Genomic DNA, 71,295 nt, shown 5'->3' with positions numbered 1-71,295 from the left:
GTCATTCTGTGTGATTCTGTGTGTGATTCTCTGTAAGCAGAGCACATTGTAAAGATGCGGTTGCGCTTGACTGGTGGAGATGACCCACCTCATGCCCTGCATAGAAGTAAAGCTGTGCCTCCCGTCTCCACATTTCCCTTTGCAGTGTGCTGTGGGAGGTCCCAAGGGAGAGGTAGCAGCAGCATGGGAGGCCTCCAGGCCCAGCAGAGGTCAGACCTGCCCTGTGCACGGCGCAGACGGATGCACTGGTGGCAACATGAATAATTTTTATGGAATTTTATTGGGGAATCAATTCTTAGGAAGGGTGGATAAGGGTAGGACAAGGGGAAATGGTTTCAGGTTAAGGGAGGGAAGATTTAGGATGGATGTCAGGGGGAAGTTCTATACTATGAGAGTGGTGAGGTGGGGGAACAGGCTGCCCAGTGAGGCTGTGGATGCCTCACCCTGTAGGTGTTCAAGGCCAGGTGGATGGGGCACTGGGCAGCCTGGTGTAAGAAATACGGAGGTTGGTGGCCCTGCCTGTGGCAGGAAGGGTTGAAAATTGTTGATGTTTGAGGCCCCTTCCAACATGGGCCATTCAGCGTCTCTGTGGTCCGATTCGGTCCGAGCCCCTGAGGGCTGCTTGTGGCCTAGTTGTAGGCCCGGCCGTGTTCTGGCCAGCTGCTGGGGTGGTGTCCTAGCACTGCCTGCGGGGTGGCCTCTTGGCAGGAGGTGCAGAGTCCTCCGAGGTGTGAGTCCTCCTCCTCTTTGGGGCTCGCCGAGGCGCCCTGCGTGAGCGCTCCCTGCCCGTGCTGGCACTGGAGGGACCTGGCACTGCCTCCCCCAGCTCCTCTTGGGCGGCTTCTTGGGCCACATCCACCGGAGCCGGGTTGGATGGAGGCTGGCTGGGTCCCTCACAGATGGCACTGGTTGAAGGGCCAGGAAGCTCCTCCTCCACATTGCCTTCCCAGGTGCTGCTGGAGGGCTGTGGCTCAGGAAGGTGTGCTGGGGAGGCTTCTGCTCCATGGGCTGCGTTAGGGCTGCTCTCCTGCCCTGTGGATGCATGGGAGGCATCCTGGGCAGGCTGATGTTGCTGCTCCCTGCCGCACAGCTGCGCAGCTCGGACAGCGAGCCATCGTGCAAAGCGGGCAGCCTGGCTTTGCAGGGAGGTGAGCAGCCGCGCAGTCAGCGCTGCCTCGTCCAGGCCAAAGAAGGACCGGCCTGAGCTGACAAGGCGCTGTACTGCAGAGCGTGCCCCGTGGTCAGCCCCAGAGAGCTGCCTCAGCTCCTGCCGCAGCATGGGCACCAGGGGCTGGGACACAGATCGGAGCTGGAGGAGTGGGGCTGCCCTGTGTGCCCTAGTGCGCATTTGGCGTCGTCTGCGTCCTCTTCTGGCCCTTGGCTCATACTGTCGGAGGACAAACTCTTCATAAGTGTTGTCAGCACGCACCAAGTGCCGGATGGACATCACCCTGCCTCTGCACAGGGGGCACTTGCGCCTCCTCTGGAACCAGCGCCGGATGCAGCCAAAGCAAAACCGGTGCATGCACGGCATTACATGGCTGGCATCAGTCACGCTGTCCAGGCAGATAATGCAGCGATAGTCCATCGCAGTGGCCATGCTGTTCAGCTGTGATGGAGGACAGGAGAGCTCAGGCGATGATGGGCTGCTCCTCACGCCGCTGCTGCAGCAGCAGGGGTCACGCTAGGAAAGGAAGAGAGGCCACAGTCACTCGCTGAGCCCGGCAGGGAAGGAACAAGTGCCCACGTCCCTTGCCAAGTGCCCAATTCCCTCCCTCCCAGCTGCCCAGGGTGAGGTGTCCCCTTACCGGCTCCCTTTGCTGCTGGGGTCTTCTGAGTGCCCCGGCTGCCTGAGCCAGGCAGGTCGGGGAAGAAGCTCCGGTGGCTCTGGGGACGAGCACTGAGAGCGGCTGTCAGCAGCTCCCAGAACACGAGACCAGCACCAAGGCAAGACTTGCCGCTCGCTCCAAACCTCACAGACACGCTCGGCTGGAGTTCAGGCACAAGCCAGACTGAGAGAGAGACTCTGTGGCCCGGCTACAAGCAGTGAGGGCCAGGACGTCACAATCCACCTTAGTGACGTGCTGCGTGTGTCACTGCCAGTGACATCACAATGGGCCATCATCATCTGCTGCACTCCAACCACAGCAATGGCGCTCATCTTTTCCACAGTGTCTCTTTCCACTTTATTATCCAACATCCATATTGAAACTTGCCTGCTTTCTGGCCAGTGGATTGTTACTGGAAATGTACTGAATGCGCATCTTAGAATATAAAAAGGCTTGCTTAGAAGAATGAGAGTGAGAGATACATTATGAGAGAGATACATTATGATCATGTTCATCACAGAAGTAAATAAATCCAGAAACTGGAGCATAGGAAGATCCACACAAATATGCACAGGAACTTGTTTATGGTGAGGGTGACAGAGCACTGGAACAGGCTGCCCGGGGGGTTGTGGAGTCTCCTTCTCAGGAGATAATCAAGGACCGTCTGGACACTTAGCTGTGCAAGGAAGAGGGCAAAATAAGGGCCACTGGGGTTGAACGGGTCATTCAAGGGATTGTACCAGACTCCGTGGGCAATGATGGCAGACTGCAAAGGGAGGGAGTAGGGCAGGGGGATGCTGGGGATGCTGCTGTTCTAGCGGATCCTGGATCCCTTACAAAGGTGTCAGGATGGACAGCCCGGCTGAAGAGCCTTTCTACTAATGCACTCAGCCTGAGTGACAAGCAGGAGGAACTGGAAACTGTGATGCACTCGGAAAGTTATGACATTGTTGCTATCACAGAAACGTGGTGGGATGACTCCCACAATTTGGATACTGCCATCGACAGCTATAGACTCTTTAGGAGAGATAGGCAAGGTAGGAAGGGGGGGGGGAGTTGTTCTCTATGTCAGAGATTGGATAAACTGTGAGGAGCTCCCTATGAGAAACAGGAACAGGTTGAGAGCTTGTGGGTTAGGATTAGAGATGGGACTAATAAAGGCCAGCTGGTACTAGGTGTATACTACAGGCTACCTGATCAAGGGGAGGCTGTTGACGAGGCTTCCTTGCTCCAGATGTGTGAGGCGTCTGGCTCACAGGCTCCTGTCCTGGTGGGGGACTTCAACCATCTGGGCATCTGTTGGAAAAACCACACGGTGAGCTGCAAGAGCTCCAGAAGGCTCTTGGAATCCATTGATGATAGCTTTCTGGTTCAGGTATTGGACAGACCGACCAGAGGTGAAGTGTTGCTGGACCTGCTGCTCACCAGCGCTGAGGAGATCATCAAAGGCATCAAGGTTGGAGGCTGCCTGGGCTCCAGCGACCATGCCCTGGTTGAGTTTGTGATCTCAAGCGATGTGGGCCTGGCAAAGAGCAGGACCAGGACGCTGAACTTTAGAAGAGCAGACTTCAAGCTACTCAATGGATTGCTGGCCAAGATCCCCTGGCTCCCTGCCCTCAAAGACAAGGACGTTGAGGAGAGCTGGCTGCTCTTCAAGGATGCCCTCCTGGAAGCACAAGAGGTGTCCATTCCCCTGAATAAGAAAGTGGGCAGGCAAGGTAGGAAACCGGCATGGCTCAGCGAGGACCTGCTGAGAGAACTGAGGGCGAAGAAAGGGGTGTACAAGCTCTGGAAACAAGGCTGTGTCACCTGGGAAGAATACAGGGGTGCCATCCAGACTTGCAGACAAGGGATCAGGGAAGCCAAGGCGCAGGCAGAACTGAACATGGCGAGGGACATGAAAAACAATAAGAAAACCTTCTACAGGTACATTGGCCAGAAGAGACAGGCCAAAACGGGCGTACCTGCTTTGGTAAATTTAAAAGGAGAACTGGCTTCAACAGATGAAGAGAAAGCTGAGGTGCTGAATGAGTTCTTCACCTCAGTCTTCACTGGTGGCCAGGATTCTAGTCTTTTTCACGACCCTAAGCCCTGCATCCCCAAACCTCTATGTGGGGACCAAGGAGGTAAATCCCTCCCCACTGTAAGGGTAGAGCAAGTCTGAGAGTGCCTCCTTAGAATGAATGAGTACAAGTCTATGGGGCCAGATGGCGTGCATCCCAGGGTCCTGAAGGAGCTGGCTGAGGTGGTTGCCGAGCCGCTCTCCACCATATTTGAGAAGTCGTGGCTGTCAGGTGAGGTCCCGGATGATTGGTGGAAGGGTCACGTCACTCCCATATACAAGAAGGGGAGCAGGGAGGACCCGGGGAAATACAGGCTGGTGAATCTCACCTCCGTGCCTGGGAAGATTATGGAACAGATCCTCCTGGACGACATGCTCGATCACATAAAGAATGAGCATGTGATCCGAGACAGCCAGCACAGCTTCACCAGGGGAAGGTCATGCTTAACTAATCTTGTGGCCTTCTATGATGGAGTGACGGCATTAGTGGACGAAGGGAAGGCGACCGATGTCATTTACCTGGACCTGAGCAAGGCCTTTGACATGGTCCCCCACCACATCTTCATCTCCAAATTGGAGGGAAGTGGGTTTGATGGGTGGACAACTAGATGGATAAGCAATTGGTTGAATGGCCGCAGACAGAGGGTGGTGGTCAATGGCTCTATGTCCAAGTGGAGGCCGGTAACGAGCGGTCTCCCTCAAGGGTCTGTTTTGGGACCGGTGCTCTTTTACATCTTTATTAATGACATTGATGAGGGAATGGAGTGCACCCTCAGCAAGTTTGCTGACCGCAGCAAGCTGAGTGGTGCGGTAATACAGTGGAAGGAAGGGATGCCATTCAGAGGAACCTCAACAGTCTGGAAAGCTGGGCTCGGGTGAACCTAATGAGGTTCAACACAGCAAAGTGCAAGGTTTTGCACTTGGGCCGGAAGAACCCTAGTCACCTGTACAGGCTGAGAGGAGTGGTCCTTGAGTGCAGCTCGGCAGAGAAGGAGCAGGGGGTCCTGATGGACGAAAGACTCAACATGAGCCAGCAGTGCGCTCTAGCAGCTCGGATAGCAAATGGGATCCTGGACTCCATCAGGAGAGGGGTTGTCGGCAGGGATAGGGAGGTGATTGTCCCTCTCTACTCTGCTCCTGTGAGGCCCCATCTGGAGTACTGTGTCCAGGTGTGGAGCCCTGAGTACAAGAAAGACATAGAGATTTTGGAAAGGGTCCAGAGGAGGGCCACGAAGATGATCAGGGAGCTGGAGCATCTCCCCTATGAGGACAGGCTGAGGGAGTTGGGCTTGTTCAGCCTAGAGAAGAGAAGGTTGCGGGGTGACCTCATTGCAGCCTTTCAATACCTGAAGGGCTGACAATAGCAGGACTAGGGGAATTGGTTTTAAGTTAAAAGAGGGAAGATTTAGGTTGGATGTTAGGGGGAAATTCTTCACTGGGAGAGTGGTTAGGCCCTGGAAAAGGCTACCCAGGGAGCTTGTGGATGCCCTGTCCTTGGAGGTGTTCAAGACCAGGTTGGACGGGGCCCTGGGCAACCTGATCTAGTAAATGTGTTTTTGGTGGCCCTGCCAGGCAGAGTGTTGGAACTACATGATCCGTGATGTCCCTTCTAACCAGGGTCATTCTGTGTGATTCTGTGTGTGATTCTCTGTAAGCAGAGCACATTGTAAAGATGCGGTTGCGCTTGACTGGTGGAGATGACCCACCTCATGCCCTGCATAGAAGTAAAGCTGTGCCTCCCGTCTCCACATTTCCCTTTGCAGTGTGCTGTGGGAGGTCCCAAGGGAGAGGTAGCAGCAGCATGGGAGGCCTCCAGGCCCAGCAGAGGTCAGACCTGCCCTGTGCACGGCGCAGACGGATGCACTGGTGGCAACATGAATAATTTTTATGGAATTTTATTGGGGAATCAATTCTTAGGAAGGGTGGATAAGGGTAGGACAAGGGGAAATGGTTTCAGGTTAAGGGAGGGAAGATTTAGGATGGATGTCAGGGGGAAGTTCTATACTATGAGAGTGGTGAGGTGGGGGAACAGGCTGCCCAGTGAGGCTGTGGATGCCTCACCCTGTAGGTGTTCAAGGCCAGGTGGATGGGGCACTGGGCAGCCTGGTGTAAGAAATACGGAGGTTGGTGGCCCTGCCTGTGGCAGGAAGGGTTGAAAATTGTTGATGTTTGAGGCCCCTTCCAACATGGGCCATTCAGCGTCTCTGTGGTCCGATTCGGTCCGAGCCCCTGAGGGCTGCTTGTGGCCTAGTTGTAGGCCCGGCCGTGTTCTGGCCAGCTGCTGGGGTGGTGTCCTAGCACTGCCTGCGGGGTGGCCTCTTGGCAGGAGGTGCAGAGTCCTCCGAGGTGTGAGTCCTCCTCCTCTTTGGGGCTCGCCGAGGCGCCCTGCGTGAGCGCTCCCTGCCCGTGCTGGCACTGGAGGGACCTGGCACTGCCTCCCCCAGCTCCTCTTGGGCGGCTTCTTGGGCCACATCCACCGGAGCCGGGTTGGATGGAGGCTGGCTGGGTCCCTCACAGATGGCACTGGTTGAAGGGCCAGGAAGCTCCTCCTCCACATTGCCTTCCCAGGTGCTGCTGGAGGGCTGTGGCTCAGGAAGGTGTGCTGGGGAGGCTTCTGCTCCATGGGCTGCGTTAGGGCTGCTCTCCTGCCCTGTGGATGCATGGGAGGCATCCTGGGCAGGCTGATGTTGCTGCTCCCTGCCGCACAGCTGCGCAGCTCGGACAGCGAGCCATCGTGCAAAGCGGGCAGCCTGGCTTTGCAGGGAGGTGAGCAGCCGCGCAGTCAGCGCTGCCTCGTCCAGGCCAAAGAAGGACCGGCCTGAGCTGACAAGGCGCTGTACTGCAGAGCGTGCCCCGTGGTCAGCCCCAGAGAGCTGCCTCAGCTCCTGCCGCAGCATGGGCACCAGGGGCTGGGACACAGATCGGAGCTGGAGGAGTGGGGCTGCCCTGTGTGCCCTAGTGCGCATTTGGCGTCGTCTGCGTCCTCTTCTGGCCCTTGGCTCATACTGTCGGAGGACAAACTCTTCATAAGTGTTGTCAGCACGCACCAAGTGCCGGATGGACATCACCCTGCCTCTGCACAGGGGGCACTTGCGCCTCCTCTGGAACCAGCGCCGGATGCAGCCAAAGCAAAACCGGTGCATGCACGGCATTACATGGCTGGCATCAGTCACGCTGTCCAGGCAGATAATGCAGCGATAGTCCATCGCAGTGGCCATGCTGTTCAGCTGTGATGGAGGACAGGAGAGCTCAGGCGATGATGGGCTGCTCCTCACGCCGCTGCTGCAGCAGCAGGGGTCACGCTAGGAAAGGAAGAGAGGCCACAGTCACTCGCTGAGCCCGGCAGGGAAGGAACAAGTGCCCACGTCCCTTGCCAAGTGCCCAATTCCCTCCCTCCCAGCTGCCCAGGGTGAGGTGTCCCCTTACCGGCTCCCTTTGCTGCTGGGGTCTTCTGAGTGCCCCGGCTGCCTGAGCCAGGCAGGTCGGGGAAGAAGCTCCGGTGGCTCTGGGGACGAGCACTGAGAGCGGCTGTCAGCAGCTCCCAGAACACGAGACCAGCACCAAGGCAAGACTTGCCGCTCGCTCCAAACCTCACAGACACGCTCGGCTGGAGTTCAGGCACAAGCCAGACTGAGAGAGAGACTCTGTGGCCCGGCTACAAGCAGTGAGGGCCAGGACGTCACAATCCACCTTAGTGACGTGCTGCGTGTGTCACTGCCAGTGACATCACAATGGGCCATCATCATCTGCTGCACTCCAACCACAGCAATGGCGCTCATCTTTTCCACAGTGTCTCTTTCCACTTTATTATCCAACATCCATATTGAAACTTGCCTGCTTTCTGGCCAGTGGATTGTTACTGGAAATGTACTGAATGCGCATCTTAGAATATAAAAAGGCTTGCTTAGAAGAATGAGAGTGAGAGATACATTATGAGAGAGATACATTATGATCATGTTCATCACAGAAGTAAATAAATCCAGAAACTGGAGCATAGGAAGATCCACACAAATATGCACAGGAACTTGTTTATGGTGAGGGTGACAGAGCACTGGAACAGGCTGCCCGGGGGGTTGTGGAGTCTCCTTCTCAGGAGATAATCAAGGACCGTCTGGACACTTAGCTGTGCAAGGAAGAGGGCAAAATAAGGGCCACTGGGGTTGAACGGGTCATTCAAGGGATTGTACCAGACTCCGTGGGCAATGATGGCAGACTGCAAAGGGAGGGAGTAGGGCAGGGGGATGCTGGGGATGCTGCTGTTCTAGCGGATCCTGGATCCCTTACAAAGGTGTCAGGATGGACAGCCCGGCTGAAGAGCCTTTCTACTAATGCACTCAGCCTGAGTGACAAGCAGGAGGAACTGGAAACTGTGATGCACTCGGAAAGTTATGACATTGTTGCTATCACAGAAACGTGGTGGGATGACTCCCACAATTTGGATACTGCCATCGACAGCTATAGACTCTTTAGGAGAGATAGGCAAGGTAGGAAGGGGGGGGGGAGTTGTTCTCTATGTCAGAGATTGGATAAACTGTGAGGAGCTCCCTATGAGAAACAGGAACAGGTTGAGAGCTTGTGGGTTAGGATTAGAGATGGGACTAATAAAGGCCAGCTGGTACTAGGTGTATACTACAGGCTACCTGATCAAGGGGAGGCTGTTGACGAGGCTTCCTTGCTCCAGATGTGTGAGGCGTCTGGCTCACAGGCTCCTGTCCTGGTGGGGGACTTCAACCATCTGGGCATCTGTTGGAAAAACCACACGGTGAGCTGCAAGAGCTCCAGAAGGCTCTTGGAATCCATTGATGATAGCTTTCTGGTTCAGGTATTGGACAGACCGACCAGAGGTGAAGTGTTGCTGGACCTGCTGCTCACCAGCGCTGAGGAGATCATCAAAGGCATCAAGGTTGGAGGCTGCCTGGGCTCCAGCGACCATGCCCTGGTTGAGTTTGTGATCTCAAGCGATGTGGGCCTGGCAAAGAGCAGGACCAGGACGCTGAACTTTAGAAGAGCAGACTTCAAGCTACTCAATGGATTGCTGGCCAAGATCCCCTGGCTCCCTGCCCTCAAAGACAAGGACGTTGAGGAGAGCTGGCTGCTCTTCAAGGATGCCCTCCTGGAAGCACAAGAGGTGTCCATTCCCCTGAATAAGAAAGTGGGCAGGCAAGGTAGGAAACCGGCATGGCTCAGCGAGGACCTGCTGAGAGAACTGAGGGCGAAGAAAGGGGTGTACAAGCTCTGGAAACAAGGCTGTGTCACCTGGGAAGAATACAGGGGTGCCATCCAGACTTGCAGACAAGGGATCAGGGAAGCCAAGGCGCAGGCAGAACTGAACATGGCGAGGGACATGAAAAACAATAAGAAAACCTTCTACAGGTACATTGGCCAGAAGAGACAGGCCAAAACGGGCGTACCTGCTTTGGTAAATTTAAAAGGAGAACTGGCTTCAACAGATGAAGAGAAAGCTGAGGTGCTGAATGAGTTCTTCACCTCAGTCTTCACTGGTGGCCAGGATTCTAGTCTTTTTCACGACCCTAAGCCCTGCATCCCCAAACCTCTATGTGGGGACCAAGGAGGTAAATCCCTCCCCACTGTAAGGGTAGAGCAAGTCTGAGAGTGCCTCCTTAGAATGAATGAGTACAAGTCTATGGGGCCAGATGGCGTGCATCCCAGGGTCCTGAAGGAGCTGGCTGAGGTGGTTGCCGAGCCGCTCTCCACCATATTTGAGAAGTCGTGGCTGTCAGGTGAGGTCCCGGATGATTGGTGGAAGGGTCACGTCACTCCCATATACAAGAAGGGGAGCAGGGAGGACCCGGGGAAATACAGGCTGGTGAATCTCACCTCCGTGCCTGGGAAGATTATGGAACAGATCCTCCTGGACGACATGCTCGATCACATAAAGAATGAGCATGTGATCCGAGACAGCCAGCACAGCTTCACCAGGGGAAGGTCATGCTTAACTAATCTTGTGGCCTTCTATGATGGAGTGACGGCATTAGTGGACGAAGGGAAGGCGACCGATGTCATTTACCTGGACCTGAGCAAGGCCTTTGACATGGTCCCCCACCACATCTTCATCTCCAAATTGGAGGGAAGTGGGTTTGATGGGTGGACAACTAGATGGATAAGCAATTGGTTGAATGGCCGCAGACAGAGGGTGGTGGTCAATGGCTCTATGTCCAAGTGGAGGCCGGTAACAAGCGGTCTCCCTCAAGGGTCTGTTTTGGGACCGGTGCTCTTTTACATCTTTATTAATGACATTGATGAGGGAATGGAGTGCACCCTCAGCAAGTTTGCTGACCGCAGCAAGCTGAGTGGTGCGGTAATACGGTGGAAGGAAGGGATGCCATTCAGAGGAACCTCAACAGTCTGGAAAGCTGGGCTCGGGTGAACCTAATGAGGTTCAACACAGCAAAGTGCAAGGTTTTGCACTTGGGCCGGAAGAACCCTAGTCACCTGTACAGGCTGAGAGGAGTGGTCCTTGAGTGCAGCTCGGCAGAGAAGGAGCAGGGGGTCCTGATGGACGAAAGACTCAACATGAGCCAGCAGTGCGCTCTAGCAGCTCGGATAGCAAATGGGATCCTGGACTCCATCAGGAGAGGGGTGGTCAGCAGGGATAGGAAGGTGATTGTCCCTCTCTACTCGGCTCTTGTGAGGCCCCATCTGGAGTACTGTGTCCAGGTGTGGAGCCCTCAGTACAAAAAAGATATGGAGATTTTGGAAAGGGTCCAGAAAAGGCCACAAAGATGATCAGGGGGCTGGAGCACCTCCCCTATGAGGACAGGCTGAGGGAGTTGGGTTTGTTCAGCCTGGAGAAGAGAAGGTTGCGAGGTGACCTCATTGCAGCCTTTCAATACCTGAAGGGAACTTACTCCCAGGAGGGGAGTAAACTCTTCGAAAGGGCTGATAATAGCAGGACTAGGGGAAATGGTTTTAAGTTGAAGGAGGGAAGATTTAGGTTGGATGTTAGGGGAAAGTTCTTTACTAGAAGGGTGGTTAGGTCCTGGAACAGGCTGCCCAGTGAGGTTGTGGATGCCCCGTCCTTGGAGGTGTTCAAGACCAGGTTGGACAGGGCCCTGGGCAACCTGATCTAGTAAATGTGTATGTTTGGTGGCCCTGCTAGGCAGGGGGGTTGGAACTACATGATCCTTGAGGTCCCTTCCAACCCGGGTAATTCTGTGATTCTGTGATTCTGTAATTGAAGAAATGTTAAAGAAAGAGAATAATTTAAGAAGTCTTGGGAAAAAGTCTATCATCTGCACTATCTATTGTGATCAGATTAAAACATAGAAATACACAGCAAAATGCTAAGACCCCATTTGCTCCCCATATAGTGTCTCCAGAGATGCTTGCTGTCTTCTGGGGGCATGTGTCAGAGATGTTGAGAAGACTCTACCATGTCGGATAAAACAAGAAAACTACCACCTGCTTGCTGTCATTCGAGTAGGGTCAAAAGAGGCTGTAATGAGGAAAATTACAGAACATTTAAAGGGACTTTTCATCCCTTGGAAAGATGCTGAAGGGATCAGAAGCACAAGCAGTGCTTCTCCTTTGTCCTCCCAGCTGGCAGTTGGGACTCAGAAAGAAGGAGAACAGGTCAGGTAAATTACTGGCTGAGGAGTTGGTGACAGGATCAAGGCTTTAGGAATTATGATTTTGGGCAGGCCTTTGAGACACCAAGAATGTGAACATCATGTAGAACATCCCTGAGCAGATGGGGCAGAAGTGTTCTGGGGAGCAATTTGTCTGAATTGATTACCAGAGCTTTAAACTAGATTCAATAGGGGAAGGAAATGCTGTTCCTTTTGACAACAAAGGGCTTGAGAATGCTGTGTTTTTAGGAAACTCTGGGGAAAAAACTCTTCAGTGGAACCTTGTGAGGACTTCTCAGAAAAAATAACATCTTCAGTGGTCCAGCTGAAATCTTGCTGTGTCTTGTTAGAGGTACACACATCCTCTGCTTCCCTAAAGTACCTGTATACCAATGCATGCAGCATGGAAATTAAACAGGGAGAGCTAGAGATCTGTGTGCAGTCACGGGGCCATGATCTTATTGCGATCATGGAGATATGGTGGGACATCTCGTACGGCTGGAATACTGTCATGATGGCTATGTTCTCTTCAGAGAATTGAGGCTGGACAGGCAAGCTGGTGGAGCTGCTCTTCATGTGAGTGAGCAGCTAGAATGTATTGAGCTCCACCTGGGGGTGAATGCTGAACAAGTGGAAAGCTGGTTGGAAAGAATTAAGGACTGGGCTAGCATAGGTGACACTGTTGTGGGGGTGTACTACAGGCCACCTAATCAGGAGGAATAAACTGAGACTTTCTACAAACAGTTGGAAGTAGCCTTGCAATCTCCAGTGCTAGTTCTTACAGGGGACTTTTAATCATTCTGATATTTGTTGGGTAAGCAACACAGCCAGGGACACACGATCAAGGCAGTTCCTGCAGTGCATTGAAGAGAAGATAACTTTCTGAAGCAAATGGTATTGGAGCCAACAAATACGGGTGTGCTGCTTGACTTTGTTCCTTGTAACAAGGAAAGGCTTGTCAGGGATGCAGTAATCATGAGATGGTGTTCAAGATTTTTGCGGAAAAAGCAAGGCAGTAAGTAGGATTTCTATTCTAGACTTCAGGAGGGCCATCCTTGACCTCTTCAAAGACTTACTTGGAGGTATCTCGTGGTGTAGAGCATTAGATGGTAAGTGGGCCCATAAGAGCTGGTTAGCACTCAAATTCCACTTCTTCTGAGCTCAAGATCAGGATTTTAGATCTTAGGTGTATCCCTAAGAGTAAGAAACTGGAGAAGGGTGGCAGGGAGCCTGCATGGACAAGCAAGAAACTCGTGGATAATCTAAAATGAAAGAATAAGGTCTGTGAAATGTGGAAAGCAGGCCTGTCCACTTTGAAAGAATATTCAAATGTTGTCAGAGCTTGTAGGGAAATAGTGGGGAAAGCAAGGCCCTCTTGGAATTAAACCTTGCAAAGGAGGAAAAGGATAACAAGAAAAAAAGTGTTGACACTAAAAGGAAGACAAAGGAAAATGTGAGTCCCCTATCAAATGAGGTGGGTACTCTGGTACAGGGATGCTGAGAAGGTGGAGATTCTGAATGCCTTCTTTGCTTGAGTCTTTAATGCTAAGGCTAGCTCTCAGGAATCCCAGACTCTGGAGGTAAGAAAGAGTCTGGGGAAGGAAGTCTTCCTTCTCGTTGGTTGAGGAGGATCTGGCCAGAGTGCTTCTAGCCAAAATCAGTGCACACAAATTCATGGGCCCTGATGGGATGTACCCACACACACTGAGGGAGGTGGAAGAAGTGGTTGCTGAATCACTACCATCTGTGAAAGATCTTGGTAAATGGGAGAGTTGCCTGAAGATTGGAGGATAGCCAATATCACTCCAGTTTTCAAGAAGGGCAAGAATGAGGATACAGGAAACGATAGGCCAGTCAGCCTCCTCTCTGTCCCTGGAAATGTGGTGGAACAACTTGTTCTGGGTGACTGGTCCAAGCAATTGGAAGAGAAGGTTATCAGGAGTAGTCAACATGAATTCACCAAGGGGAAACCATGCTTGATCAGTCTGGTAGCCTTCTATGATGCCATCGCTGGCTGGGTAGATGTGGGCTGTGATGAGCAGCAGAGAGTATGTTTGGAGGCCTGTAACTAGCAGTGTTCCCTAGGGGCTGTTACAGAGTCCAGTCTTGTCCAGCATCTTCATCAGCAACCTGGATACAGTGCACCTTCAATGAGTTTGCTGATGATACAAAGCTGGGAGGAGTGGCTGGCACACTGGAAGTCTGTGCTACCATTCAACAAGTCCTGGACAGACTGAAGAGTTGGGCAGGGAGGAACCTGCTGAGGTTTAAGAAGAGCAAGTGTAGATTCATGCACCTGGGGAGGAATAACAACATGCGTCAGTACAGCTTAGGGGCTGAAGGGGCTGCAGAGGAGCTCTTCAGAGAAGGCCCTGGGTGTTCTTGTGGACAACAGGTTGGCCATGATCTAGCAGTGTGCCCTTGTGGCCAAGAAGGCCAATGGAGTGCATTAAAAAGAGTGTGGTCAGCAGGTCAAGGGAGGTGACCTCTGCCTCTGCTCTGCCCTGGTGAGGCGACTATGGTGTCCAGTTCTGAGCTCCGCAGTTCAGAAGAGACAAGGATCTCCTAGAGGGAGTCCAACAGAGGGCTGCACAGATGAGAAAGGGCCTGGAGCATCCCCTGTGTGCAGAAAAGCTGGGTAACCTGGGTCTTATAAATACCTAAAGGGAAGTGGGATACAAATTGATGAAGCCAGGTTCTCAGTGGTGTGTCAAGGAGTACTGGCCTAAAACTTGAACATAGGAAGTTCCATACAAATATATGGAATCAGTTCTTTGCAGTAAGGGTGACAGAGCACTGGAACAGGCTGCCCAGAGAGGTTGTGGAGTCTCCTCCTATGGAGATATTCAAGACCTGTCTGGATGCCTACCTGTGTGACCTATTGTAGGGAACCTGCTTTAACAGGGAGGTTGGACTTGATGATCTCTTGAGGTTACTTCCAACCCCTGCAATTCTGTGATTCTGTGAAAATTTCAGACCTTCCTGTGTGCTGAACTAAATATTGTAAACGCCTCTGTCACGGGTTAACCAAAAATCTACCTGCGTCCGTGATGGGGGGGGATGGCGAATCCAGCCCCAAAGTGGGGGCCCTAGGCCAAAGGAAAAAAAAGGAAAAGTTAATTAGGAAAAAGATAACAGTGGCAGCGATCTAAGGAGGCACACTTATTTACTAAATACTATATCAAAATACAGGATAACACAATATAACACAATACAATTGAAATTAGGCTAACAAATCAAGCAAAATAGGAGAGAGAATGAGTCCTGAAACTGAGAGGCCTACTGTGACACTAGGCAAAATGGCTGAAGGCTCCCACAAGCTCTCCTGAACACCAGAACTCGAAAGAACGTCAGTCCAGCCTGGGAGTGAGATGATATAGTGTCCAGGTCCCATGACTTATCTCTGACCATGATGTTCTCTGGGATATGTAGTCTTCTTCTGTAAGTTGCACATAAATTACTCATGCTTTATATGATGTTATGATGTGGAATACTGATAGCAAAATTACAAAATTATTAAACCATGACAGGCTCCTAAAGAACTGATTACATGTCTGGGAACATCTATTAGCAATATTCTGATCAGGTTTCTACACTTGAAAATATACTATGTTATTCCACTTGCATTCAAGAATTGTAAAACAGATTCTGACAAAACCTTGCTCCTGAAATGTGTCTGAATACAATCCATTGTTCTGGCTTTTTTTTCCCCCTAGAATAAGAAATTTCTCACTCAGTTTTTTTATCTCTTACTTTCAATACCTTAATTGTGCAGGTAGAAACTGAATAAAGAGAACTTGGTGTGGGTGCATTATTTGCTTAACATTCTACTGTATCATCACAGAGAATGAAAAAAAAAACAAAACAAAAAAAACCCAGTATATTTGTGTGAGGTGATTTTTCAAAATCAAAATCAAAATAAAAATTGAGTCATGTTAAATATGGTACTACCTATGCTGAACAGAATAATCCCATATTTGAAATGGCTGAAAGTAATCATGAAATGAGATTGTGTAGCAAGTAGATGGATGTAAATATATGAATGACTATGAAAATGTAAAGATTACTAGTTCTGAAAGCTCCTCAGTAAAACACTTGGATTTTTTCATCTCAAATAACATTTCTAGTTTAAAATTAATCATTCCATGCAACTATATAAAATCTTGGACTCACAGTAACTTATTTTAACCCTTCAAATCACGCCTTTCAGCTTTTCTCACTAATCTTTGTTTAACCTGCTCCTAAGAACCTCCTGAAACAGCAACTGAAACAGTACGGCAACACCAGGAAATCTGATCTGATCCCATTATTTAACCCAAATATTCCCTGCAGCAAATGTGCTATTCAGCCTAACACATAGAACAGGTTTTCCTTTTTTAACAAATCATTTACGAAGTTGGGGATTTATAGTCTTCTTTATTTTTCTTTTCCTGAAGCTGTTCAACCTTCCTCCTAGAACATGCTGTCTAGACTTTTGAACATCTTTGTAGCTCTCATCATTATTGATCTACATGTCCCCTGAAGCATGGTGCCAAAACACTCTGTCAATGCCCAAATACTTACTGCACTACAGAAGCAAAAAATCTCATGTTCTCAGCGTCTGCTCCTTTCTATTGAATCTGTATTTTTTCTTTTTCTTCAGATACACGCCACCACTCATACAGACTGCACTGCCAATGACTATGAACTCAGATCCTGTTTGAAGAATCTCTTGCCCAAGCATTTGTCTTACATTCTGTATTTATGAAGCTGTCAATTTCAGCCTACAAATACGCCTGTTAACTTGAAGCTACAAGTGTTGTAGCTGGCTTTGGAATTTCAATTTATTATTATTTTTTAAATTTATTTATCTTTAGATAATTCCCCAGTTTATCCAGATTCTTTTGCATTCCAGTTTTCCTAGATATTCTAGTTTAGAGTTCTGTGGCACGTATAATTACAATAATCATAATCTTTCCTTAACCAGAAAAAAAGGACAGTATTTTCAGAGTTTAAAAATCTGAATCCACTACATTTTTTTTAATTTCATTTTTATTTTTTACAGCTTGTCATGTGCTGAAAAAAGGAACCCTGAATTTAGAGCATTTTTCATTTACAACATTTAAAAAACTTCCTGGCATCTAGTCATAACTAACCTTTCTTGTTAGCAAGAGAAAGTTGGGACTCTGTAAGATGTCCACAGCCTCTCAAAATTAATTCTTTGCACAGGAAGGTTGCATTCTACTGTTTCTCATAACCCCTGAACTTTTGCCCCAGGAACTGAAGAAAGGCCACTGAAGGAAAAAAAGGAAAGGAAATTTCATGTGTACTACAAGAAGACCTATTTCATTGATTCCTCATTTTAGCTCTGACAAGGTTCGCAGTTAGAAAATTCAGCACCTGTCTCACGCATTGTTATTCAGTAGTCTGTAACCACTTACAGCTGTGAATTATAGGGCTGGTGTTATTATTATTATTATTGTTGTTATTTTCAATAAAACAATGTAACATATCCAGCTTTAGCTTCAGAGACACTTCCTGAATTTGAATTGGCTTTTCATTGGAAAGCATGGAATAAGTTAAACTCTCTTGTTTGTTTGTTTGTTTAGTCTAACATTGATTCCTTTAGCAGGGTAGATTGCATTTGTACTTCTAGTTTTTTAGGATCACTGTTATCTATCATAGTTATAGTCATAGCATTGTGGGTGGATCGAATCTAGGGTTCAGTGGTTGTGGAATGTTCTTTGTGCAGTCAGCCTTCTCAGTGATTGCTTTGTCACTATGTCATGAACTACAAAGACTGTTTGATGAGTTTAAATATTTATAAGGAGAAAATACCTTGAAGCAGCGTGTAAGCAAGCACTTATTTCATATTACACACAATTTCTAGTGAAGACAGATTGAATTCACTCACTATCCATTAGCCTAATAAAAGATTCTATCCTTCTATTGGAGGTATGTACATTAAGCAATACAATACATAGACAAATTTAGTCTAAAAACTGATGGAAACTAAACATTATTTCTTTGATATCTATTTTAGGAAATAATGAAAATTAAACCAAAATATATGTTCAGAAGTTTCTTCACCTACTTTTCTATTTCTGAGATGCATCCAGGAAGAACAGTCAAGTTTTGAAATATTTAATCAGAATATACTGGTATATATAGTGGGAAGTGGTAGAGTTGCCATCCCTGGCAGTGTTCAAGACTGGGAGCTAGAAAATGTGGTTTACTGGTTTTACTGTAGGTATGGTAAAGGGGGGATGGTTGGACTAGATGATCTTGTATGTCCTTTCCAACCTTGTGATTCTATGATTCTATGACTGGATATTTTGGTTCTTGATAGATTTATCTCTTCTCTTTAAACATGCATTAAAAAATTAGTCCAGCTTATTGCAATTCTTTTGTCTGGGAAAAATACAGAACTGATGAATCCTGCCAGAAAGGAACCTATTTTTCCCCAGATGACAGTCATTCTTCTTAAAAAAGGCCTTTTTTTTTTTTTTTTTTTTTTTTTTTTTTTTTAATTTCCCTGTTCATTCTTCTGAATTTGCTGCAGTCACTGTAGTCAAAGTTTCATATCTGGATAATAAGGAAGTATCTACCCAGAGATACTGCAATAGGAACTGCAAAAGTCTCTGCAAAGACCTGATGAAGCTTTACACAAGACACGGCTAACGGTTCTTTCTTAAAGTGCATGCAGTTACCTTGGTCACTTATATTAATTATGGTTGGGTAGTTAGCTTCTGCCTAAAGTAATAAGATTCAAAACAAGTGGGTTCTCTCTGGAACAGTACATTCAGCAGAAAATTCACCCAACTGGAGTTATGGAGTACAATATTACAGTATCTTTATTGGTGTAATGGTTAACCTCATCTAGCAGCCAAGCACCTGCTCTCCTTCCTTCACTTGATGAAATGGGGAGAGAATATGAAGAACAAGAGCAAGTAAACTTGTAGATCAAGATGAAGGCTATTTAGTAGGTGAAGGAAAAAAAAAAAAAGTGATGGAAAGAGAATCAGTCATTATCCACCAAAGCAGCTTGATACTCAGCCACTCTCTGAGCTACCTTAGAAGCTGAAGCTGCTCCCATCCTTATTGTACTTCCAGCTTTCATTGGTGAGCACAGTGATGTGTGGCATGGCACATCCCTTTGGAATGTTCAGTACTGTTCTCCCATCTGTGTTCCCTCAGCCTTCTTACTGAAGGACTTAGGAGTAGCAGAGGCAAGAGTGGGGAAAAGAGACAGTCATGATGCTGTGCAAGCACTGTTCAGCAAAGCACCAAATAGTGGTGTGCTACCAACTCTATTTTAGCCACAAACACAAAATGCCTGATATGAAAAATGTATGATAAAATGAGAAAAAAAAAAATTTCTAAGTACATCTGCCAAGTTGTTGCATGTAGTCATGATAATGACGACACTGAAAGCTGCAGGAAAAAACACATAAGTAGAAGCATGTAAAATAGCTTATGAGTGTTCTTCCTCAGTAAAAGGTGTGTTGTTTCTATTGACAATTCAACTTGCTTAACTCTGCTTGTCTGGACTAGATCTCCAAGCAATAGTCTTTGCTAAACAATGCTGAGAAAGAATAGCTTCTATCTAGAGAATAAGAACTGAAAGCATTGCCACACTAGAATATTAAAATGTCCTTAGCAGAACTGCAGCAAAGTAGCATGTACATGTAATAAAAGTAACAAACTGGAGACTTATGAAATTCTAAAGGTGAAACTCCCTGCTAATACTTTTTGCTGGTGCTGTCAGACAAGCAAATCCACTCAAAATTAGCTAACAGAATGAAATCTCATCATCAGCACTACCAAGATAGACAGTAGATATACATGAGTGTGATATTAATCTAATTCCTCACACAGATAAGAGCACCTGGGCAGGAAACCAATCAACATGAGTAAATAAAAGACTAAAGACCTCTAGCCTGACTTAATCACAGTTTCTTTATATGAATAAAATGGAAGAACTGAAAATGTTAGGTAGCTGTGAAAGTTAGCAAGAAAGAGGTAGTTTCTCTTTTTGCAGTTTCTCTCATGTCATATACTGACTTTTACAAGGCAGGACAAACAGTTCTTTGACTTTGGTGAAGGTCTCACAGCAATGTATAAAGACTTAGTCAATATTAAAATACATCCACACACTATTTGTGTTGTTTAAATGCACAGCCTAGAATATATTCTATGCATTAATGTCCATCTCTTTGTAATGCATTCAACTTCCAAAGGAATTAGTGATTTCCAGTGCTCTCAGTTATTGAGTTATTCTCTCTGAGAATCAATTTCCTGGCACAGGAAATTCCTCAGCAGCCTGTTCAGTAGCATCCCTATCATTTTGTACATGCTCATTCACTGCTTTCTCTAATAGTACCTTAAAGTGCAAAAAACTTCCATGTAAAGCTGGATTCTTTCATTTGTTTGATTAGATAGCTCCCTTTACAACAATATGCAAAGCAGATCAGAAATGTTCAATTTAGTAAAGGATAAAAAGTGGCCTTGGCTATGGCTCCAATTGTCAAGTAGCAAACGGCAAGTTCAGTGGTACCTACAGGACAGTTGTTCTTCTGCTTCTGTTTGAATGAGTTAATTCATACAAAACAAATGCAAAATCAGTCTCAGTGTATACGTAAACATATTTTGTCATTTATTTCTTACCTTAATTCTAAAATTATGAAAAACGTGTCATTCCATGTCAACAGCCATTTCTTTATTCATGTAATAATTAGTATTTTAGTTTTGGAATTAGTATTAGTATTTCAGATTAGGTTTTTTTTTTTGTTTGTTTTGTTTTTTTCCCTTAAGGCTCAGAAGTAATTTCTTATACAGAAATCTAATATTTATATTTTGTTTCCTTTCATATGCTTTTATGCTTGCTCACTGGTATTTAAAATATTCTATTTGCTAACCTCCAAGATCCCAACTATAGCAGCAGAGAATGCAAGAATTATCTGTGTCTTCTAAACATACTATTCCAGCATTTTGTTTTTAGCATGCTACTAAATTTGAAAAGTGCTTAGGCATGTCAGGTCTGAGAAAACCGTACAGAGATTGTTCTAAAATCTTCACATAATAATTACAGAATGTACTCATGTCCTAGTTTTCTTGAGTCAGAAGCAAAATATTCAGTCTGTTTATCTGAACAATAAAAAAATCACCATCACTGATATTCACGCTGTTTCCATTTCCTAGCAGCTTGGTTCCCAGAGCAACAGCCAAAGCAGAGAACGTGACTTCATCACTAATGTAGGCCTTTCCTTAAATCAACTTTAAAAAACATTGAGGATACACTGAAAAATTCCACCCTCCCACCCCCTTTTTTTTCTTTTTCTTTTTCTTTATTTTTTTCCCTAGAAGAATAATGCCATATGTTATTTGTTAGATTTATATATTGCTTGAACAACAAGGACTCAAGGAAAAGGGACAGGGGTATAATATATATTCGAACAATTAAATACAAGGTGAAAGAATAGAAATAAACTTCTAGCTTGCTGGAGAAGAAAAGAAGAATTGGGGGGAGGTATTCATAAAAAGGTGAAAGTTTAAATGATAGTCCAGAAAATAAAATCATCAATACCATTCCATACAGACTATAGTTAATGGACTCATGGGGTTGAGAAAGGGTAGTAAATGGATTAACAAACTTTCTTTTCTCAGAGTTTTGGGTAACACTGAAAATGACAACATGACTTGTAACTTGGAATGGGAGAGGATTTCAGAGAAAAGATGTGGTATTTGCTTTTGTTCATGTCATGAGGACAAGAAGGAGAAAATGAGAGACAGCATGAAATACAGCATGAAATACAGGAATGTCATTTCTTAATTCTGGAGTGAAATTCTATTTTAGGTGTAACCAAATTGATGTTACAGCTTTTAAAACTTCCTTTTATCTGAAAACTTTCATATCCTACAGAAATCTAAGTTACCTCATTTCTAATCCTGCTAGCAACAAGGAAAGCAGTTAGTAATGTTTATAAAGTGAATCATTGCTTAATATAGCATTATTTTTTTTTTTCTTTCTTTTTTTTTTCTTTTTTTTCCCTCGCTTTAGAGAAGTAAAAGCTGGGAGAAAGACTTCAAATTGTGAAATTTGGGAAACTTTTATAATATCTACTATTTACTTTCTCTGTTTTCATCTTTTTCCTCAGTTACCACTGATATCACTGAGGATAGAAGTTCTGTTACTACAGTAACTAAAAGAGATTCCATACATGCAAATGCCAGCACAGAAAACTACAGTTTCCCTAAGTTTTAGGCCACCTGAATCCAGACATTTGGTCTCTTAGCTATTTTAACGCTTTAGTTCTTGTGTAGTTGCTAATTTCTGAAAATAGAAGTCAGAGAGGCCCACATACAAACCTCCATTTAACTCCAGCTCAACTTAGTGAATGGGCTGGTGCTTCCACAAAAGATGGAGCAGCCACAGAGACTGAATTCTTCTTTTGTTATTAACAGTGTCCTTGAAGAAGCATTAGGAAATCCTATGTGACTTCCATTGAACAGAGATGCCAGGCCCAGATTCCTATGCCAGCCTTATGTTCACCACCTTCTGCTCCATCAAGGTCACAGCACTGCTGAGCTCCAACCCCAAAATGCCCCGCCTGGCCTGGCCATGAGTGCTGTCCATAAGGCTGGGCCCACAGCTTTATGGAGGTGCCCAGTTTCAGGGCTGGGTCTACCCTACTCCCAGCTGGGACAGGTTTCGTAGGGTACAGCCCTAAGCTCCATTCCATGAGAGCTGCTGGCCCCTGCAGTGCAGGGGATGGGCCCTGCCATGCTGTGTAGCATGCTTCAGCTCTCCTTCCTATGGTACTTGTACCCACCCACACTGGTGGGCCCTCATGCTGGAGGGGTTTCCACTGAAAAATTAATTTCAAAATCCAAAAAGCAGTATGAGAAAAAAAGAAAAAAAGAAAAAAAAAAAAAGCAGCAGAAAGTTGTAACAGAGAAAATATATTTTTTTAAAGCTGCTGCACTTTGTTTTAATAAACAGATCTGAGGTCAAATGAAGTCCTCATGTCCTTTCAGTAACTTTCAATTATGACATTATTATGTTTCACACTTGTCCTTTGTGGTTTTTTAAAAGAAATAGATCAGCATTAGATTAGACAGAATGGCATGTACTTTTACATACTTTTTAATAACTGAGGTGAAAAGTATTGCTGGTCTCACTGTGATACCTTTTCAGGGAACTTCCAGGAACAGGAACCATTTCCAGAGATGATACTTCTCTTAGATTCTCTTAAGCAAAGAAAATGCCTAAAATACACTGGAAAATGGCCATATAAACTCCAATTCCTGCAATTCATCATCCCAGAAATCACTTCAGAAACTTAGTTAAATTCAGATTTCCATATGTAGTTCTTTGGAACATACTCATTTTGATAACAATGCTGATTAATGCAAATAAAATTTTCCTATGTTATTTTAACTCAGAGTGTGAATAAATTGAAATAATTAGAAAATAACTAGCATCCAATACATGATGTTACTTCTTTATAAAGTAAAACATCAATTATGTAAACTATATACCTAAGTTTTCTCTGTCCAATAACTCATTCAGATTCTAGGCTGTCTTGACAGTTACCAGAATGTCAGTTCAGAGTGCCAGTGATTATCTTAAAAGCAAAATTAATCTTGCTTTACTATAGCTTACTGCCCTTAAATCTTCAGGTGATAGTTTTAACTGGACACAAACACAATAAATTGCTTCTAGACCATTGTTTACTGAGCTTTTTGAACTTACTTGCTCCACTTTGGGCTGCTATTCAAGTGCCTCTTGTGAAATTGTACTGCCTGAAGTTGGAATAAATCTACTCAACCTTACCTCTAGTTTCAAGCCAACTGAAACCCAAAGAGATTTCTGAGACTAGAGATGGAATGTTGAAATAGGGGAAAATTACTTCCTTTTGGCTAAAAAATTTTGCTGAGCCAGGCCAACTATAAAGGAAGAAGTGAAGTTAAATGTAGAACTATTCATTGCCTGGGACATTTAAAAATACTAATGTAAATAGTCTATCCAAAATAATGTTGAACATTTCATAGAATATTTAAAGACTTTTTTTTTTTTTTAGTGAAAAGAGTCATTTTTACTCAAGCAACAAATGCATGCATATTTTCTATAATGTTTTTAACACTTCATACAGACTTTACACATTTAACAGAGTCTCCAGTAATAATAATAAAAAAATGCCATCAACATTTCTTTCAGTTCACAAATGTGAGAATCCAGTTCATAATTTCTCTGCAGCAAAAATCCAGAGAGTACAGAGCCAGGAAAATGCCAGAGCAGAGATGGAAAATCTCAGTCAGTTCTCTCTGACACTAGGAATGTGGCAGACACAGTGGCCCGTGTATTAATGAAGGGAGGATTTGATGCCCCTGGAATAGTTGCTATCTGACATCTTACTGCACTGTGCCTGAGTTGTGAAGGCTTTGTACTGGGAAGGTAGTTAGTGGCACCACCAGAAATACCTCGAGTATTAACTATTCATTTATCTTGAAGTGGATTAGTTAATATTTAAAACTTTGTATGTGTTTTTGTATTTTCAGAGAGAGAGATTCTTCCATGCTTTGGAAGTAAAAGTGGGAGAGGCTAGAGATAGGAAGAAAAGGTACAAGGGACTTCCCTGACAACCCACCTTCCCAGCTGCCCCTGGCTGATTGCCTATTGTTCTAAGATTCTCTTTTTGCTCCGGCATGAGGTCTGTCTTAGGGGCTAGACCGAAGAATGAAATATTACCATAAAGAATTAATGCTGCAAGGTCATAACTGGAAAAAAAAAATAATCTGCTTTCTTGATAATGAGTTCCTTCGCATTTTCCCACAAGGTATCTGTGGACTAAGTACCTGCTAGTGTCTGTTATGAATAATATGAATATTATTAAAATGAATCAATGAATCAATATAAATGTTTTTCCAAATGTGCATCACAATAACAAAGGATTTACCATACAGGAGACTATCACTGGGTCCTGCATTGCTGGTATTTCAAAGAGAAGCTGTAATACTTTTTGAAGCTGCATCAGTGAACACTGTTGGAACTTGTGTCTGTTGAATATTTATGTCATATGCACTTGGCAGTCCACTTGTTTTCACAAGTTTCATGAAACTGCAGTGAAGTTGTCCTCTTCAGAGACACACCCTGACAAAGCCAGTTTTGCCTGTCAACCACATCATGCTGATCAATACTGTGATGTCTAGTGCATATGCAAGCTCTTGACACACCACTGCCAGCTTAACAGGACAATTGCTGCACAGCTGGCTGAAGCACAGATACTAATCAAATATCTGCTAACTCATAGCATGGACTAAACCTGGTGCATGTGCTTTCTATTCATGCTGAAATCACACTGTAATGATCACTGCTGAAATGAAGTACATTATTCATATTTGGACAAAAGGTGTTCTTAGGCCTTCGATTTGAATAATTGAAAGATATCTAATGTATTGAGTTCCATCCTTCTTTTTCTAAGAACTTTTGGTAAGACAAACTCGTATTTTAAATTTTGAATTTGAAAACAGAAATATTGGTAAACCAACAAAATAGGGAAAAAGTCAGTAGAGATTCTAAAGCATTTCTTCTATGAAAGAAGAAAACACTTTCCTAAATACATTATTAACAAAAACTTCGAGGTCTAAATCAACTAGCGTAGTGTTAAACCACAGCACGTGGCTGATCAGGTGCAAGACTGCAAGTAAATGAAAACCAGAATAGCTGCCAGTTAAGTATTTCCAGAGTGTACTGATGTTTCTGAACCTGAGCCTAAACAAAATAGTAGTGAAATAAATAAATACATCTTTTCAAAATCTGGGCTGGTGCTATCACAGTGTTGCATTGTGACACAGGGTTCTTGTGCTAAGGTTTATTTGTTGCTGTGATGATCCTGTCCATGATGAATATCTGCATCATCTTGTGTATCCCTATTATCTGGTGTATCCCTACTTATTCTTCTAAGCGAGCCTCTTATATTCTAACACACACATTCAGTACATTGCCACAAATAATCCATTGGCTAGAAAGCAAGCAAGTTCCATAACAAGCAGAGAGCTTATCTTATGCCTAGGTACAAACACCCATGTTTATTCAGACCTTCTGTCTCCTTTCCAGAGCCTCATTATCAGAGTTGACATTCGAAGAGGCCAAGTATCTCCTACATCACAGAACGTGGAGGAGATGGTCATAAACTCCACCAAGGGTTGCTTCCCCTCCTCTCTCACCCCCTCCCCTCCTTTTTTTTTCTTCTTCCTAGGAATCTTATCTTATTTATTTACTTTTTTCTGAGTCCTCTCTTTGAACATTCAAGCATCAGGAATGCAACTGAAATTCCAAGTAACCGAACACTTGAGACCTCACACAGCCATTGTCCTTGTTCAGAATCAGCGTGCTTCTTTACTCTTTCACTGTATTTGAGTTCCATTTTCATAGCAGTTCCATGTGAAATAGCAAAACATATATCACTTGTACTATTGAAACTGAACAGAGACAATTTTCCATTTATTATCCATTTTAGGAAAGTAGAGATTTGGTAGTTTGAGACAAACTACTTATTTGTATATTCTAAAATGTTATTCCCTTAATATTAGCTTCAATCTAAATTTCAGTTCCTTGAAAAAAAATGCTAATGGAGAGAAGGAAGACTTTTTTCTCACACTTGTAAATGATAAGTGCTAGAATTTTGAAATGGTGGTCACGTTCTTAACCAACTGAAGATAAGGAAGTCTAGTGCTTCAATGTTTGAATAGAATATAATGCTTACAATGCAGACACCTAACACAGAAATTTTTGGATAAGCTCTCACTCGAATATGCAGATTTGAAATAAGGCTGTTTTGATATTTTTTCCTTCCTCGAAGGAGAATTTGTAAAAAAAATTGAATTATTTAATGGCTAAAGGTGTCTGATCCCAGTGTAAATTGAGAAAATTAACAACAGTGGAACTGAATATAAATAGCCTTTTTCCTGTAAAGCTTGCATTTATTTACTTTGCTCTCTCCATCTTCCCCACACATAATTTGGCTGTTTCCAGCAGATGTTAGTCCTACAGATCTGACTAGTCAGACTTTTTTTCTTGAGGTCAAAACCGGAATATTTGACAGTTTAATCTGGTTCTGAAAGAGAAACTTAATTTCTATGAAATAATGCTGACGTACAAAGTGATACCTGGGTGGACACCGCCTGGGTGTAGTTTGACCCCAGCAGACAGATGAGCCCCACATCACTGCTCACTTACTGCCTGCCTTGGGCAGGATGGGAAAAAGAATCAGAGTGGTGAAAGTGTAGGAACCCATGAGTTGACACAAAGACCGTTTACTCAGTTAGGCAAGCAATTGGAAAACAATAAGTAAAGCTATCTCGCTTTCTTGATTTCACAAAATGAGTTTTTTACTCACATCATCTACTGTTAAAGGCATCTACCATTATTTTATTAACGTTGGTGGATATTGTCCCTTCACATACTGTGCAAAGTATTTCCTAAACTTGTTCACTTATATTTGTAGAATAAAAGTGCTGTCTTTGAGGGTTACTGTGGTGTTTCTACTCACACACATAGTCCCATTGCTGTCAAGGAGGGACCATTAGAATGGATAAAATGTATGAAAAGAGTATAGTCAAAGGAACAATAAACCTTGCTAGATGATGTAAACAAGGTTTCTTTCAGCTTCAAGAATATCAAATTGTCATTCTTACATCAGGCCTTTGAAATAAGTCCAGTCTCTGTGATATTTATATTTAAGCAAGATCTCTTCTTTCTTTGCCTTTCCATTCAAGTTGTGACATCTACTTCTTGGATAATAAGCCTGACTTAATTTATTTATAATGCTTTCCATTCTGCTTAATTCCTTCTCAGAGTTTCCCTTCGATGACTAGCACTCTTCCAGAAGCATATACTCTTAAGTGGAATCAGTCTGTCACTTTCTCCTGGGTAGTTATCTACTATTCTGAAATATTCTTAAAGCCAGAATACATTTTAACAAGAACTTACAACTTTTGCAGTTCCACAGGTGTAAGCTGGATGCTTGGAACAGGACCTTGCTGAGTTAACCTAAGACTGTCAGTAGCTTATAATTGGATGTAAAATAACAGGACATAGAAGCAGATGGAGCCTCTGCCCCTTCTGGAGCTGCATCCAGCTCCTGTTCCTGCTCCCAGGCCTGGCCTAAGCTGTGCTGGCAGCATCCCCTCTATCTAGCACATCCAACTGACCAGACTGACTGACTGCAGCTGGCAGTGGCACTGTCACCATGGGATAATATGTTGCTAGTGAGAACCTGCAGGCTGCCAATGGCTGCTGTACCTGCTCCTGCTTCCTCTTGACATCCCCCAACATAGTGCATCCCTCTGCCTGCTTCCTAGCTGTGGGCTCCCTACAGTAAACGCTGCTTCTCCCTGGCAAGACTGACCATGACTCTCTTTCTTTGTTATTCTTTTCCTTGTTACAGGTACATAGCCAGGTTACAAAACTCCACCACTTACCCTGTGTTTTAGTGGGCAAACAGACAGCACTAAGGATGTTCTCTCCGAGTTTCAGACATCCAGGAGTTAAGGAGTTACTCAAACTGGCTGATCTAACAACTCCCCTTACTACTTGTTTCCAGAGCAAACAAGTGTGTTAGACTTTCTGCTATTCTGAACATGATTTTCCGCCACTCAGGCCACCTGACATTTCACAACCTCAGTATTGATGTGATGTCTCCACTTGAAGGACTCAGGCTTTATATGGGGGAATCTGAGTATACCAGAAGATGACAGGTTGCTCACTCCTCTCACTTACTTAGAGCTGCTGAACCTGCCTCCCCATTCCTACTTTTGTTTGTTTGTGTGTTTGAGTTTTAACTTTTTTTTTTTTTTGCATTTACAATTCTAATTTTAATATTTTAATTCAAATTTTAATATTTGATTTTTAAAGTTAATACCAGTATTTTGTTATTTTTTTTCTAATCTAAGAGAAATAAAAACTGCAAACACCTCACAAAAGGCTTCATTTTCAGATCCCTGTCTGTACAAGGCAATTTTTTAACATCTTAATTTAATAATGGATTTATTTTATAAAGATATTCAAGGGATTTCATCAACTTGACGATTTTCAGGCACAAACAGCTTTTATATTTCACTCATATAGTTATCATGACTGAGCACACTAATTAGGAAATAATCTATCCAAGAATCATTCACAGAAGCATTGGTTTTGGCCAGGAGGATTATAGCTAGTGAATGAAATTGGACTTAAACCTCCTAAACATGCAGAAGCTCTATTTTTGTAAAGGAGGGAAAATCCCGGGAAAACCTCAGACAAGTTATGCTGCATTAAAAAACAAGCAACAACAACAAAAAGTGCAGAATTGTGCAATTTCAGCTTTATTGCACTTACTGGAAAGAAATGTGCAGGAAAAGGCTAGAGCAGTTGGAAACATTTGACATAAAAATACTTCTGCACATGACAGCAACAGATTCAAGGTTTGTCCATTTATGTATATTAGTTACATAACTGCATGAATTAGCAGCCATCTAGACTGAAATATTTAACTGTTTCTAAGCCTTGCTCATGCACTGCATGGGTTTAATTGAAAAAATGCTTAAAAAATACATACATACATATATATATATATATAAATCTTGATCCTTTGTATTTCAAAGGATGTTCAGTCAGTTGATCCACACCTTAAAACACAAATGGCTTTCCAAAATCAGAAATGTCCTTGTCTCAGAAAAAAAAAAAAAAAGAAAAATTAAAAAAAAGAAGTGAGATTCCTGATAAAATCACCCTGTCTCTTCTGTAACTCTTAAGATGAAAGGCGCCTAGAGTTGAAACAGAACTGCTAAAATCTAACAATCATAAGCACTCAGACTTGTTCTCAGCCCACTGTGGGATGCAGATGTCTGGTGAAGGCACAGCACTGCAGAAGAAGCATTGTCATAGATGCCAAGGCATATGGGGCAGCAATGGTCCAGTTCCATGGCCACATTCTCCATGTGCTGTGGTGGGCTGGGGAAAACGAGAGGTGATGAGCTGCTGTCACCTGTGCATCAGCAGTCAGTGTCCTGCTAGAAAGGGAAGAGAAAAATCATGGTCATTTGCTGTTCTGGGGATGGGTCCCTCAAGAAGGCATCTGCCTAAGGTAAAGTGCCCCTGCACAGATCACCTCTGCTGCTGCCAGCATTCTATCCAGATGTCCCCTGCCTTGTTCCAAGAAGGACTTGGGGAAAAAGCTGTGATGGCTCTGAGAACTGGCACTGAGAACCACAGTTAACAGCTCCCAGAGTGCACCAGTGCCAAGACAACCCTTCCTTAGCAGTCCAGGTCTTGTGAGAATGCTCAGCTGGGGAGAAGGCATGAGCTGGTTCTGCATCCAGATGTAAACAGCGAGGTATATACAGTCATAATCCATAATTTGGGAACCTCACCTCCCATTACTTAGAGAAATCATCATCTATCATACAGAGATGTCACCATCTATCAACTGGGGACACCACAATGTGCCATCCTCATCTGCAGCACTCGCTCCGGCAGCACCCTGACACCAGCACACACATCTGGGTTTTCTACAGTGTCCTTTGCCCACTCCATTCCCCACATTTTGTGTACTTAGAATCATATTACTCTCAAAAGTTGGGTCCTCTCAAGGCTCTGTCTGGTCATTTTGGCCATGGCATACAATTCCCAGATACATACATCAGAAGAGTTTATTCCCTAAAACCTCATGTTTCCTTCTGGGGCTTCAGGACAAAGTCCTGCAGGCTCTCCCCACACTGCTATGCTGCTGACTTGCCCTCTGGGGTCCCCTGTTTCCTCCCAGATGTGCTCAAAAGCAACACTTGTTCTCAGGTATTCTCTCCTTCCAGTAGGGCAATTAAACTATATGGCTGCTTCAAGCTTCATGGTTTGGGTCTCTGTTTGCTGAAAGGGGTTGCACCCAGCCTTTCCATGGACATACTACATGGAGATGCATGGTCACTCTTCCAGACAGGTTTCTGCCATCAGACTGGGATTCATGTAGTGCTCCTGTAGTGCTCTTAATATAGTGCCCCCTGTTCTTCTCTGCTCTGCCCAGAGCCAATTACTAATGAAGACACCTTCCTGGGAGACTGGGAGAAAGTGGGCAACTACAAACAGTCTGATTCCATTTGTCTCTGACCTTTGCCATGCAGCAGCTACCAAAAACATTGAGAAGCTTATAGCCCCAGCTTCAGAAAGCAGTTTCTCTAACTCTCTTTGGGTGCTGTAGGCCTCAAGGTACCTCCCAGTCTTGCATATCCCAGTGGTAAGCAACACAGACAAAAAAATACAGAGCAGGACTTGAATACCCTACGGCATCAGTGGATGTATGTGGAGAGACATTTAGTGAAGAATAAATTCTTAAGACTCTTGGAAGCCTGCATCCAGCTTGACACATTTTCAGTGCCAATCTTCCTGCTTCACTTGCCAATGCTCTGATTAGGGCCAGTCACTGCTGTAGATCGTTTTTCTGTAAGTGTGGGGAAAACCCAGCAGCCTGAGAGGATATTGCCAGATCACAGAGTTACAAAACTGCTGAGGGTGTAATGGACTTCTGGAGGTCTTCTGTGCCAAACTCCTCGTCACTCAGCACCGCCCAGAGCAGGTTCCCCAGGATCATTTCTGGGCAGCTTTGAAAGATGTCCTAGGAGGACTATACAGCTTCTCTGGGCAACCTGTGCCAGTGCTCCACTGAAGAAGTCCTTCATGATTTTAAGTAGAACCTCCTGTATTCCAGTGTGTGTTTATTGCCTCTTCTTCTGGCACTGGGCACCACAGAAAAGATCCTAGCTCCATCCTCTTTGCACCCGCATTCATAGAATCACAGAATCCTTAGGGTTAAAAGGGTTTAAAATGTGTTTGCTGATGGAAAAACAACAACAACAACAACAACAACAACAAAAATAAATATGGAGGCTGATCAAATTTCACTCATTTTTGTTTCAACAAGGAACCAGGAAAAGCTGAACAAAAAAGACCTGCCCACCCGCAGGAAACAAGGCAATGAATGTTTCTGAAAATAACAAATAATTACTTCTTCTGCCTTCATCTGTCCATTAAGTTCTAACAGTTCATAACAATCCATGGAACTGACCATGTAATTATAAATGACTGATAAAATACTTTGTCATATTATCACTGAATGTGCTTATATGTCAAATGGCATTAAGTTTGCAGAAAACAAACATGGTTTGAAAGAAAGGAAAATACAGCATCAAGATACAGTCAGAAGATGTCTTTAGTTTTCACACTGAGGTGCATTCACTGGGCAATGGGAATCAATGTAGAAATTAATTTTAGGGCACCACTTTAACCCCTTTAGTACTCACTAACCACGTTTAACATAACATTATATTAATACACTGGGTGTAATGATAAATACACTTAAATGATTAGTGCTACATGATAAGCTGTATGGTCTTCCCAAAGATAAAACATCTCAGAAGTGAGAACAGAAGAATTTCTCCTCTGGTATATGTTCAAAATAGGAAAAAAAGGATGATATTTGTGCTTTGGGCACATAGTATTGGCAGAACTAGACATGGGGCAGAGTAGGAACTGCACTACTTTAATTAACACAGATGCAAGGCACTAAACCTGTAAGCATTCCAAGGTTAATGCTGGGCTGGGAAGCACAAGACTGCCCTGAGGCATGATGTAATTTAGACTTGCCTTGAAACTGTTAGAGATCTACTACTCCACCTGGACTGCTACAAGTCCATGGGGCCAGATGGGATCCACCTGAAGGTGCTGAGGGAGCTGGTGGAAGTAGCCAAGACACTCCGCATCAGCATTCCTGTTGAAACCAAAAGGTCCCAGATGACTGGAGGCTTGCCAACATGACCCCCATCTACAAGAAGGGTCACAAAGTCTGGGGAACTACAGGCCTACAGCCTGGCCTCAGTGCCAGGAAAGGTTATGGAGGAGACTGTCTTGAAGGAGATCACACAGCATGTGTGGGACAACTAGTGTGGGACAACACAGCATGGGTTCATGAAAGGCAGGTGATGACCTGGGAGAGGGTTTTGAGTGCACCCTCAGTAAGGTTTCAGGTGACACTAAGTTGGGAGGAAGTGCTGAACTACATGGGAGTAGGAAGGCCTTACAGAGGTATCTGGACAGGCTGGATTGCTGGGCTGGGGCCAGGGATGAAGTTTAGGGCAGACCACACACACAAGTGGTGTGCCCTGCACTTTGGCTACAGCAACCCCAGGCAGTGTCACAGGCCTGGGGCAGAGTGGATTCAGAGAAGAGCAACAAAGCTGGTGAGGGGTCTGGAGTACAAGTCTAATGGGAAGAGGCTGAGGGGGCTGGGATTGTTCAGTCTAGAGAAGAGGAGGTTCAGGGACGACTTTATATCTACAACTACCTGAAGGGAGGATGTGGTGATATTGGATTTGGTTTTTTTTCCCCATGTAACCAGCAATAGGACAAGAGGGAATGGCCTCAAGTTGTGCAAGGAGAGATTCAGATTGGACATTAGGAAACAGTTCTTTGCCGAATGGTCAGACGCTGGAATGGGCTGCCCAGGGAGGTGTTGGAGTCACTGCTCCTGGAGGCTTTTCAATAAACTTTTAGATGTTGTACTGACAGACATGCTTTAGTGGGAAATACTAATGATAGGTGGATGGTTGGACTTCAAGGTCTTTTCCAACCTTGGTGATTCTGTGATTCCCACCTAAAGAATACAATTTTTCATACTCACCACCACTAACTGTGAATTTTCACCAGCAATGAACAAGAGTCTGTATGCTGCACTCATAACAATCTGTATCATTGGAAGTGACCACTGTTGCTTTTGCCCCTGCTGAAACACACCACCCACTGCCTCACTGTGCTCACATCCAGTATTTGGTCTCAGATGTTCTCCAAGTACTCATGAGTGCCAGTGGGTGCCATTTTTTCCACATCCAGTGACACCTTTTGCTTCACCCACACTTCTCTGTCAGACACCATGTTGACAGACTGCCCCCCGCTGCTGTCTGTCACACAGCAACAAAATGTAATGCAGTATTGGTGGGAATCTTCACCCTCTACTGGGGTACTATAGACATCAGCCTTTGATGTCACAGGACAAAGGAGTAAAACAGGATGCATTACTTTTGGAGCCCTCGTACTTAACTGAAGAAAGGTTGCACTGTTCTCAACTGTTTTGAGAAAATTCCATCCTACACCCAATAACTGAAAATGATGTGCTACCATGGTAGCTCATCACCATTATTACTCCACAGTGGAGAAAGACTGTGTTTTGATTGACACTGTAACCAGAACTGAAGCTGTGAAGGAACATGGCGTCTAAAACACTCCATGAATACTAAAAAGTGGCCTGGAAAATGTGATGTAGGGATCTCGTGTAATCTATGTTGCATCTTATTTTATTGCTGGCAAAGTCAGTGGAAGTCCAGTACTGGTAAAATGTGTCATTTTTCTGGGAGATAAGCTTCTGACAAGTAGATAGTGGGTTTGTGTACCACTTGACCTTTAAATGAGAGGGGAGTATCACACAGCGTATCCATTCAGTTTCATGCGTCTTCTACAGATGTGTCTTTCATTCCTATCCCTATCCCCCAAATTATTCACAAGAAAGAAACTATGATTTTCTTTTCTTTTTTTTTCTTCACAAGTTCACAGATCTTGTCTAACATCCTTATGTTTATGTCTGATCAACAACCTGACATACGGTAAGACCATGCAGCAGGAGAACTCCAAGGACTTTTGGGACTACAGAAGCTGTAATAGATCAAATACCGGTCTGTGAAGATGGAAGAAGGTGGTAGATCATACTTGTTCTACAAATACAGAATATTTGTTCTATATAGCAAAGTTATTCTTTATTATACTTGTTTGCCTCTCTGCAGTGTATTGCAGTATGATTTTTATGATGGTGTTTGGAGTTAACCATCAGTTTTCTTTCTTCTAGACTGTATTTTCCCATTCCCACTTCAAAGGATCTTGAGATCAGAAAATGACCTTAAAGGTAAGTAATTGGCATATCCGTATTCTAGTCAAAATTTGATCAAGCTTCATCTGAAGAGTTTCATAATCCACTTAATCCATTAGAAGTTCACTCCAAAACTTTTGACCTTTGCATTATAAAAGTCTTCTAACTTCCAAGAAAAAAAGGATTTACCATCATCAGAGATGAAGCATTATAGACTGACCACAGTCCCTATTATTCCTCATTCCCTGTAAACTATATGATTATATTTGCGTTTTGAAGAGCAACCCCCATATAGTTCAGCAGATCATTCATCTTACAGCCTACTACTATTTTTAAATCTCCTCTCTAGATATTTTCCCGTAAAACTGTTGTAGATTGACATTTTCAGGTGGGTTATGTATGTCCTCTTGAATGTCAGGAATTTAAACTTATTTCACAGTTTTGAATTGTGTCTCATATTAAAGCAATTTATAACATTTATTTGGGTTTACTTCATTTATCTGTAAGTGGCTTGATGAAAAGTAACTATCACTCAGGCAACATAATCAATGCATCATAGTTTATTGCTTTCTCTCTGCCTCTCTATCTGTGGCTTTCTATTAAAATCTGTATTTTACTACCATGGCATAAACCCTCTTGAGAGTTCATTCATTAATTCTCTCGACCATTCAGTCTACACCTAGACCAGATATACAGTACTATCTCTCCTATATTTTCTTAAAAATGTGCTTTTGACATCGGCAGGGCACATTATTTTCCTTAGTCAGCTCCACTTCTCTTTTTCCCTTCTGTTCTATCACTTTCCTGTGATGTTAAAACCAAAACCATCAGTTTAGGGGGGGGAAGTGGGAGGGAGGGGGTATGTGAGGTAACAAAAGCCCTGAGCAGGTTGAGGGGACATATTGTTGCATTAGTTGGCCAAGTGTCAGGTCCTGCATTTTGGTCACAACAACCCCAGGCAACCCTACACTCTTGAGGAAGAGTGTCAGGAAAGCTGCCTGATGGAAAGGAACCTTGGTGTGCTGATGGACAGTCGGCTGAATATGAGCCAGCAGTGTGCCCAGGTGGCCAAGAAGGCCAATGGCATTCTGGCTTGGGTCAGGAATGGTGTGATGAGCAGGACTAGAGAAGTCATCCTGCCCCTGTACTCGGCATTGGTGAGGCCTCACCTCAAGTACTGTGTTCAGTTTTGGGCACTTCAGTACAGAAAGAACATGGAGATGCTGGAGCAGGTCCAAAGAAGGGCAACAAGGATTGTGAAAGGCTTGGAGAATATGCCCTATGAAGAGTGACTGAAGGAACTGGGGCTGTTTAGACAGGGGAAAAGGAGGCTGTGGGGAGATCTGATTGTTCTCTTCAAATATTTGAAAGGTGCTTACAGCGAGAGCGGGGCTGGTCTTTTCTCACTGGTGACAAGTGACAGGATGCGGGGAAATGGCTTCAAGTTGCACCAGGGTAAATTTAGGTTGGATATCAGAAAAAAACTTTACAAAAAGGGTTGTTAAGCACTGGAATGGGCTCCCCAGGGGAGTGGCTGAATCACCATCCCTGGATGTGTTTAAAATCCGCTTGGATGTGGTGCTCAGGGACATGATTTAGCAGGGGGTTGTTAGTTAGGGTACTATGGTTAGACTGCGGTTGGACTTGATGATCTTTAAGGTCTTTTCCAACCTGAACAATCTATGATTCTATAATTATTTAGCAATATACTGGATTATTCTTACTACTTCAGCACTCCAGTGAAGTTCAGGATACTATTTCAAGTTTTATTTTAATTAAAGAAAAAAAAATCAATGAAATGCAAAACAATGTGGTGGGTTTTATCTACCTATCCATCTATTTATTTATTTACTTTCAGAGGGCAATCTTCACATAAGTTCTTAATGAATGCCTGAAAATGAGTGCTTGCCTCTGACGAGCAATGACACCAGAGGAAAGAAGGGCAGGTGGGAATTCAGGAGAAGGGTTAGGGTTAGGTCTAGGGTGGCACAGCTAAAGCCACTGCTGACATCTCCAAGTTCAGCCACGTTTCACTTGTCTCTAAACTGCAGTGCACTCTTGAAGAGGAAGGACTCTGCAGGACAAACCCGTACAGCCCTCAGTTACTGCTGCTGGTGGTGGCTAATTGATCCCTGGACTCCTTCCAGGCTGTTCTTGTACAGGTCAGTGAATTAATTCCCTCTGTAGGCACAGACCAGCACTGCGTGGTGCACCCGACAGAGCCCCAGGGCTGTGCCTGCAGCAGTTCGGCTGGTTCTGAGACTGGCAACTGGAAACTCCACTGTACATCAGGGAAATAATACCGTCTAAAAATGACATTTGCCAACAGCAGGTCTCGCTGTAAATGGGTTTCCACATCCAGGATGTGTGCTAACGCTCTTACCTAATGCTGGAAAGGACCGTATCTGGAAAAACATAGTTTCCACTTTTCCCAGCTGTGTTAAAGGACGCTTTGCAGAGCTCGGTCCCGGTGAAGCGCGCTCACGAGACCTTTCTCCGGGTCACCGTCTGTGACTTCCATTCCCCGCAGCCGGGGTTCCGAGCTTCTCCCTGCCTCGCGCCGGGCGGCGTGGGGACAAAGGAACCGAAACCGAGCCCAGCCCGAGCCGCGCCCCGGGTTCACGGCCCGGCTTAGCTCTCAGCTCCCAGCTCCCAGCTCCCAGCTCCGCGCGCCGCCTCACGGTGCTCCCCGTCCTTCAGGGACAGCGCGGCGGGCAACGGACGGAGCCCCCGCGGGACGGGGCGGGACTGGGCCGCCGCCTCGCGTGCTGCTGCTGGCAACGGCCGCCGGGCAGATCCCGTCCGGGAGGCAGCAACTACCGACGTGAGGCTGTGGGGGGCGGCAGTGAGCCCGGGGCACAGCACCGAGCGGCCCGCGCAGGGCAGGGCAGGGCGCGGCCCCCCGCCCCGGGAGGAGGGGAAGGCACCGCTACCTGCCCCCCGGCGGGGCGGGCCGCCCTCCCGGTATTTGGGGGAGCGTTGCGGCCCGGGGCAGGACTCAGCGGTGCGATGAAGGGCGACGACGGTATCGAGAATGTGGCGTTCGAGCCCCCTACCCCTGACTTCGGTCGGCGACGTGCGAGCCCTGCCGGGGCAGGTGCCGCTGCCGAGGCTTCGTCGGTGGCGGCCGAGGAGGGGCCCTGCGGCTGGGGTCGTTGCACCCCTGAGGTTCTGCAGCTCTGCAACAACCCGAAGGGCTACCTGACTGCCTACAGCATGCTGGCTATCTTCCAAGGTAACCCGCCCCGCCGCAGGTGCTTCCCTTCCCCGGATCGGCGGGGAGCAGGGCTGGGGCGGAAGCCGGGAGAGGCGGTGCATCAGCTCCCCGAGGTGCCGGGGTCCGATCGTGATGCTGAGCGGTGGGGAAGTGAACGCCCGACGTCTGAATGGGGAAGCTGACCGTACAGTGTTACTCAACATACTTGACTCTGTTCTTATTTTTCTTTCCTCCTTTTTATTTCCGTCAACCTCTGAGTACCACTGAGTCCATGATCCTATCAGCTCTTGACTACTGTATGTCTTCCCAGTCATTCACAGGGAAGTAATGTTCTTAACAGGCTGAAACTTAGCAAATTGCCTATGTACACTGATAGACAAAACTGGAGTGCACTACCTGTGTGCTTTGTTACCTGCCTGCTAATTAATAAAAATCCCTTGGCATGGCTGCGTGGGACCTTGGGTGTTTAGGATGGCTTTCATAAATGAGATTTTTGTTCTGTGGATCCCAGTCAGTCTGCCACCCAGCTAGCAGCTCGGCTTTTTGGGAAGGTGATGTTTAGCTTGCTTTTACTTTGTTATTTAGTTCAGGTGTGCTCATCCATCCTTTTTGTATTTGGGAACAAGACTTGTTGGGCCTTCAGTGAGCTTTAGGCTTAGCAAGTTGGAATGACAGCTGAGGGGAAAAGGTAGTGTTGGCATACCAAATTTGTAAACCTGAGGCTAGTAAAGCTGAGATCTTAATCTGTCCAATAGAACCATTTGATTCATATACTACAGAACCCTTGAACTTTATTGGAATAGCTGGAAAAGAAGGTTGCGTCTCTTGGGTGGGGAAAAAAAAAGCTATAAATATGTGCAACACTAATGAGCTTTGAGGCACTTGATGTGTGCAGGTCTTTTGCTGAGACAGCAAGTAGCCAGTACTGAAGGCAAACAGGACATAAATGTGAATTTTCCTGTGTGGAGTCAAGTGGAAGTAACCAGGATGGTCTTGAGAAAGCTGAGCTGGGGACACTCATAAATTACAGAGCTGCCTGTTGCTCATATATGTTGCTCAAGTGTCTCTCAGGGCTTTATCAGATTTTGATTTCAGCTTGCTCTGAATCTAGTCTTTCCTTAGCATATGTATTTTGGGTTAGAAAAGAAGCATTTAGAGAATTTGGGGCAGAAGCAGCTTTTGTTTGCCAGTATTTGAATGGCTGTGCTATTGTTGGTAGGGCCAGGAGGTGGTTGTAGTTACAGTTGTCACTCCATAGCTCAAATTTTTTTCTCTAACAGTAAAGAGAAAGGGAAGAGTGGAAAGACTTATTACAGAATGGACTGCAGTGGTAACTGAATTGTCAAAGACTTGAGAAGAATAGGGGTAGGAAACTAAAAATGGCCTGAAACTATAATTGAAAAGTTTCAGGTTATGCTGTACTGAAGAGCATCTTTACTTCTTCCAGCACTTCAATTTGTTAAAACAGTGTTTCTTAAAATTTAGTTAGTGCTAACTGTTTGCTTGGCTGAATGAATTTCTATATGACTTGAATTTGATCTCTTACTAGTAATAGGTTTGGTCATAAAGCCCGTGTCTCTTAAGAATCTCTTAATATGCTGTATGGTGTTCTTTAATGCATATATCTTAGCTTTGTTACTTAACTAGAGATATGGCAGACCTCGGAGGGTTACTCGTCTTATCTAGTCTAGATTTTGGGGCTTAATGTAAGCAAGCTCTGAACTTTCTTTGAAAGCTAATGAAAGTTTGGTAACTATAGACTCTGTGGTGTGCTTAAAGATGTGCTATCTGGACTTTTCTGCAAATAAAAAAAAGGATATTGGTCACTGGGGACTGATACTGTAACTTCTTTTCAGATGCAGAGAATAAGAATTAACTGACAAGAAATTCAGTGTAATATGTTACACTTTGCAGAAATGTTCTGGTGCTGCAGTTGAAGGGTTTAGGTATCTTCAAAATCCTACTTAGTGTTGCTGAAGTATTATTTTACTTTGTATTTGAATTATTTCATTTATCCTCCAAATTATGGAAATAATCACCAAGGATGATAAAATGTATCTACAAGATAATTTAGTGCTAATGTACCTCTAGTTTATGCCCTGGTGTGCTGAAGAATAGTGGAGTAATCTTTAACACTCTTATATTTACAGACAGAGTGAACACAGTAGGGGTAGTTTCCCGGCAGTGTGTGCGTAACCAAAGGCATCTATTTTTAGGTTACTTTCTCCTAGTAGCAGCTGATTTCCTGTATTTCAGCTTCTTGGAAGATTTGAGGTGAAATTTAAGTCTTCATTTCTGTCTGTTTTTGTTTCAAGTACAGGTAAAACCTGTATTTCCAGTGTAGAAAACTCTTCTTTGCGTAGAACGCGCTTACATGACTAATGCCTGATTTCTGTATGGCACTTGAATTGCATAAATATGACCACATCTTGTAATACAGTAACTTGATATGCTACAGTTCATATTTGCAGTAGTAAGCAAGGTAAAAGTTATCTCACTTTTTTGAACACAAGATAGATTGTTTATTGCTTATGTCAGTAGTGTTTCTTTTCAACAAATGATTGGATCTAGTCTTTGAAACTGTTCCGGGCTAATCTGGCTGAACACTTAAGTTAACATGAATACTTCATACCCTCATTAGTTTTGTCCCTGGAAAGACCTTTTATTTTAATTTAATTTGGTATTTGCAAACCATCGCCTTAAATACGTGATATATAGAACACCTGTTAAGAACTTTTTGGTAAATGGATAAGGGAAAAATGCACTTCTTTCCTTCTTATTTTGTTGGAGCAAATGACATTCGTTTATGAGTAATTTGGATTTTGTGCATCAGTTCACACTGTACTTAAGCTTCTAACTTATGTGGGAAAACAGTCAAGTTTTGGATGAGATCAGTTAAAACATAATTTCTTTTCTAGTATTCAACTGCTGAGATGCCCTTGTTTTTCAGATAGATCAGCTAGGTTCCTCCTTTCCTGAAGAAACTTTATTGGTTAATCACCAGATGACGGCATTGGAGAAGTTTAGCTGCCATTTGTTACATCTGCATTTTCACAGATGAATCTAATTATCCAGTAGAATTGCATTATAGTTGTTTTTTTTTGTTTGTTTGTTTGTTTTGTTTGTTTTTTTAATGGATGTAAATTAAAATTAACTGGTAAACTACAAGCAATGGACAATGTCTTCTTATTCAGTAATCAACTTGTAGAGTAGTTCACCTCCTTCATGTGAATATTTTAAAGCTGTAGCAAGTGCTCATAGTGCTCTGCAAGTAGGAGAACTTGTTTGTTCATTCCTTCATGCTACTATTGTTCTTTGGTCACTGCTCCTCTAGGGAGAAAGAATTAAGCTGCCAAAGAATTAAATAATGACATTGAGGCACACCTGAGTACTGCTGTTTGTCTGGTATAAGTTTGAGTGTAGTGGCTGAAGTGACAGGTGAAATTATTATCTTTAATGAAGTGACAGTAGTAGGGTAATCAAGATTGTGACAAAAGGTAAAGTAATGGTGGGAATTCTTCTGGTTAAAAACCCAGCTGGTTAATCAGTGTTTTTTTGATATGTTGTAGGCTGTAAGAAGGTCTGCTGAAGTTGAGCTTTGTGTAGTTGCATCTCTTGATAGTTTTCAACAATCTTAAATCCATTGCTGTCCCCAGCCATTAGTCCTCCAGTGCTGTTCCTGGAATGGCAGGAGAGAATCATGTTTGAGTTCTTAGAAACAGGAGGGATAACAGTAGGGCTTGTGCTGTAAGAGGTGCTCACAGACTTTTGATCTCATTTGCCTCTGTGATTGGGAGACCCCCTAACATTTTCCTACAGTATTTGTTTTATTACAGGCATGGTTTAGAGTATTGTGTAGTTAGTTTACAATATTATGAAGCATAGTTACATGTCTGACTAGTAGCAGAATGTTATTTTTGAGGCAGCTATAGTAAATGTATGGGCATTTAACTACTTCCTCATACAGAAGCAGAATACATGTCTGGATAAGAAATTTAGTCTAGTACTAATAACCAGCTTGCACTGGAAACCACAGCTAATGTAACTTATGCTTTTGGCTGTGTTTGTTTATTTATTTATTTGTTTTTTGTACTTCATTTTTGTCACTGCCTAAGCATAGCAGCTTTTTGTGAGGCCTTTGTTTTTCCAGGTCATTTCATACTTCTACATGAAAGAAAAAGATTCAGAGGGCAAACATTTTTGTCAGTTACAAGTAAATCACTTCAGTTGCTCTGAAACAGGTGCAATGTCTTTAAATCTTTATCTATATTTTTAATGTTATAGGTTAAGATGTCTGTTCAAAAGCCTTATATATTTCTTCTGTGGTGACAGGGAGTAAATAGTATCTATTTGATATGCATATTTAGAATATGTATCTAGTATTAAATAACTCTGTTCAATCTTAGTGAAGTTTGTGATTTGCATGAGAATACAAACTACTTTTTTTATTTTATTTTTTTTGAAACTGAAATACATTTTGTTTGAAATCTGCAATTCAAACTGAGTTTGTAATCTTAATAACATTAGCAGACCAAAGGGTATGATATTTTGCTGTACTGAGTACCTGAGTGTTAAATCTTTCGCCACAGGACAGAGCAAAACTGTATAGATTCTGTGCAGCTTGGCTGGCTGTAGGTTGGCAACACATGAATCCAGTATATGCTTGGATTTAATAGTTAATAAATAACTTAAAATGTAGCTTTGTTAACATATTAATTGTTAGCTTTCCGCTAGATGATGTTAAGTTTGTCTTTTCAATCCCATGGAATTAAGTATCTTTTATTAATTATATTTCTGTTTTTGTTTTCTTGTAGGCATTGTGGTAAATGGCCTGATAAACATCAGTATCACAACAATTGAGAAGCGTTATGAGTTGAGCAGCTCCCTTGCTGGCTTGATATCTGCAAGCTATGACATTTCTTTTTGTGTATTGTCACTCTTTGTATCTTTCTTTGGAGAAAGGCTGCACAAACCACGATGTTTGGCTTTCTCGGCTTTTATGCTAGGATTGGGCTCACTTGTATTTTCCTTACCACACTTCAGTAGTGGAAAATATCATTATGGAGCTAAAGTTGAAGGTAAGTTTATTCTTCTGAGAATATAGTTTTGTTTTTCATTATTCTTTGTTGCAACTTGGTGCAACTCTTAATTTGGGGCAGCCTAGTTAATTTTTGTTGATGGTTTTTGTTGGTATTCATGAATGCAATCAAAATTCACTCAGAGTAAAAAAGGATCTGCATTGTTACTGATGAATAAGTACCAGGTTAGGTCAGTGATGGGGAATAAATGTCAAAGGAATGCTGTGAGACTTACTGTCTGTTGAAAGGTTGCTACAAGTTCTAATTCTGCTAGATTTTGAATTATTATATACTGTAGAGGTATGTTTAGTAATTAATTAAGAAGTTTCACTAGGTTTGTCCAAAATGCTGATTAAACTTGTGGTGTTGATGTTTTGTGGGTTTTTGTGTTTTTTTTTTTTGTATGTTTGCTTGTTTAAGTAAAGAAGAAACATGCAATACTGAACTGTGTGGAACAAAGCAGTATTGAAATTGTGGCAGTATCCAACTTGGATGTCTTATAGAACTTTCCTCATAACTCAAGACTTTGAGTGCTGTGTATTTAATGCCATCTGCTAGTGGCACACCTGTGAGCAACAGGGAAACATACAGATATTTTAAAGAAGGATGACTTAATTTTTCATGGTTATCTTAATTGTTATTGCATTGCTTAAGCAAAATTCTTTAGTGACTAAGTATATTAATATGTTAACTAAAAAACTCAGTAGCTATTAAGCAATCTGGTGGAATGTTCTCAGACTTCCAGCTGCTGGTTCCCATTTATATTTTTCAAGTGTTAATCACATGATGCCACACGCTTCCATGAGCTGTCAAGATGTTGACTATTAGTTGAATAACTTAAGTAAATTACTGTTCCCCATTGAATAAATGAGGGCCTGAGGCAGAAGTTAATCTAGCTTTTAACTGAATAGAGCCAAATGAAAAAGTTTCAACAGATGATTACACATTAAGCTTGTTGCTGCTATAAGGGTTACATGCTTCTGGCTATACTACATACTCAATGCTTTGCAATTAATATTTATTACTCTCAAAACTCTCCAGTATGTAAGGGAAGCTGAACTCAATCTAAAGGAAGTTCTGACTTGTTTGTAGCTTTGTTTTCTTTTGCAATGAGATACTGGCAGCACAAGAGTGTTGAAGGAAGATAGCAAACTATTGCAGCTGGTTTCTTACCCTTACTGCCAGTTTTGATTGGTATCTGCGTCTGTTCCTGTTTTGTCAGTACATCTGCCATTTCATCTGCTAGTGAAGATGCTGTAGGAGTTGATGCCTTATTAGGGCTTGTATGGAATTTTGAAATCCAGAAGCTGTGTAGAAAGCTTCATGTGTTGTGTGTGCTTTTTTCCTCGTGGCCCTGTAAAACTAACTGAATTCATACTTCTTTCTTGACAGTTGTAGTGCAAATACTTGTGCTGTGACAATGAGCAGGTTTAAGGGTCTAAGCTGACTTTAACAAAACACTTTTGAAGACAAATGGCTATAGAATTCAGGAATACACATATTATGGCAGACACAAAGCAATTTACAGGTATTGTACAGCAGCGGCATCCTTTCACAGTGAAGTTAACCAGAGTACGTGATTTTATCGGATGTCTGGTTTGGCTCGTTCTGATTAGGAAGTATCTCAGCTACGCATTTAGTTGTAAAACTTAATAGCACCACACACACACCAAGCTTTTCTTGTTGCTTATCATTTGGAAGAGAATTTTGAAGACAGCATATTGGGAATGAACTCAATTTCTGAGTGCAACTTAGAAGTTTTGCAGTCTATTTTTTGTTAACACCTACTTGGTACTTTGCACCACCTAGTTTTTTACTTGATTATTTCTGTTAATCTATTTGTAAATACATTGAGCTTCACCCAGACTGTGACATTAAAGCACAGTTCAGTATAACGTTTCTTGACCACCAGGTAAATTAATTTATTACCTAATCTAAGAATTAAAGTCCTATAGAGTTCCTGGAAGTTACTTTTTTATCCTGAGGTGTCTGTGTACTTCTTTGTAGGATAGCATGTTTACTTACTCAGAACTATTCCGTTGAAAATATTTTTGTAATATCACTGTGTAAAAATAGCTAAATCAGTGTCTTACTTAATGAGTAGCTAACCAACAGACTGTCTGTTTACAAAAAAAAAAAAAAAACAACAAAAACAAAACAAAAAAAAAACCCTCAAAAAAACAACCACTAAAACACTTTGGTCTTGTCTCCAAAAATTCTTGAAACTCAAAACTGTGATGTAGGTATCATCTGTTTTGTTATGATGACATGTTTAGGATCTTTAAATTGTCATAGTGTCTTCTGAACTAGCTCAGATATTTGGAGTCAGGAGCTCCATCTAGTGGGGTTTTTTATAATTCAACAATTATTTGATTACTGAGAGTGTTCAGAAGGCTGTAAAAAAAAAAAAAACAAAAAAAAAAAACCACACACACATTTGAAATGGTGTTATAAGCAACGTATCTCTTACATTTGTCTTAATTCCTATTGAAATGACTAAGTTTGTACAAGGTGACTTTCATGCAAAATGGAAAATGTAGATCCTCGCTTTGCAGAAGGATGAATCTTACTGTGAGAGTAGTCAAGCACTGGAAAACATGACAGTCTCTGTCCTTAGGGCTCCTCAACAGCTTCTGAGCTGAGTTCTGAACAGTTTAATGTGGTGTCAGGGTTGACACTGGGTTGGGAGGCTGGAGTAAACCTCCAGATGTCTCCAGCAACCTGAATTATTCCATAGAACCCTTTTTTTAAAAAAAAAAAAATATATATATATATTAAAATCCCTTCTGTTGTGTATCTTTAGAAAAAGAAATATTTTGCTTATTGACAAATTTCTACTATTTAAGTGCATGTGGTGTGGCTTAACATAAATGAAAATGGGCAATAATCGGTCTGTTTTCCTGGTATTTATAGAGAACAAATTAAACAGTGAAGGAGACACATTTAAAATGTGTAAGAAGGCTATGGAATAAGTTGAATGTGTGAGATGCCAGCCTCTAATTTGACTGTTTTCTTTCTTTACCATTGGCATGCCTGTGGATTTCCTGTTGGTTTTCTTCTCTGAACAGACCATCAGATAAGTCAGATAACGGATAGAGCTACTGTTCTTTACACAATTCTGGTATATTTCTCTATACAACTTATATATTACAGAGTTACAGAACATCTGTTCATAGAAACTAAGAATTTGTCCCAGAATTCTTAATATTCCTTGAAACAATCTTCCCCATGCAAAACCTACAGGACAGGCAAATTTTTTTAAGCTTAAGAGGGAACAGAAACCAATCTATTCTTGTATTTCTTCACATCTCATTTTTTAAAGTACTAAAAAAGTAAAATCCTACACAAAAAAAGCCAGCCACATCCAGTGTGAGATGTGAGTAAAGCTAGTCTTGACCTGTGTTATTTCTAATTAAAGTAATTGCTAAAGCATGTCACAGCTCTGCCTTCTTGGCTAGCATGCTGCATTAGCATTAAGTCTTTGGGAATACTTATCCTTTGCATAACTTGGATTCAGATAGGCATGTTGAGGTAAAGAATGGAAAGAGGTATGTAATTACTGACTATTTGAGATAATATTGTCATTAAAGCAGTTCTGCCCTTCAAACAATTAATCCAGTGGTTTTCAGAAGGAAGAACAAAATAAAAGGTGGATAGAATTGGTTAGTCACCCATCTAAACTTCTACCAGAGCTTGGCTTATCTCATGTTAGACTTTTGTGATCATGTAAAGCCAGTGCTTTCTTTCCCATAGAGATCATAAGACTGTGGAACTAATCCAGGTTAGATTTAAGCTGTGGTGCACTACCAGACTATTTGACTGTTCAAGACCTAATACTAGTAGGAGAAGAGGGGGATGATTAGAATTGCTGAAGAAAAGGTAGTAAGTTGTCATTTGATGACAATTTTGACCCTGGGTTAAACTAGTCTTGTCATAGTTTGTTTCATTACTGAATACTCTTTAGAGAATGTTTCTTGAAATGGAATATGGAGTCCATGACTCCAGTCAGTAAGTGCATGTATGTTTGCTTAGCTAGAAATCAGTAAGTCTAGTGGGTGATGCAAAGAAAAGGATTATAGGTATATTAAACTATATGTACGAATTAAATAAGTAGTTAAATGCTGGTTTAGACTTGCCTAATTAGCATTTAAATAACTGTAGATAATCTCTATATGCTGTGTGCAAATGTGTATGTTAGCAGAAAGTAGTAGGATATGCTGTCTTGCAATAGATAACTTTAGATGCTGTGCATATAAACAGTAAAAAGTTAACTGGATGTAAGACCTCAGTATTGATCTTTACAGACAAATTGTAAAGAAAATAGGTTGACAATAAGTGGAAAATACACTTTAGGGTCTTTTGAGAATATTAGAACATACCACATGTGGCTTCAGTGAAACACTAAAATGAGGCTTGTTCCTGATGGAAAAGATTTTAAATGTTATTAACTCCCCTTGAAGTGAATATTTAATGATTCAGCATTGGCTACTGGGTGTGCAATAGCACTGGTGTACCTGATATGTGGTACATGACAACTCTACTCCTGCTATGGAGCTGCTGCATCTGTAGAAAGGAACGATAAAAGCCAAGAATGCATTTATGACAATGTTGGTCAGCCTTCTATTTTTTATTTTTTTATTTTTAAAAAAAGCTGAGTGGCAGGATTTTTCTCATGTGTTATGTTTTGTGAGCCCAAAGCATTTGTCAGTGAACTTACCTGACTCAGAAGTGGTTTTCATGTTTTCTCAGTATGGTTTGTTTTCACCAAAATGACGGGTTTATTTTTATCCTCAAGGTTGTACATTCTTCTGTGGAGAAGCTTGGAAAGAAAGAAACATGCTCTTCTTTTGATCTTGTCCGTTGGGATTGTCTGTTACTGAAAGTGTGGTGATAGGAAGGGGAAAGAAAAGAGAAAACATACTGTCTTCATGTCTTTTTTTTTTAATTCTCTCTCCACACACAGACATACAGGAGCAGAGCAGATGCATTCTGCTCTACTTCCTTGTTGTGGTGGTTTGTGTTGTAAAACTTCTGTGTGTGAGGGTGTTCTGTTTGTTTTGTTTATAACTCTGACTATGGCAGTTTGTTCTCTAGTAGTCTGACTTTCCTCTTGCTGTTCAGGCCACTGTGTTTCTCTGCTAAGAATGGAGGCTGTTGCTAGTGCTCCTCTGTAAGGCAAACCGAACTGAAGTGTCTGTTTCCTAGCAGAGCTCCCTAAACTGTTGAGTAACAATTTAACTTTTTTGTGTGTGTGTGTACAGTTGGTCAAAAGGTTGAAATGTTTAATAAGGTTATTTCATCCATATTTTCTTATTGGTAAGGAAACAAAAGTCTGTTTTTGTTTGCGGTGATGATATTTCTGTAAGAGGGTATTATGTAACTGAGGGTTAGCACAGTAATGCATTGGACAGGGTAGGTGTGAAAACTAGAATGGAGCCTAGGTGTAACAGTAAGGAATGTATGCACTCATAATATGTATACGTAGAATATATAAAAATGACATAAATGCATGTTCTTCAGTTGTGACGAGCTAGGTAATATGTCTTTAAAATTTTGTTTATATCCTCAGATACTTGTCAAATCTCAGGAGCCAGCTCTACTAATTCCACTTGCAGTGCCAGCACAAAGTCTTCACTTTTCAGTTATCTCTATATTTTTATACTGGGGCAGCTGCTGTTGGGAGTTGGAGGAACTCCACTATATACTTTGGGGACTGCTTTTATTGATGATAGTGTTCCAAAGCACAAATCTTCTCTTTATATAGGTAAGTTTTAAATCTGTTTATAATACATTGTCTGGGGAGACCACTGATTACAGTATCCAATGAATTGTTTTATGTATTGACCTCAGGCTCATCTTTCATAATTGTTTGCTAATGTGCATAAAGTGCTGCTGTAAGTATAAAGTATTTTCAGTAGTAATTTTGCAGGGTACGAAACTTTGTGTCCCTCTCCTGCTGCTGTTTTGTCATCTCATTAACTGAAATTGGTTAATATAGCCTTCATATAAACATAAGCTCAGGCAAGATGTCTACTGCCAGTATCTGGCCCTTACCCATACCAATTAGCACTCTTACAGGTTGGCAGCCCTATGTATACAGGGGTTCTTATGAACATTGTGTGATCAGTGCAGTCTTCTAGGTACATACAAATATGGCACTTAAGCATACTATTGATATTTATTCCTGACTTATTTGAAAGTAAAGGGATTACATGGTAATGCAGATAATAGTTCTACAGATAGAAATCTAAAGAATAAAACTTCATAGTGTTTTCAATCTTTTCTCTTAGGGGGAAATCATTGAGGTCTTTATCTACTTGCATGCACCTCTTGCTTGACTGTTCCAGACAAGCCACCTCATCTTCTGCTAACAAATTGTCTAGTTATTTATGTTAAATAACAGACAGCTTTTAATTTTGTTTTTCTTTACTGTCAGTTAAGGCTTGCATGTTTTCTGAGGATAGTGAAATAAATAGAGCAGAGATAGTACTGTTAGTATGATTAGGGGTTCAATAAGGGTCCTGAAAACTCAGGAGAATCACGTCAAGAGATTAGTGTAGTGGCTTAAAGCATAATTGACAGCATGATAAACCTGATTCATTTGCAGTCCTTTGATACCTGCTGAATGTAGCAGAACAGTGTATTCTACTTGATAAAATAAAAACTGGAGGAATTACAATGAGTGGACAGGTAGCTACATTAAGCCTGTAATATATATATATATATTTTAACGTTAATACACTGTATTGAAGATGAAAAATAAATTATATTTTTTGATACAAGAAGGCTTGTTCAAGGCAGGAAGAAAACAAACCACCCTTAAGTTGCTCTTAATGCCTATAAATAACTGCAGCACCTTAGTCTGGAAGTCAGTAATTCAGAAGCTGATATTTTCATTCTTTTTGAAAATGGGGATATTTTGTAAAGACTTCTTACCTTGCTCAGCTGAGGCATTTAAATCTAAAGCCACGGGACTTTTAAAAATTTCCAAATGATAGTTTAAGCTGAATACTTTGCAGGAGGAAATAAGGATCTTAAAAGTTTGAAGTTCTGTAAGATGAATGTGAACTTAACTTAGATGGTTCCTATGAGCTTGTTGTTATAACTAAAATAGAGGTAAATTTAGGATTCATCGAATGCATGTTTATTCTAACTTTCTGGTCTGTCAGTGTTCTTTTCCACTTTCCCCTGCTACTATTTCTTGCTGTCTTAAGAGAATGAAGTCATGCAGATACTCATAAAACAGACACTGGAAAAATCCTAGAAGTTTAGATTCTTTAACATGGGTGAAAATCACAGATCTTTGGCAGTAAGGATGCATGTCTTATTTTGACAGCTTTAGTTTGTGAACAGTCTTTCAACTAGTAGTAGAGAGAGTTCTTCTGCCAATGATGTTAAAGTGCCACAGAAAGTGTCTGATACGCCAGAGAGACTATTGTGACATCAATAAAAGCTTGTACTAACACAAAAGGAATGTAGACTTACGACTGCTCTTCAGTAGGATATTGTTACAACTACAGCTTTAGTGTTTTTTACCTAACTGCCAGAGGCTTGCATCAGGAATTTAAAGTGAGTCCTCCAGTGGCAGATATTCTTCCTGTCAGAAACTTGTAATGGAAACCTGTATTGTCATCTTGTCAATTAAAAAAGAAAAAAAAAGTCTAAAAAAAAGTCTGTACTCAATTGAAGATCAAAGTATGTAGGTTCTTAAAGACAGCATGCATATGTTTCTAGCAACTGATGCTTGTAATAACTGCAGTTAAGAAACTTTTATGCAAGGTAGCTTTTGATTGCAGGACAGGATGTGCTAAAGGTGGTCTAATGATGTACATAAATAGTGCAAGTGAAGTATTGATATGTTAAGCCTCCGAGATGTAGCTTTAGTGAGAGCTGCAAATTTCTGTGTTGAGGTAAAGGTATGAACATTTTCTCCTACACACTGTACCTTAAGTAATGATGCTGAAAGAAAGGGTTGAATTACAGAAACGATTTGGTCTAAAGTTGAGCTAAGGAATTTCCTTAAAAGGAACCTAAAAATAGATGGTAAATGATGTATTTTCTCTTCCAGGAATTGGCTATGCCATGTCATTGCTTGGGCCTGCTTTTGGCTATGTCTTAGGAGCACAGCTACTTAATATTTACATTGATATCAAGATCCCAGAAAGGCAAGATGAGTCTTCTAGTTTCTATTTTGATTGGCTAATAATTCTTATTAAAATCTTTGACTCTTCTTCACATGAGGAAGATAAATGGTGTGGGTTTTTTTTTTGCATGAAAATACTGATCATGAGTGTGCTTTGTATTTTAACAGGTAAACAATACATTTCAATACACACAGAAAAGAAAGTGACAATGTTCAAGGACCTTTAGTCTCATCTATTTTTTAGAAAAAAGAATATTTCACTGACATCTGAAATCAGTGACTTGAGTTCATCAGTTCTTCCCAAATTATTTTTTCAGTGCACAGATGGACCGAGATGACCCACGCTGGCTTGGAGCATGGTGGATAGGATTCCTTGTATGCTTTTTTGCAATTTGGTTTCTGATAATACCATTTTCATGCTTTCCAAAATACTTGCCGGGTAATTTTTTTATTTGTTTTTTAAATTCTTTTCTTAAATGGGAATGAGAGCTACTTTGTAAGAGAGATCTCTTTCTATCTTCAGGATATAGAGAGCTGGGCTCAGAGGCTGATTCCTCTGATTCTTTTTTTCTCAGTTAACTGTGTAATAGTCCAAGCCTTATTGAAGTAAAACGGTATTTATTACTATTCAGCCTTTAAAACAAGGGGGATTAGGCAGGGGAAGGATCTTGAAAGTACTAGTGGAAAGAAAGATGTACAGTAGAATTGGAAACACGTAGAATATGGAAAATGATGGTCAGAATTTGAAAGATGCTTTCAACTTGGTGCACACAGAACTGTATTTAAGTAAAAATGCTTGCTTATCAACAGAAATCATAAGGAAGTCCTACTGACTGAACTCGTCCATTATTTTCTTTGACTGTTGCGTTAGAGCTATGGGTAGAATATGAATACAGGTATTGTGAAGCAGTCTTAAAAGAATGTCTTTAATACATTTTGTGCTCATTCAGATATTATCTAGTAGTTGCTTGGAAGAGCATCTGAAGAAACTTTCCATGACTTATGTTGAAAGAAAGGAAAAATGAAGTAGTGAACCAGGCAGAATGTAAGGATTATTAAAACAGAGAATGGAATAAGAATGTATAATTCTTATTATATCATTGCTAATCTCTTATTACAGCCAAGGCTATCAAAGGGAAGTATGATTCCTTCAGTTAAAGTTTTTTCACAGCAAGAAATTATTATCCTCTTGGTACAGGTCAATAGAGATATCCAATTAGTCTTATGGTAGAAAGGAAGCATTTATTGTAATACTTCTTCTTGCTTTAAGTCTTGAGCACTATTACTCAACATCTTTGTCAACAAATATTCCCTTTTTGCTGTAGGAACAGCAAAAATACAGGCAGAAAAAGTCTCTGAAACCCATAATGATGGAAGTGAGGCACTTGTTGAAACAAAGAATATTGGAAAAAGTTTTAAAGACTTTCCTATTGCTCTCCTGGTAAGAAAATGTAGAATTTACTAAAACTGATATATTCTGAGAATGAGATTCATTTTCAGGTGTTAAATGAATGTTTAGAGAGGTAATTCCATTCTCACAGTGTTATGACAGAAGATTACAGTGTCACTGAGAAATAAAGCATATTACATTTTTCTGATGCTTTTGATTGCTAACATGAACAGCATATTTGTGAAGTTCTGCGTGAAAGTGTCTGCTTGAAAATAAAGTGACATCTAGTTTATATGGTGATTGTGGAATGGTGAAATAAGGCTCAGGAAAATACACTAACTTTTCTCCACAGATTTTGTTGAAGAATCCCGTGCTTATGAGTCTAATACTAGCCAGTACCTCAGAAGCTTTAGTTGCCACTGGCTTTGCCACATTCCTACCAAAATTTATAGAAAATCAGTTTGGAATGACATCAAGTTATTCAGCAACTCTTGGAGGTAATGTGTTTTTTTTTGCTTTTTATTGTTTGTTTCTTTTTTAAATCTTTAACACTTTTACTGTGTTATAGCTGAGGTCTAATATAGTTTATCTTGTGTTGTCTAAGATTTTTGAGAAGTTGTTTGTATGAAAACAACTTCTTTATTTATTATTTTTTTTAAACAGCAGGAACATATTTTAAGCTGTTTATGCCTGCCTGTTTAAGAACCCAAGTTCTTAATTTACCAAGGGCGCAAAGTTGTTTGTATGTTCAGTAAATTTATAGTAAATTGGAATGAGAAATTTGTACACTGGTGGCAATCTTATTCCTCTATTTTTGATGAATGGAATTTAATTTTCTGTGTTTAAAATCTGCTAAAGGAGCATGAAGCTGTAGTCCCTCTTATTTCTGTTATAGGCAGAAGTAATAGGTAGAAAAAGGAAGGCTATGAAACTGATGGAAAAGCTGCACTAGGTAGGATTGCATGAGGAAGCCTGATGTAGTTTTTTTTTGTTGTTGTTTTTGTTTTTTTCCCAAGGAGAGCAGCCAGATCAAGGCAGACAAGCCAAGAGATACTTGCATTATGGCCAGCTTTGTAGTTCTGGAACGCCTTGCTAAAATACTTCAGCTACATAGTGCTGCAGTATAAGCATATGGTAGTTGAAGTTCTCTTTTTCCCCTAAGTCTCAATGACTTAGTCCTCTAGGTAATTCTAGACAGCTAGTGCTGTTATTATTTGGCATCATTGCTTCAGAGCAAAGTTATCAGCAAGTTTCCAGTAGAAATGCACTGGAATATATACTCAATTGTTAAACTGTCATCAGCAGTAATGAGGTGAAAAATTTTTAATTTAATTTTTCCCTGTTCTATCTATATTAATTTGAGTTTGATATTTGTAGCATTAATTAGATGTAGAGTTTTGAAGAAATGCCTATGGTCATGTTCAAAGCCGGACTTAAATGAACTAAGAGCAAGGTAGTCTTGAGTGTTACACTTCGAGCCTTTCACTGTGTGCATCTGTGTCTGTACAGCTCTGCAACTGTACCTCAAGTCTCTAAGAGTCCCATGTCAGTTCAAGTTATGCCTTTGAACTCTGTTTTATTGGAGTTTATATGAAAACCTTCAGTTATCTTTCTGAAGTTCTAATAGTGTGTAGAGGTAAATCTGTTTAGATTGTGACAGCAAAACTGACCTATCTAGGTCAGTGCTCTCTGAGAACTTTATTTTTTAGTTTCTGTAGATGCTTCATTGTATCTTTTTCTGTCTTCTGTACAACAGAGACCATGTTCTATTTTTTAAAAGTTCATAGTACAGATTTGGAATAAAGAACATAGATATGAAAAAATGCTGAGAAGCCATGGAGTAATATTTTCATAAAGCAGACTGGTGGTATTCCGAGATTCCTGCCCCAAATGAAGTTCCCCTAAGTAATCTTTGTTTGCTTTATTGAGCTTCAGTTTTGTACATCTATAGATTACCCTGTGAACCTGAACTTCTGGGAAGAATACAGATAATACAAAGGCAGAATAAATTGCTTTCACAGAAACTATTAAATGTTTTACTCTACATCATAGGATGCAACCCATATCTGTTATGATTTTATTTATTTATTTATTACGTAACATGAAATTGCTCTCTGAATTACTTCACTTACTATGTTTTGCATATCTGTATAATTGCTGCTTTCTTGTTTTCCTCTAGGGCTTGTATTAGTTCCAGCAGCAGCGCTGGGCCAAGTCATAAGTGGCATCTTGGTATCCAAGTACAAAATGGATTGCAAAAATATAATCAAGTTCATAATAGGCACTTGTTCAGTTGCCTTCCTGTTAAACACCACCTTTTTAGTTGCTAAATGTGGGAATGAACCTTTTGCTGGCGTTTCCGAAACATATAATGGGTAAATATATTTTGATGTATTTTTGGTGTTAATGTTTTAAAGTAAGAAAACTACATTATAGAGTACAGAATCTTAAAGTCATAATTTTACCTTGATGTATGAAAACAGAACAGTTTTACAAAACTCAAAACCTTGTTGTTGGGGTCTATGAAATAGATGATGAAGAAAACAATGATATATGTGCAGCTTCTCAGTTCTCTGAGCAGACAAGTCTGCTTGACTGAAGTTAAGTAGGAGGGTGCAGTTCCAGATGTAAGTGGTTACGTTAGTGACTTCTAATCTTGCTGCATTGTTTCTTAAAACTATAAATTAAAGAAATTGAAATGTGTATGTATGTGGGAGGGAGAAAGAAACTAAAAAAAAAAAAAAAAAAGCGGAATTGGATTGACATACAAATCTTTCTTTATCTGTTTCTAAATTGAAAAAATCTGTGGAAATAATAACACAAAATAACTACTTACAGAATAAATAAGAATTACTTCTAGAGTTGTGTCTACTAGAAATTGCTTTATTTTTGAGCAATTATGTGCATAAGTCTTATTGAACTAAATATTGAGACTTTTTCTCCTATGAATAATGTATGACTTATTTACGTGTCTGCTGTTTTTTAAATTAGTTTAAAACTATTATTATTTCAGAACAGGCATGCTACGTAACTTAACAGCACCATGCAATGCTAACTGCAGATGCTCCAGCTCCAGATACTACCCTGTCTGTGGCAGAGATGAAGTCCAGTACTTTTCTTCATGTTTTGCAGGATGTGCATCGTATAAACTTATTAACAAGAAAAAGGTGCTTCATAATATGCAAGTAGTTGTCCTAACCTGTTTGTTTCATACAAAATATGTTCTGTGTGGAAAGTAAGGTCTCTAAAGTGATGGTTACTACAGGGAAATCTAATGTGAATTGGGAGCATTTACTTGTAAGTAGGGTGTATGCTGATATGTTTCTTATTTGCCTAGTGTCTTATTGCAAATGTTACTTATACTAGGCCTCCTACTGCTGAAAATTCAAAGCAAATCCAGGTTTGATATATTGAGTTGGACACAAAAGTAGAAATCAGCAGCTGCCTTGACATTAAGCTGCAGTTCTTACCCAGTATCTTAAAGCATCATGTAACATTTATTTTATGCATGGCAGTCGGCTTCTGTGTGTTTGGAGAGTCAAGTCCTGGAAAATGATTTTTCTCTAGCATATTCTGAATGCCATGAATGTAGTAAGTCACAAAAGTGGCTGATTATTATCTGCTTTCAGCAAGGGAATGCTTGAGCAGGGCTGTGGGAGTGTAGGAAGAAAAGTCTTAAATGTAGGCAAGCTGAACTAGGGGACTGTCTGGGGACTTATATCAGAACAGGATGAGGGTGTTTTGACATTTTTTCAGTGGAAAGTTCAGATTTTGCTGTTATTTTTCTCTTGGGGGAAAAAAAAACAATACAACAACAACAAAACCTACTAGAATGAATATAAATAAAGAGCTTAAAACTATTCAATTTGATCACATCCTTAAAATAGCAGCCAAACATCAATTCTGTTCTGTCCTGCTTAAGTCTTCAAGAGTAGATTTCGTCTCTCTTCCTGTCAAGTGCAGCCTATGGTGAAAACCAGTTTGTTTATAGCAAAAAGTGTAAAGCCATGTGAAATGGGACTTGCTGACAGCTCTGCAGAGAATGTGGACTCTTGCATTTATCCCAATTGTTCTGTTGCTATATTACTGTATTTGTACTACCAAACTTGAAGAAAAACTGGAGGAAACAGTGACATAAGTAGCTTTGAATCTGAAGAACAAACCTTATTTAAGAGACAGCATTTTTGTAATTAAAATTGCTTGGAGTAAAATTTTTTAATTGTATGGAAATAATCAGCAGCTTTGGTTAAAAAACAAAGCAGCTACCAGTAGTTAACCTAATGAAAACAGCTTTTGAGAACCATGTTAGATATATTCTGCTCTAAGAACTGCTGCTTTTGGATATTCTTTCTTCTGTCATGAAACTTTTCTTGGCAAGAGAAACTAGTTTCATCTGGGGAAAGAAAGGAGCACTTCATCCAACCCCTGAAATTCTGTATGGTGTTAGGTTTCTTTTGAAGAGGTGATTTATATGAAGACAACATAGTTTCCAAAATAATGTGTTTTTAAAAAATCTTCAAAGATTTGTGATAGGATTTGAGTGTGAAAGACAGCTTTGCATTGTTTATTCTGCTGGTGTTTGTGTATAACATAGTGGTTTTTCATATCTGTGCCTCTGACTCTAGAATCTCTTTATTTTAAGCTTTTTCTGTTTGAACCTCAAAATTTTCTGCACACAAAATAGAGACTATCACTGTTTTTGATTACAAAACCTAATGTAATTATGGGTCAGGTGATCATTGGATTAGTCAAATTCTGAAAAATCAATTTTAAAAAATCAGGGTTACACTGTATGGTACTAAGGAAGTAGACTGCTTCCCACACTGTAAAGTCAAGGCTTTTTCTTGCATTCACTAGGGTGCAGACACACAATAACTACCATACTACGACATCTACTCAGTTTGTTTTATAAATTATTTGTAGACTTACCACAACTGTTCCTGTATTGGGAAGCCGAGGAGAGAAAACGTTTCAGAAGACTTTCACTTTGAAGCTGTATCTGGGAAATGTCCAACACGATGCAAAAATTTAACTTTATTTCTGATCTTTTTCTTTCTTGCTGTCATTTTTACATTTATGGCTGTTACTCCATCTACTGTGGCCGTTCTCAGGTATGTTTTCTGGGTGTTAGAGAAGGGTTACATTTAAGTGAAGACTCAGATCAGTGAAACCCTTTAATTTTGGAATGTAGTTTGGGTTCAACCTAATGTGCAAAGGGTTTCCTTTTGTGGTATTTTGTGCATAAAGCAGGCAGTACTTAAAGGAGAGATAGTTGTGCCACTGTTCGTTATCATTAAGTAGGTACTGTTTGAATCAGTAAAAATAATCTTTCCTTGTTGTAGAAAAAATAGAAGCACAAAGCTCACTGTTTCATGGCAGCATTCATTTGACTGCTGGGGTCAAAAGAGCAAGGAATAAATTTGCCATGTTGAATGTTTCTTTCATCCAAAAACTACTCTCTGTATGGCTAATTACAGGACTTCAAGTTGTACCAAGAAAATAACAATCAGTCATTATCCACTTAATTCTTATTCCTTCTGCCTCAGTTCAGTTCTGGCATGCAAAATTGTGTTTTGCCAGGAACTGTAGACTACCTTTGCTATCATATTAATTTTGTCATGTTGGGACTCTGTGGTAGTTAATATAAAATGTGACAGCATGTATGTGGCTGTTACTTGTTGTCTTGGCTGTCTTGCATGCAAACTTGATTTATTTTCCTTGGTGTGTGTGTGTGTGTGAAGGTAGAGATGTTTTACTCGATTTGACTTGTATTTCGAATATTTCACAGGAGAAAATGTATTTGTTCTGTAGACATACTTGCATTTCATATGTGATATGTGAAGAGAGGGCTAAGTGTGGTGGCTGTTAAATTTGGGGTTTTTTTTGTTTGTTTGGTTTTGTTTTTTTTGCCAACTTTCTGGATAGTGGGGATGGGCAATGATACTGCAAAAGTAGTTTGAAATAGTCTCTGTTAAGGGGTGGTGTCCACCTGGCCTTAAGAGTTTGTCATGTTAGTCTGTGGGCATATCATTGTGAAATGCTGTGCAGTCTTCAGAACTGAGCTGACAATTTTATTTAGGTAATTTTGAATAATAACACTTTGAATTTGGAATCTTCATACTCTTAATCAGAAACTGTGAGATAATTTTTGAGTATTACAGAACAGTTCCAGTGATCATGAACAAATTTAAAGTGCTCAATCAATGTGAGTTAAAGTGCTTGAGAATATTCTTATATGTATCTCTTCAGCAAGCCTATTCTGTACACACTGAAATGTAAACCTGTGTGTTCATGACAGTATTCTAGTGCTAGGAAAAAAAAACAACAGCAACAACAAAAAAAAACATCTACACCATAAGACTGCTTGTTCTCCTACCTCTAATTGCCTTTATGGGTAGGGGAATGCTAACAGGTGGCTTCCACTGCTCATATTGGATGAAGTACTTCAATATATTTAGTACAGGTAAAGAAAACACTACAGAAACAAAATTGCATGAATGACATAGAGTAGGTTGCATTTAATATTTATATACTGTCTTTAAAATGTGATGAAGATGAAATAATTTGCACCTAGGGAAATATCTGAAAGCAATGGGTAGGAGGTAAATTCTTCTAGTGTTGCATAAGTATACTAATTTGTGAGATAGGCCAGAACTGATTCCCTGTGAAGTGGGACAATTACATATAAAGTTGTACTGTGTTGTGAGTGTTGTGCTGAAGCCATCTCTACTAATATATTGCTTCTTCAAGAATAATAGCTCAGGATAGCATACTAGCACTGTCCTTTAATCCTTGGTTGTTCTGTGTTGGGGGGGGAAGGGGAGGAAATGTTTGACAGTATATCAAAGCACTGCTAGTAAGCTGGGATTTTACTTGTTCTCTTAAACATGGTTTGATGTACAATTACTTAATAACCCATAGGAGTTGTATCTATTCTTTTGTGAAAACAGCTGTTAAAATTCTTATTTGTTTTGTGCACTGGATTTCTAAAATTGTCTGCAGTTAGCAGGCTAAAATAATACAGTAAGATAAAGCTTCTTTAGTGAGAAGTATAGCTGGAAAAATAATCAGTTAAAAAAAAAACAAAAAACAACTGTTTTCTTGTAACTCTTCATTACAGATGTGTGCCAGATAAGCAGCGCTCATTTGCTCTTGGAGTGCAGTCAGTGTTTCTACGACTACTAGGTATAACACTCTTGCTGAAACTCCTGTCTCTGAATAACTTGCTTCTCTAAGACTATTTTCTAGACTTAATGATGCATTAAGAAACTTCCAGTGGGGCTTGTAGTAGTGTCTCCTTGGCTTAGGGAATACACTTGTTAGAAGGCAGGTGCTATCACAAGTCAAATTCTTCTCTGAATAGGTCATGTGTGTTCATGTTAGCTTTCCCTGCTGTCATAGGTAACTATAATTCTTCCTGCAAAAGGCACCCTCTCTCACTTCTCCCAGTACTGGAAAATGTTGTATTCTCCAGTGGAGATCCTATTTAGAAGCTATGGTATGGAAAACAGCTTCATATATCTAACACATGAAGTTCTACAGTCACAAGAAGGTGACAGTCTTAACCAGTAAGGTTACTGCTGCATGTGCTGTTATATTTTTAAAGGGGACTTATGGAGTGTTCTTTTCCCTTTCAAATCCTTTTGGATTACTGAAACTATAAAATTACACATAAACTGTTAATTGTTCAGCCTTCATGTGGAAATTTACTATAATTCTAAATAGAAATAACTGGATAGGTAAATCAATTTCAATTTAAAAAAAAAAAGTCACTAAATGTAGGTATTCTCTGAACTGCTTGTTTTAAGGTCATTTTTTTGTCTTGGACACTGCAAGTGGTGTACATAATACAAGGCTGAGTCAAGGCTTAGTTGCTGGCGAGGTCTGTGTATAATGACTTAGTACTGCAGCCATTTTTTGAGATCATTTGTCTGTTAATGTGAGTGCTGTTTTGGCACACACATTGAAACGCCAGGAAGCCAGGTTATTCTACTAATGAAGTATAACAAAAATAAACATAATCTCAGGCAGAAATTAAGTAGGATATAACGTTAAGTGTTGTAGAAACCCTTCAAAAATTCTACTGTGTTGCTATGTTTTTTTTCTTTTGTTTTTTTAGGTACTGTTCCTGGACCAATTTTATTTGGTTTTGCAATAGATAGCAGTTGTTCTCTGTGGGATATCAATGAATGTAAAACTAAAGGAGCCTGTTGGGTTTATGACAATGAAAAAATGGCATATCTTTTGATGAGCATAAGTAAGTAACTTCTTCATACTAAATACATTGATACACTGATCTTAGCTACCTTGACTACTGCATGGGAGCTTTTTTAACACAGCCTTAAACTATTTTTTGATTAGCAGTTAAGACAACAGCAATAACAATAAATTTTGTTCTTCCTAAATAATGAAAGCAAAATACTGGGAGAAGGAGCAAGATCCTAAGTGAGTGACTTTTAAGAATGGCCTAGAAGAGAAAACAATTCTTCTCTTCTGAATTTTGAGTGATTGGCATACATTTCAGTCTTACCTATTGTGGTTTGTTGATAGCTTAAGGTCTAAAGAACTTCTGTTATATTCCATTTCTTTTCATTCAGTTAACTTATGAATTCAGTTAACATCTCTGAATACTAGCAAAAAAATTTCCTAAATTCTTTAACAGGCAGTTACTTTTTGTGTGTGTAAGATGCACATATCTGGAGGAGGGAAGGCAGGCTGTGATTTTTAAAATGCAGTTGTCATACCTTCTAGTGGCTGTGATATGTAGAATGAATAAACTGCTAGTACTAATCTTCAAGCTGAAAAATCAGGAGTCACAACATGAAATGTCAGGATCTCTTGCATGTGGATGTATTTCAGTGGTAGACTATGATCCCATCCACACCACTCAGTGCCTTTGATGGATAAACTGAATGACCTTTTACAAGGTAACTGAGGGAGAATCCTTGTCATGACCAGTTCTAATTTGTGGCAAAGAGTACTGACACAACAAAGAACAGTAGTGAAGCAAGAAGTAAGGAAGACTTGCAATTCAGGCTATGATGTGGTGAAGAAATAAAGAACTGAAGTAAGAGTAGTAGCTGCTGATGCAGGCAAGAACCAGCAGGCAGATAAGCTCTCTAAAGTCAGTTGGAAGATTAGCTTTACTTGCTCTTTGAGTCAGTCTATTCTATTATGAATTTCAATATATTTAAAATCTGACAATGTTTCAATGTGTGAAACAATAAATGGCTGAAATACTCTTGTCTCACTATCAAAGGTGACTGCAACAAGGACTCTTCTATTCTTTGCATTTAGGTGCGGCGTGCAAAAGCATCACAGTCATCTTTGTGGTCATGGCAGTGTTTTTCTATAAGCCTCCACAACCAAGACCAGCTCTCCCACGAGAGGATTCAGAAATGGTATCTGCTATATGTGCATAAATTGGGAGCTATTTTCAAAACAAGCTAGGAGTAAACTCTGCTGTGTATATTTGAGAGAGACCATTAAATTTCTAGCCTCATTTTTAATATTTAATTTATAACTTGAATGAAACATGGTAGAATATTCTAATCTGTTCTTCCCCAGATTCCCCACCTCCCATGCTCCCTCCAAAAAAACCAAAACGACATAAGACCAACGCAACAGATAACCTGAACTGGAGACTGACTGTGAGCCATGTATGTGGAACCTGGTGCATTGAAGGATAAACTGTCAACGCTTAAGATGGGGATTATTTGAATGTGCGCTAGTATGTTAAATATGAATTTTGAGTGTAGATATACCCGGGGATGTGCAAGTATGAACGTGTTTTAAATATTTTTGCATGTTACTTTAATGGTGTATGTTCACATATAAGTATTTGTAGAGAACTGTAAACTATTATAAGAAGCTGCATTTGTGACAGCAAAATGTTATTTAAGTGCCTTAATATCTATTTGAAATCTGTATGGGAAGATGCTGTCAAGCTCCTTTCTTTAGGCATAATTTTTTTTTTTCTATAAAACTTTGAAAATAAAATCTGCTTCCTTACAACTTTTTTGTATGCATGTTATTTCTGTGTGACTGAATCCTAGACTTCTCAACTCAAAGAAATGCTGAAAAATGGCAGAAAATAGGTATGCAAGAAGCAAAAGTAGAAAAATGTGTCTTTGGTTGTTGCTCTTCACCTGTGTGCTGTCCTCTGTTAAAACTGTTCTTGCTTAGTGCACCAGATGTGACTTAGCCACTGGTATCAAATATTAAACTTCACTGCCCACTACTGAAATATTCAATATTGGCTGGATTATTTTGGTGAGCAAGTTATTCTTGTGTTCTTGTTTTAGTTAATATAAACCAGCCTTCTCTTGTGCTGATGATGCGTGCCAGTTTTATGTAGCTATGTATACCTGTTTTCTCTGGTTGAGTCCAATCACTGAGTCTACTAAAATTTTTAAGCAAGAATGACATCAAAGTAATCTTTAATCAGAGCATCTAAATGCAGCTTTTGAAGCAGGCAGATATAATTAAACATCTCAAAAAGACGTAGATTTTCAGTAGTTTTTTTTTTAAACTAGAACCATTCAGAAGGGCAGAACTAAAAACACCACAGTAGAATACAAACCTTAAAGCACAAAGCTTCATGTTTTTTGAGACAGAGGAGTAAAGCAGTAGAATATATCTGAACTTTCTCTAGTTGAAAGTATTATGAATGAGCTTATAGAGGTGGTTAACTTGAAATAACTCAATACCAATCTTCTCTAAAGTTTAGAAATAACTGCCCAAGACTTAGAGTTTGGTTTCTGGCTCCAAGCTGCTTTGTGTAGGGTGTAGCAAATCACATAATTGTATTAATGGTGTGTGTTACAGTAGCTATATTGTCAAACATGTCTCTCTCAGTCTGACTTAAGATGTGAGATCATTGTTTAGTTTCTACTGTTTAACATGATTGAACATATTACAAAATTGTGGAGCAGAGAAACAGGATATTCCTCCTCTTCTGAGGAAGTCATTAGAACTTGTAGTTGCTATTGGAGTGGTTGTTTGGGTGGAGAAGGAAGGAAGTATTGCTGTGGAGTTACAGTTAAATTAAAAGTTGCAACAGCCTTCATTTTTGACTTGCTAAAGATTGCATTCACTCAGTTAGGAGGGGCACCAGAATGACCTGAAAGGAAACCAAATATTTAGAACTTGGGAGGCTTACTTATTTACCTTGTATTATAGCGATGTTCATTCTGCAAACAATAGTAGTAGATGGTGTGTCAAAGGCGTAACTAAGTTCAGACAAACATCACAGACAAGCTGACAAAGTGTAGCTTAGGTAACTGAAGGTGGATTAAAAACTGCCCAAATGTCTTAACCTAGTGTGTTGAAAGTCAGCTGGAGTCAAAGCACTAGTAGCCTACCCATTGGCCCAGTCCAGTTTGAGTTAATGACCTGTGTGATGGATTTTTAAGTATACTCAACAAAATCACAACCACTGAAGATGGACTATGAGGAAGTGGTGAACTGGATGAAGCTTTGTGAAGGTCAACAATAGGAGAGGCCAAGTTTGATAGGAATGGTGCCAGGTGTGAATGTGCAGCCAGATGGAAAGTAGTGAAGGATCTTGGTTTTATGATGGACAAGCTGACTGTGATACAGCAGAGCCCATCCTGCAAAAATGCTACTGTGATCCTTGGCTACATTAAGTACAGAACTGCTAGCAGTTTGAACTCTACATTACACAACTGTAGTGCTGTCTGGTTCTGATGTCTTCAATACAGGAGATTTGCAAGTGTACAAGGGAGGTGGCAGGATTATTAAATGGCTGAGAAAACAGAGCTCAGTCTGAGAGAGCTCAAAATGCTCCCATCAGTGTGGAGAGGACACTTAAAATATGTATAAATATCTCATGGTAGGGAATGAAAAGGGGCAAGCCAAACTCTTCTCAGTAGTGCCCAGCTGACTAGACAAGAATAAATCGTCACAAAATAAAACATTAAATTCTACTGAAACTCAAGAAGCTGTTGGGTTTGTTGTTGTTTGGTTTGGTTTGTTTGTTTCATATTATTTCAGACTAAGGATTTTCAAACAGAACAGGGTTTAGAATCTCCATTCTCGGAAATGTTTAAAACCGACTGTCTCCTGAGAGGGGTTGTTGGACTACCTGATTGCAAGAGGCTGTTTCCCAATAAAACAGGTCTGCTGTTCTGTGAAATACTTGTCATCACAGTGGCTCTTGTTCCCCATTCTGTGTGTGATGTGTAACTTCTGTATGAATTCTTGCAAGGGAGGACCTTCCTGTTATTGCACAGTGTCCATTTTTTCCTTTTCTTTGGTTTTTTTTTTGTTTTTTTTTTTTTTTGTATGCGTATGTATCAGCTTGTATGTTACACTCAGCCGTGTTTAGCAACTAATACAGAGTGCACATCTCACTTGGTGATACCAGTTCTGTTAATGCTGACAGCATAATCTTGATAAGCAAAACATTTCCAATGGCAATGGACAGCCTCCTGTGATTTGTGTGTGCTTCTGGAGTTACGGTTTAGATTGCTTGGAACAAACTCAAGTATCATCTAAAATAAAGATGATTTAAAACTTTCTGAAAGTTGCATCTTCCAGCTGTCATGGTTGTTTTTAGAAACAATTCCTAGTTTAAACGAAGTCTGTCCAAGTAAACATTGCAACTGAACACAGGTTTTAATTAACCTCTGAGCCAGAAGGAAGCTTCTAACCCTGAATATAATGCCCTCTATTCCTAGCTCAAGTGAAGTCTCCAAAATCTTACTGATGTCTTTTCTTGGGGTCTGACACTTTCATGACTAATAGTGTTTTTATACATTTCTAAAAAGTGAGTAAGTGGGTTATACTTAAAAATAGTACCTGATTTTACTTCTGTTGTTGCTTTTTGATATCCAAGATAACAGTAAAGTTTTGGTGTTCTGTTTCATTTTATGTTTTAATGTGCAGCTTGCTTCTTACAGGATAGAACTCCACCATAACGTAGTACAGATAGATATTAGCAAAGTATCAACAACAAAGAAAATACAGATTCTGGGTATTGACTTCAAAAATACAATTTTCTATTTGACAGCTTACCTATAAATTTGGAAGAGTACTTAGATCTTCTAGCATTACTCTTCCTTTCCTATAACAACAGGAAACCTTTGTTAGAGAATGCTAGAAATTTGGAAACGTTTTGGCTATTAGAAGTAGGGCTGCAAAAAACAAACAAACAAACAAAGAAGTATGCATGCAGTAGTTCATCTGACTAGACTGGTCAGTAAAGAAGATGGAAAAAGCAGGCAAAACCAAAGGGATAACAGGACTTGCTCTACACAAAATATCCTGTGTGAAAATGTGGTAAGTACTTCTGATACAGATTTTGTAGAGAATAAAACTTCAAAGAGGCTTTGTCCATTGATGTTAAACTGATCACTGAGGAGAAAAGATTGTTCTCTTGTAGAAAGTAGGTGATTTTTCATTGTATCCATGATGTTTTCACACTAAATATAACCACAAGTAGTTTTCATTTTCTGGAACATGAATTTAGGTCTTCAGGTCTCTTATTTGGTGAAAACAAATGCTGCTGTATATTTAAATTTAAAAAAAAATACACTTTCTGTCTCATTTTTTTTAGTATTGATGATAGCTCTTGTGTTGCCTGGTACTTTGAGCAGGAGGGCCATGACTGTGGGAGCAGTGACTTTCTAGGTGTGGCTGCTGGGCATTCCTAAGCCAGTTCAGCCTGGCAGGACTCACCTCAGTGCTGAAGGAATTAGCAGATGTTACAGCTGGGCAGCTTTCAACGATTGTCCAAAGTCATGGGTGTCTGGGGAAGTCTCTGCTGGTCAGGGTTATATTCTTCTATACATAGTGTGCGAGAAGACCAAACTACAGACCTATACCTAATCTCCATCCCTGGAAGTGTTACGGAGATGATCGTTTTGAATGCTGTTGAAAGGCATGTAGAGGTGAAAGCTGTTATTGGGTATAGTCAGTGTGGGTTCATGAAGGGTAAGTCCTCTTTGTAATTCAGTGTTAAGGTCACATCTTAGTGATGAAGGGAAGGCAGTGTATGTAATCTTTATGGATTTTATTAAGGCCTATGACACTTTCAGTCACAACATCCTTCTGGACAGATTATTCAACTGTGAGATAAAAAGATTCATGCTTTACTGAGTGATGAACTGGCTCAGTGGTAGAACTCAGAAGGTTGCAGAGAACAAGAGTACATCTGGCTGGTGACTGGTCACTAGCTGTGTTTCCTAGTGCTCAGTTCTGTGACGTTCTCATTAATGTCGTTAATGACATTTCATTAATCATTTCGTGGAGTGCATCATCAGCAAGTTTGCCAATGACACTAAACTAAGTGGTGCTGCTCCTCTCTGGAGGCTAGAGAGGCCTTGCAGAGAGGTCTAGATAGATGGGAACACTGAGCAATCAGCAACAGTGTGAAGTTCTGCAAAGAAAAATGTTATCTGGGATAGAGCAGTGCCAGACAGGCACTAAATAGAAGATGAGCGGCCGGAGAGAAACTCAGTAGCAGCTTAGCATAAACCAGCAATGTGCTCTGGATGCCAAGAAGGCAAAGCACATTTTGGAATGCATTGAATGCAGCACAGACAGTCAATTAAAAGAGATGGTTCTCCTCATATATTTAGCATTGGTTCTGCTGCACCTTGAGTACTGCAGGCAGTTCAGGTGTCCACAATAGCAGAGGATGTAAAGATACTCGAAAACATGCAGAGAATGGCAATAAAGCTGGTAAAAGGTCTGGAAGGCATGTTGTGTGAGGTGAGGCTGAGGGCATTGGGCTGTCCACTCTGGAAAAGAGGACCTTGTTGCTCTTTGCAGCTCCCTCAGGAGAGAAAGTGTAGAAGGAGATGCTAGTCTTTGCTGCCTGCTCAGCGATGACAGCAGAAGGGAATGACACAGAGTCGCAACAGAGGAGATTCAGATTGGGCATTAGGAAAAATTTCCTTGCTGTGAGAATGGTCAAATGCAGGAACAGGCTTCCTAGATGGGAGGTTCTTGCCTCAAAACTGTCGGTGTTCAAATGGCATTTGGAGAAAATAACATGCTTAAACTTTTGGATACCCTGTAGTAATTAGGTATCTGGGCTCAGTGTTCTCTGTGGGTCCATTCCAACAGAACTGTTCTGTTCCATACTGTTCTCAACTACCTTTTCTTTGATAGATGGTCTGACACGTTAGAAATACTCTGAAGAGTTGTTTTCAATGTATTTAGCTTTAAAGGTACCTGTTATTCTTTCTCACTTGAGAAAATGCACTGTGTTCTCCAAAATAAATTTTTCTTAGGATGTGAATTGATCTTATTAAAGTAGACTTGTTCTCTGTGTGAGAATACTAAAGCTACAGCAAAATAGTCCCTATGATAGATATTCCCAACTGAAAATGTTTCTTTAAATCTTTCTTTCTTTATTTTCTCTGTGGAAATGATCATGAAGCTCTTCCAAAGATGGGGAACATCTGTATAAGCGTTACTTGCAGAGCTTACAGTAACAGGACCAACTTTTTAAGGATCTTCCAGTGCTTTGCCACTGCATTCTAGCAGACAGAATATTCCTCCAGTCAATCTGGCATTTTCGTGCATTAGCAAAGTCAATAGGTAGACATAACCATATGATTTAGTCATTCATGTTTTCCTTTGCCTGGTTTGCTTGGTCTGACAGCAGAACTCTCATTATGTTTCAGGCAACACATCGGGCAACAGCCTGGAGGATATACATTTTTAATTTCTATTTTTCAATAGTTTGTAACTTATTAATGGGTCTCCTGGTCACAAGAGCATAATGGAGGCTAGTAATTATAGGATTCCAGAAGATATCGTGGGATCCATAAGGGAGTGAGTGTATCTTGAAGCTGAATTTCGTATCCAAAATTTGCTGTTGCATTCCCTTATCTGAAAATTAAGACTCTCTATCAAGAAGAGAAAGGATGATTGTAAGAGAATCACAGCCTGTGTTTGGAGAGTGGAAGCTGGAACTCTGTTCAACTAAGCTATTCTTTGAATATGCACACTTCTACAGAGTGTATGTACATCTTCACTCTGAATATCATTGCAGTGGAAAGAGAATATTCTTTCTGGATTTGTGAATACTGAGAAAGGAGAAAATATGAATATTATTTTCTATGTAACTGTCTTACATAGCATTATTTAAAACTTGAAGTATAAAATATATTCTATAGACACCTGGCTTTCAGTGTCTATTCTCACAAGAATATAGGGACCTGAAAAAATGATCTAGAGTGGGTAGAACACAAGCAGAGTAAACCCAAGTATGTCTTTATGTATTTATGTATTATAATGTATTTATATATGTATTTATATATGTATTAGGAGCAGTAAAATGGGAACCTTAGGAATACTGCTGCTTGCTAGCTGATTTTGCACACTTGATTAGTTGCTGGCCATTACTGAGGGGATGACAACAAGTATTATACTGCTTCCTGGCCTAAAAATTATTAAAATTAAAAAAAAAAAAAATAACAAATTTAAGAAAATTACTGAATTTTACTGAAAACTACTGAGAAAATATCTTTCATCTCTGAAAGATCCTTAAAAAGGTTGGGTTTCTGTAGCATTTCAGTTTGGGAATTAATGTGTGTGAAATACTTCTGTAGTCTTTTGTTTATGTAGATAAATATTTACATAACATATAACATATATGTGTTTGTATCTATTAAAATACATATATATATATACATGCATATATTTTTTCTTTTTTTCTTTTTTTTCTTTTTTTTTTTGCCAGTAGATGGCTCTGCTAACAAAAGCAGAACAGAAAATAAAATAAGCAGCTTTATTCAAATGTTTTTTTTTCCTGCTAATGGGAGTGTGACTGCTGTCTTTTGTCTGCATGACTTCTTGCATTAACAGTGGCCTTCTTGTTGTGGTAAACATATGAAAAAGCCTGTTTATGATTTCTTTTCTTTTTCTGACACATTTATACAACATTGTGCAACTCTATGGCTCTGTGGGTTCTTGTATTTCTTTTCCCCAGAGACAAAATATCCTCAGTAAAGAGGGATCAGTTTTAGGCTAGAGAAACCTTACCAAAATATGGAGTGAGTCAATTAATCTTGATCTTAGTAGTAAAGATAAAAAAAAAAAAAAAAAAAAGTTAAAAACATTTTATGTGTGGAGTTTCTGTAGTGTAGATACCCAGAATAATGAGTCTGCTGTACAGAGGATTGCTATGAATTTGGGCTGCCTTCTCATGTGTGTGTACTTAAAAATCTCTGTAATATGAGTACTGGAAACTGGCTATACAGCCTTTCCTCTGCAGCCCACAAAAAAACTTAGTGTACAACATTGAAGTACTGGGGCACATGTGAAGCTTTTCTAATTGTTATTAATATTTAAGCATTCATACTGAATATGCATGGCTTGGAACCTTGCCTTGAATAAAGCTGAAATATAAAATGTATATATTTTTATATAAAAATATAAAAAGGAACAGAAAATACAAGCTAAGTATGGAGACTGTCATTCCCTCCATTCTTCCCTCAGTATTCCATTCAGGTACTTAATAAGGACTAGGCTAACTGCAGGCATGTTTTTCAGTTCTACTCTTTTTGTTATGATATTATCTTGGAAGGAACAAAGCAAGAGGAATAACTTATTTAGAAATAAAAAAAATAAGTCATAAAGCAGGAGCAGTTGTTAAAAAAAAAGAAAAGGAGGAAAAAAGGAGAAAAAAAATGTAGGTTTTGCTATTTAGTTAAGGAGAATGCAGGTGCTCAGATAATTTGAAAGATTTGTTGTACTTGGTGGAAGTTGGGGTAACAACACTGACAGGATGTATTAACCTATAAAACTGGTAAGATATAACTGAGCTATGACAGAAATTCAAACTGGGGTAAGAAAATTGCTTTTCAGTACGTTTTCCTCCTACCTAGCCACCTTATAAAAATGTTTTGGTTCTTATGTTTTAATCAGCTACATGTAGACATTCGCCCTTAGGAAAGACCACCAATTAATGCAAATTCACATCTCCACCTTTGTGCTTTGTGCTTCTCAGGCATCTGTTGCCATTCCTTTGAATGGCAAACTGTCAGGCTGCAGATAATGAAGGCTCCAAAACACTGAGGTAATTACCTACAATAAGTGAACTGAAGCGGTTCCAGCAATATATTGGCAAATAAACACACTAAAACAGCTGTAACAGGAGATGTGAAATGAGACAAAAGTAATGAGGGCTGAAAATGAGACACAAGGAAGAAAATTCATACAAGAGATGAAGAAGATTACATTGCTGTTGTATTTTGTTCTAGTCAAGGTGAATGACCTTCATTTGAAATGCTTTGTAAATGAGTAGTAGGTACTTAAGGGAGTACAAGGACGTACAGTGCTTGATTGCACAGGGGCATAGCTTTCTGGAAACAAATGGTAGAAACAAATCTGACATTGTGGGAATGTTACAATATGAAATAACTAGTAGTAACAAGATATAATATTTGAAATTTAAAGAAGTTTAACTTTCTAATGAAACTGTAATTTACACTATTGGAAGGTTGCATTATTCATGTACATACATTAATCTGACATTCTGGGGGGTTTCCTTTTCAGTTAACTGGGTTCGCTTTTTCACAACAGCTATGTTAAACTTCCAGAAAAGCTGATCAGCTTTCATCAGAACAGATAGCTGGCTGCCATGCACAAAGCTATGGGTCAGCTGCCTATCTCTAATTAAAGGTAGATATCAGCCCGACATTTGTATGGAGATCTGGAGGAGTAATGGCTGCTTGCAGATACCCAGTGGGACAGTACTGAAGATGATTCTGAGAATGTAGAGAAAGTCCATAGAAAAACTGGCTTAGTTTTAATACTTTTGCTCGTGGATCAGTTTGTTTCTGTTTGCAAAACTGGTATCGCTCTTGAGAGCTCTCTGCTCTTGTCTTACGCTGGTCTGGTTAGGGTTTTTGCTGTCATTTTTTTTCCCCAGAAAATGAGAATTTTAAGAACCCTGTAAAGAGCAACTTTGTTCTTCCAAGGTGTTTCCTTAGGAACTGGAAGACAATGTGCAGTTTTCTAATTTAAGCTTTAAGTAACTAATATTGAGAGTAATCAGGCAACTATTTTTTAATTTTAAAATGT

General features: G+C 40.8%; 3 protein-coding genes across 6 annotated transcripts; 1 reads left to right on the top strand and 2 right to left on the bottom strand.

Annotated features, from left to right (window-relative positions):
- Positions 1–676: 676 nt before the first annotated feature.
- Positions 677–1,902, bottom strand: LOC146753816 (uncharacterized). The gene is made up of 2 exons (XM_085530036.1): positions 1,809–1,902; positions 677–1,684 (listed from the first exon to the last, which is right to left on the bottom strand). Exon 2 carries the CDS (start codon positions 1,598–1,600, stop codon positions 677–679), a length of 924 nt encoding a protein of 307 aa, XP_085386162.1. The 5' UTR covers positions 1,601–1,684; positions 1,809–1,902.
- Positions 1,903–6,185: 4,283 nt separating this feature from the next.
- On the bottom strand, positions 6,186–7,411 carry LOC146753815 (uncharacterized). The gene is made up of 2 exons (XM_085530035.1): positions 7,318–7,411; positions 6,186–7,193 (listed from the first exon to the last, which is right to left on the bottom strand). The coding sequence occupies exon 2, from the start codon at positions 7,107–7,109 to the stop codon at positions 6,186–6,188; it is 924 nt and encodes a 307-aa protein (XP_085386161.1). The 5' UTR covers positions 7,110–7,193; positions 7,318–7,411.
- Positions 7,412–37,258: 29,847 nt separating this feature from the next.
- SLCO4C1 (solute carrier organic anion transporter family member 4C1) lies at positions 37,259–62,247 on the top strand. Of its 4 annotated transcripts, XM_015849476.3 has the most exons (14): positions 37,259–37,640; positions 42,437–42,700; positions 48,270–48,464; positions 50,769–50,865; positions 51,161–51,282; positions 52,169–52,284; positions 52,586–52,730; positions 54,413–54,608; positions 55,247–55,400; positions 57,157–57,344; positions 59,354–59,418; positions 60,353–60,490; positions 61,531–61,634; positions 61,801–62,247. In XM_015849476.3, the coding sequence occupies exons 1-14, from the start codon at positions 37,415–37,417 to the stop codon at positions 61,867–61,869; spliced, it is 2,079 nt and encodes a 692-aa protein (XP_015704962.2). In that variant the 5' UTR covers positions 37,259–37,414; the 3' UTR covers positions 61,870–62,247. The 4 variants fall into 4 exon arrangements, 3 of the variants coding, with proteins under 3 accessions (XP_015704962.2, XP_032297273.2, XP_085385826.1); XM_032441382.2 differs by lacking the exon at positions 61,801–62,247 and having other exon boundaries at positions 61,531–61,787; XR_014939704.1 differs by lacking the exons at positions 57,157–57,344; positions 61,801–62,247.
- The last annotated feature ends 9,048 nt before the right edge of the window (positions 62,248–71,295 follow it).

This window comes from Coturnix japonica, chromosome Z (genome assembly GCF_054131305.1).
Source record: "Coturnix japonica strain WE chromosome Z, WE-NBRP24, whole genome shotgun sequence".
Lineage (NCBI taxonomy): Eukaryota > Metazoa > Chordata > Aves > Galliformes > Phasianidae > Coturnix > Coturnix japonica.
The sequence above is the reverse complement of the archived record's forward strand: the minus strand, read 5'-3'. Positions and strand labels throughout refer to the sequence as shown.

Excerpts from the sequence above, each read along its gene's own strand:
- SLCO4C1 (XM_015849476.3), top strand. The coding sequence starts at position 37,415 with ATGAAGGGCGACGACGGTATCGAGAATGTGGCGTTCGAGCCCCCTACC. Across the intron at positions 51,283-52,168 it reads CTTTCCAAAATACTTGCCGG|GAACAGCAAAAATACAGGCA; the intron begins GTAATTTTTTTA and ends TTTTTGCTGTAG. Across the intron at positions 52,285-52,585 it reads ACTTTCCTATTGCTCTCCTG|ATTTTGTTGAAGAATCCCGT; the intron begins GTAAGAAAATGT and ends TTTTCTCCACAG.
- LOC146753816 (XM_085530036.1), bottom strand. The coding sequence starts at position 1,600 with ATGGCCACTGCGATGGACTATCGCTGCATTATCTGCCTGGACAGCGTG.
- LOC146753815 (XM_085530035.1), bottom strand. The coding sequence starts at position 7,109 with ATGGCCACTGCGATGGACTATCGCTGCATTATCTGCCTGGACAGCGTG.